General features: G+C 33.5%; 7 protein-coding genes and 2 long non-coding RNA genes across 18 annotated transcripts; 5 read left to right on the plus strand and 4 right to left on the minus strand.

Annotated features, from left to right (window-relative positions):
• The first annotated feature begins 6 nt into the window (after positions 1-6).
• On the plus strand, positions 7-975 carry LOC135121778 (uncharacterized). The gene is made up of 6 exons (XM_064046057.1): positions 7-22; positions 74-164; positions 229-344; positions 398-472; positions 529-726; positions 791-975. The coding sequence occupies exons 2-6, from the start codon at positions 74-76 to the stop codon at positions 956-958; spliced, it is 648 nt and encodes a 215-aa protein (XP_063902127.1). The 5' UTR covers positions 7-22; the 3' UTR covers positions 959-975.
• A 2745-nt stretch (positions 976-3720) lies between these two features.
• On the plus strand, positions 3721-4483 carry LOC135121779 (uncharacterized). 3 transcript variants are annotated; one of them, XR_010279116.1, is made up of 3 exons: positions 3721-3763; positions 4019-4081; positions 4145-4483. It is a non-coding gene; the product is annotated as an uncharacterized LOC135121779 (long non-coding RNA). The 3 variants fall into 3 exon arrangements; XR_010279115.1 differs by lacking the exon at positions 3721-3763 and adding an exon at positions 3846-3917 and having other exon boundaries at positions 3986-4081; XR_010279117.1 differs by lacking the exon at positions 3721-3763 and adding an exon at positions 3846-3917.
• Positions 4484-4643: 160 nt separating this feature from the next.
• On the plus strand, positions 4644-5238 carry LOC135121780 (uncharacterized). Its single transcript, XR_010279118.1, has 3 exons — positions 4644-4938; positions 4998-5094; positions 5159-5238. It is a non-coding gene; the product is annotated as an uncharacterized LOC135121780 (long non-coding RNA).
• A 4238-nt stretch (positions 5239-9476) lies between these two features.
• On the minus strand, positions 9477-16672 carry LOC135121770 (NADH-cytochrome b5 reductase 2-like). The gene is made up of 9 exons (XM_064046044.1): positions 16643-16672; positions 16175-16434; positions 12789-13009; positions 11708-11809; positions 10689-10759; positions 10435-10577; positions 10183-10351; positions 9774-10115; positions 9477-9713 (listed from the first exon to the last, which is right to left on the minus strand). The coding sequence occupies exons 1-9, from the start codon at positions 16670-16672 to the stop codon at positions 9477-9479; spliced, it is 1575 nt and encodes a 524-aa protein (XP_063902114.1).
• Positions 16673-18971: 2299 nt separating this feature from the next.
• Positions 18972-21789, plus strand: LOC135121771 (uncharacterized). Of its 2 annotated transcripts, XM_064046045.1 has the most exons (16): positions 18972-18999; positions 19159-19235; positions 19303-19322; positions 19376-19435; positions 19501-19792; positions 19849-19984; positions 20034-20205; positions 20272-20353; positions 20412-20450; positions 20682-20783; positions 20835-20889; positions 20964-21041; positions 21094-21167; positions 21227-21343; positions 21397-21577; positions 21632-21789. In XM_064046045.1, exons 6-16 carry the CDS (start codon positions 19930-19932, stop codon positions 21697-21699), a joined length of 1023 nt encoding a protein of 340 aa, XP_063902115.1. In that variant the 5' UTR covers positions 18972-18999; positions 19159-19235; positions 19303-19322; positions 19376-19435; positions 19501-19792; positions 19849-19929; the 3' UTR covers positions 21700-21789. The 2 variants fall into 2 exon arrangements, with proteins under 2 accessions (XP_063902115.1, XP_063902116.1); XM_064046046.1 differs by lacking the exon at positions 19303-19322 and having other exon boundaries at positions 19323-19435; positions 21230-21343.
• Positions 21790-24029: 2240 nt separating this feature from the next.
• LOC135121782 (uncharacterized) lies at positions 24030-26152 on the minus strand. 3 transcript variants are annotated; one of them, XM_064046061.1, is made up of 8 exons: positions 26032-26152; positions 25843-25962; positions 25625-25781; positions 25517-25573; positions 25431-25463; positions 25282-25368; positions 24335-24409; positions 24030-24157 (listed from the first exon to the last, which is right to left on the minus strand). In XM_064046061.1, the coding sequence occupies exons 1-8, from the start codon at positions 26134-26136 to the stop codon at positions 24042-24044; spliced, it is 750 nt and encodes a 249-aa protein (XP_063902131.1). In that variant the 5' UTR covers positions 26137-26152; the 3' UTR covers positions 24030-24041. The 3 variants fall into 3 exon arrangements, with proteins under 3 accessions (XP_063902131.1, XP_063902132.1, XP_063902130.1); XM_064046062.1 differs by having other exon boundaries at positions 25523-25573; positions 25625-25784; XM_064046060.1 differs by having other exon boundaries at positions 25625-25784.
• A 1440-nt stretch (positions 26153-27592) lies between these two features.
• LOC135121773 (uncharacterized) lies at positions 27593-29468 on the plus strand. 5 transcript variants are annotated; one of them, XM_064046048.1, is made up of 10 exons: positions 27593-27742; positions 27947-28014; positions 28076-28243; positions 28307-28400; positions 28466-28539; positions 28589-28702; positions 28769-28843; positions 28899-28964; positions 29016-29225; positions 29288-29468. In XM_064046048.1, exons 2-10 carry the CDS (start codon positions 27994-27996, stop codon positions 29465-29467), a joined length of 1002 nt encoding a protein of 333 aa, XP_063902118.1. In that variant the 5' UTR covers positions 27593-27742; positions 27947-27993; the 3' UTR covers position 29468. The 5 variants fall into 5 exon arrangements, with proteins under 5 accessions (XP_063902118.1, XP_063902120.1, XP_063902119.1 ...); XM_064046050.1 differs by having other exon boundaries at positions 27593-27689; positions 27950-28014; XM_064046049.1 differs by having other exon boundaries at positions 27709-27742; positions 27950-28014.
• Positions 29469-31663: 2195 nt separating this feature from the next.
• Positions 31664-33211, minus strand: LOC135121784 (ankyrin repeat and SOCS box protein 3-like). The gene is made up of 5 exons (XM_064046064.1): positions 33173-33211; positions 32756-32933; positions 32626-32693; positions 31840-32298; positions 31664-31798 (listed from the first exon to the last, which is right to left on the minus strand). Exons 1-5 carry the CDS (start codon positions 33209-33211, stop codon positions 31664-31666), a joined length of 879 nt encoding a protein of 292 aa, XP_063902134.1.
• Positions 33212-43603: 10392 nt separating this feature from the next.
• Positions 43604-48243, minus strand: LOC135121777 (uncharacterized). The gene is made up of 13 exons (XM_064046056.1): positions 48173-48243; positions 48044-48110; positions 47746-47977; positions 47422-47564; positions 47194-47257; positions 46239-46451; positions 45055-45127; positions 44895-44989; positions 44696-44844; positions 44233-44644; positions 44005-44115; positions 43825-43950; positions 43604-43767 (listed from the first exon to the last, which is right to left on the minus strand). The coding sequence occupies exons 4-13, from the start codon at positions 47448-47450 to the stop codon at positions 43615-43617; spliced, it is 1425 nt and encodes a 474-aa protein (XP_063902126.1). The 5' UTR covers positions 47451-47564; positions 47746-47977; positions 48044-48110; positions 48173-48243; the 3' UTR covers positions 43604-43614.
• Between the last annotated feature and the right edge of the window lie 6227 nt (positions 48244-54470).

Below are 54470 nucleotides of genomic sequence, written 5' to 3' on the forward strand. Positions count from 1 at the left end.
TAACCAACGCCTTCATGTTTTGGTTAGCATAACGGTGCACGCTCTGCATCAGTTGATTAACCGATTCCTTTAGATGGAGACTATCCAGTTTCTTGGCCGCAGCCACCACCAACTTCAAGCACATTACATCTTCAAAACCAATAAGTTTTTAAGAATACTATTAGGTACTTTTTAGCCTGCGGTCATACCATCGCCGATTAACATACTCTTGCTGCTGGCTATACGCAGCCACATGCAATTTTGGTCCAGATATTTGGGGCCTCGTTCACGACACGATCGGGAAGTTGGGAGTGGCCTACACCACTAACAATATCCCTCTTGGTGCAGACGATTCTGCCGGCGCTGTATTATTGATACTAATATAAATTTCTTCGCTCCTTAACTGCGCTGTCCGCAGAATCCAGACTACGACTTGGCCAAGTACGAGTTCTGGTTCTACAGTGCTCTCGACGAGGCCTATGAGGCGTACTATGTGAGGCTGATGCACACAATAGCCACATTACTGTTCCCTAAAGCGGTTCCCTGCAGGCATGGCAGTCCGATAGTCTTAAAGTAGACCTGCTGCAGGCTGCACGCGGACGGATGATTCACGTGCTATCGATCAACTGGCTACACCGGCCAATAGAAGAGGGAAACTTACCCGTTGAGTCAGTAATTGAAATCCAACGATTCTGGAAAGCTTTGCGGAGGAAGTACATTCCTCGCCTCTTTTCCGACCTGTGCGAGGTTGGCTTACGGCATTCTTCGAAAAAGTCTTTTAAAAAAACTATATATTTTGTTCACTCGGCAGATGTGGAAATATTCTAACGCCGGAGAAGACGAGATCAGAAAAGTAATAGGCATTTTAGCACAAAAGCAAAGCGATGATCTTTATGAAGATGGAGCGGACATCGCTAGGATTTTATTAGAAAAAATTAACAACGTAGCTTTTTTATTTTTGCCAAAAGCCAATCAATAAAAAAACATTTCTCACTACCGAATTCCTACGCTCTTTAGTAATCTGGCTGTTCTTAATAAAATAAATACTAGTAATTAAAAGACGTCTAGTTTTGATCTGCCGACTTCATATATGCGCGTGGATGCACCTTAAAGCCGAAGACACGCGGCACAGACTTTGCAGGGTACTTAGCAGGGCGCTGCTCAGGAAAGGCAAAAAAGAGCATCTGCACAAAGGAAGTTCCGATAAAGGCGCCTACCAGGAAACAAGTTTACGACGCTTAATAAAGTATACGAGTTCCAGAAATACCGTCAACTCTACGCTTTCCAGCATACTCTGCTTCGCAAAGGGGACAAACTAACACAAGTCCTTTACGATGGCAATTATCTGTTAGCCCATGTGGCAACAGCCGCCCGCTGCAGTTAAGTGTAGTGCAGAAACCAAACCCTCCTTGTTGGTACTTTTTAAACTTTTTATAAAAATAAAATATGAAAAAAGTAAAATTGTAAGTATTTAACAACAAAACAAGAGAATGTACAACCATTCTAAAAAGTCCCTGGCCTGTAAGTATGTAACGAGCATGAGCAAGGCCATATAACAACCTGGCAGACTTTTCTATGCGTCGTTTTTGGTCCTCCGTGAGCTCACAGTCTTGAACCATACTCTTGTAAATTTACAGTATATTTGTTAAAAACTATTTAAAAAACCTAAGTCACAATCTAGTATGATCTTTAAAGCAAACGAATAATAAGGAACTTGAGACCGAAGACCGTACAGATTAAAGTTATCACTTAAGTAACTTCCATCTATTTTACAAAAGACTTCGTGTCCCTCAGCTCTGCAAAAATTGTCGATCCACATCAGTTCACTCTTCATGCGAAAAAAGGAGCTATTAAAAAAAATTTAAAAGTAACTGTATGAAACTAGATCGCTATAAACAAAAAAAACTGTATGAGCCACCAGAAAATTTAAACTTTAAATACACGCCATCGGAAATAAAAATTACTAATCGTTACTACGTAAAAAGAACGAATTCTTTATAAGTTTGAAAAAAGGGACCATTCCGAACACTCCACAATAAGTAGCACTCCTCTGTCTTGGTATACAACGCCCAGGAAGTGTCACGTGCTTAACTTTATATACTGTATGTTCGGCTTTCCTTCGAGTTTATAGAGGTTTTTCCAGCAAAATATTCCCTTTGAGTGTGGAGCAAGTAGTCTGAAAGATCTCGTATTTAGTATTCTTGCCAGTCTTTCCTGACGAATAGTTCCTCAGAGGTTTTCCACCACACTAGGTTTGTTATTAAAACTGGGAGCGCTTTCTCTCCTTCACCGCACCCCACACTACTATCGATACCTATGACTAAACTAATAATGGTAGACTCAATGTGTCCTTTGTAGCGGTTGTGGATGCTCGGGACAATATACCCAAAGTTCTAGTATAAATTTCGGCGAGGGCACTTTACGACTCACAACTTTTTCGTAGTGGCACTTTCACAGGTAATAGCTGTAAAAAGCCTAAAAATATACGTTTACCCAAGATAAGAATTAATGTATAAATTTATGTTATATAATATATTTGATTACACAGTAATTAGGCTGTCCCCTTGTACCACAACACGCCCTTCCAGAATACAAACATCTGAAAAAAAAAAAAAAGATATTCTTTCGCAGAGGCTTGCTATCTTTACTTTTATTAACTGAAAGCTAAATAATAATAAATGTACTTGGTTAACAGTTAAACAAAATAAATAATGTGCACCTTTACTTTATGAAGGCGTTCTGTGACCTTCCTTGTGGTTGAGGGAAACGCAACCCGTTGTAAAAGAGGAGGAGCGATCAGTTTATTGTCCCGTAGAAGAAGGATATCCATACCTTCAGAAAAGAAATACAAAATGTACAATATGTGGGATAATGGTGGAAACACGGTCTATGACACGTGACGCAGAACGTGATATTAGCACATGGTATATAGCTCGAATGTGGATGCACGATACAAAGCACATGGCATATATATGAGCACATAACTTATTAGGGGAAGCCCTACAGTTTATTCATAAGGGTACTGCTTCTTAAATGCGTGCGTCAGTCATCCCAAGTAAACTGATTTCCAGCACGCGTGTTGGAATGCTAACCCTCATTTATAATGGATATAATGGCGGTGCAAGTTCAGTGAAAGTCCTTTCAATCACTTTCGCGCCTCACAATACAATGTCTACCGAATTTGGCTGAACCACCTGGCTAAGACGGAGCATTACTTTTCGTCAAATCGACCTCTTTATTACGCAAACAACGGCTGTGCTATCTTTATGCGCTGGCTAATTGGCACCGATAATAATATAGATAATGTCTAGACGACCGTAAATTGTATTTTAATTAGCTTGAATAAATTGCTTATATTTTTATTAGCTATAAAATCCTTCCGCACTACCCAGTTAACGTTAAAAATTTTGTTTTAATGTTTATTTTATAAAGAAAGTGGTCTTATTGATGGTTTGATCCGTTTAAGTACGTAGTTTAATATATTACACGAATCCAGTTTGAGCCTCATTAGAATTTTTTGCTTTCGTTTTAATTAATTTTAACTGGTAGACTTAATCTATATATATTTTTAAGTTGTATATACGTCATAACAATCTTAAAAAAAAGGATTTTTCGTTCTGTCGTTTGGGACGTTCTTCCAATTCAGAAGGATGGAGGGGAGTAGTGATTGTCTAAAGGGCAAGTCAGAAACATTATTTTAGCCTATTAAGCTAAAAGTGGATAGTCAAAGGGCCTAGCGTCTAGAGAACGTGCGCGCTTGTGAAGCTTAACAGCTCGAGAAGAGGTTTCAACAGATTACACTTTTATTTTTTAACAGTCTCATATGTATATCAGCTGTATTTGTAATATATTATGTTTTAAAATGTAGTTTTTGTGTTTGAATGGTTAATGTAATGCCATGCGGTATCAATGTGACCAAACATTTCTGTTAAAAATTAGTAATAGCTTTATTATTCTATATATATTCGCACTATGTTTTTTTATTAATATTTTAATTATGATGTAGAGTAATGGGGCTATAATTTGCACTTATTTATAGGGTCTATATAGACTTCCTATGTATCAGGTAGAATCATGTTCCCCCTTCCCTCCTCGTTTCTAAGTTTGGTTCCAGTATAGTTCAATAAATCTTTTACTTCTCCTTATTTCATTTTTATTGTATTAGACACTACAGCCAGCTTGACGACGTACGCGAGCAAGAGTCCTAAGTAACGTTTTGTTAAATGCCTCCTAAACTGTTAGCTGCAAAAGCTACCTTCAAATTTGTGCTATCAAAGATTTTTACATATATATAGACATTAAACATTTAGGTTATTTGCATAGGTTGTTATATATCTTCCTGTGGAGAACTTGAGGTAGGTAATAATCTTTTAAATAAATTAACTTTACCAAAAAATTTAGAAGGTCAGGTGAAGAAGCGCTTGTCTTCCCTGTTAATGTTTTTACTTATATCATATTTGTTTCATATGGCGTTATAGAACTGGCAGAATTTTCTTTGCATTTATAGGTGTAACTGTTTTTTTGCTAATATAGTGATTTCTGCAAATTTTTGTAATAATTTACTTCCGTTGTTAACTCCTAGTATATTTGCTTTGATTTTATTTTATTTTTGACTTGCAAAAAGAATTCATTTACATAGTTGTAATATTCAAGAGTTTAGAATTAATTTTATAATCTTTAAAAAAAAAACTTTATACTTAAACTTGTTTCCTTTTAAATATTTTTATAAATGTTTATGTTATTTGAAAAAAAGTACATTGAAAAACTGTACATTGCTATTGTATTTATTGGCTAGGAAGGTAAATATGTTGACATGTTGCGTGCATACTTCTCGCCATTTTTTTAACATCTTGAATTGCTGGGAGGAGAACAAGGATGTTCGCGTTACAGCCTCTTCGAAACACACACACCACTTAACTAGAAGCTTTATTGTGGTATTAACTTAAATCTTAGAAATAGGTCTCTATTCCTATGTCTATAACTATTCTTTGAACCATAACTAGTATTTTTATTGCTAGTTAACTATCAGGTCTACACAGAGAGGAATGTAAAGGAAAATTTTTAGAATCTTCTAATCAATAGCTAACAACTAGTGATTGTTTCCAAATCCTTCAAGTTATTCTACCCTAAATATTGCTGTATCCTTTGAAAATACTTATTATTCCCTCTTACGCTCAAGGAATTTAGTAGTGAAGACAGTTGCCTCACCCGAAAATATATGAAAAGTCGAGCTTTTTGTAAAAAGTTGCACTTCAACAGGATGGGTATTGTGCTTAAAAGGAAACTAAAGCTTTTATAACAAATATTTGGAATTCAGAGCTACTATTTTTAACTTTTTTTGATTATTGGGCTAAACTTACCTTTTTAGTATGGGAGAAACATTTTAACCTAGATAAAGTTAACGCTTCAAAAAGCTAGTGCCCAGGAATTTAACCCTCACCCCTTTCTCTCGCAGTGGTCAATGTTACAGAACAAAATTAAAATTATAAGTTAGTACCATCTTGCCTCTGCAAAAATAAGCTATCTCCATATTTTTAAGTGTTTATTACAGAATAGAGGGTTTAGCCTAATAATTTAAAGTTAAAGTCAAGAAAAGTATGAACCTTGGGAGTATATCGAACTTATTGCTAAAAATTTTCCCTTGGTTTCTTTGTTTAGCAAGGTTACTTCTTTACAAGAGAGAAACATTCAGTAGTCTTAATTGCTTCGTGAATTAGAGATTGACTACTTTGCAGTACTTTGAACGTGCAGCTGTAAAATGTTCTAATTTATACATCCGAAATATTTATTAAGTAAATCTTTGAACTATCCCGGTCCTTTTATTAAACATATAAAAGATTTAAGTATATTTAAAGCGTTTCGTAGAAAGGTCAATGCTGCAACGAGTTTAAAACATCCACAAGCCCGTATATATATTCATTAAAAAAAAAGATAAAGAAAATGGCAAACTTCCTAACCTATTCATATATATTACTTCTTGTAACTTATACGTGGCCTTAAAGGTAACTTTTTTTAAAAAAGGGAGCCACCCTTTCAGCTCCCTTTATAGTGAGGGAATCGCCGGTAAAGGAGTTAAAGTTACAGGATGTGGTATATGAGAACAATAAATATATACATAAAGGCAGAAATGATCTTTTTTCCGTGCGCGCCCTGCGGTTTGTTATAATACAGGATTTTAAATAATAACTGAATTTCTAAAAGTTTAAGGCGACGTAAGCTAGTCGCCTATAAGGCGATCAGGATTAGTAATAGTCAGAGGGGGGTAAAGATTCATATTAAGTCGGTTAGCTAAGAGCAAACATCGTTCTAAAGGGCCCATAAATTATATATATACTCTCAACAAATTTTTTTATACCAAACATTAACCTCTTAATTATATAAACCTCAACACCTTTAAAGATAAACTTTAGCAAGGCTTATAAACCAAGTTTGATATATTAAAAAACAAGTTTAAAGCTATGAAAAACCTTTATATTTAAAGTTATTTGATGCTAATATCGGTATGGGAGATTATAGTAAAACAAAAAGTTGACCACAGTAGTGACCTTGTAAGTCTTACAAAGCCTACCGACTTTCACAGCACTCTTAGCTATCGGAATCACACGCAATACGGCTGCTAATTGTCTTCCTCGAACTGGCGACCCTGAAGGCGCAGGCTTAGTAAGAGTTTTTAGCTGGCGAGTCTCCATTTTACCTATAGGGCAATAATTTGCTAATTAGATGAGCCGCCTACTGGCTTTTGATCACCCTCCTCCCATGATACCAAAAAATAGAAGCAGTCGTTTATCAAATTTAGTATATTAGGCTGGTGAAACTAAATTTTCTTTAGTAATATAAGTTTAACTTATACTGCAAATTCGAGCGCACGTGAAAAAAACACCAGGTGAATTATTGTCCTTACTTTTTTATAGACTGTACTCTTCTTCAGTTTAAGTTAGTAGAATCTTTGGTAAATAAAATAATCACTCAAATTCATACTGTATGTTACATTTATGTAATATAAGCAATTGAAGTGTAGCTTATTCCTGCTCAAAAGGTGAATTATAAGAACAGACTTGCGACGTTTTGTTAATTACTATCTTAACATAAGTACTTGGATAGATGAAAGAAAGCGTAGTAGGCTGCGGAATTTTTTGAGACAATTAAGTCAAGCATTATTATCTGACACGAATGTTGCTATTAATAAGTTGCTAAAATGTATTTGTTTTCCATCTGGAAGAATGCACCCAAGTTGGAGTGTTTAGGCGTTTTGTATAAGATTACTTATACCGAGTACTATATATAGCATCATAAATAATTTTGAGACAGCAAACTTATTATTAATCAAAGAAAATTGAAGACAGAAAGAGTTAGGTAAAGCTAAAGTTACATATTATATGATAAAATTTATGGATTAGGAGATTGGGATATCGCAAAGGCAAATGGTGGCAAAGTTTAAACTGTCATACTCTTGTATTAAGAAATTTAGAAAAAGAAAAGTCTTCACGTGTGTAACACTACGAGAGAATTGTGTTATATATATGTGAAATGGCGCCAGTACTGCGTTACTTTATTTTTCTTAGTGGTTTGCGCTCCCCAGAGGCCATGTAATTTATTAAATAGGTTGTTACCATGTTTAGAGACTTTTATAACTCTATACTAAAATATCTTATAGTTTCTACTACACAATATACCTATGTATATATAACATAGCTTAAAAGATGCTAGTTTCGGGAGCTTAAGACCAGTAAACAAAAAAAAAAGCACAAATATATACCGATAAACTATGAAAATTATTGCTGTACGACTTTGGAAATTGAGGATCAATATAAAAGTTGCAGAATAAAAATATGTTGATCTTAAATAAGGAGAAATAGTTTACTTTTAAAGGTGCTAGCTTCACTGAAAATGCTGATTTTTACAAGATAAAAACAACTTTTAACCGAGTTTCATAGTATTGCACTTTTGAGCCAAATGGTTTAATTTAATTTGCATTTACAAAAGATGGTGTTTTAGCTACACTTATAAAACGTGTATGGATTCGGCCATAATTGTTGAAGAGTACAGGACTAAATGTCTATCAATATGAAGCATTTTATTAAAAGGTTTCACTAAGGAGATAAGACAGCGAGTTAGCATTATGGCAGAAGTGTTATAAAGGCAAATAACATTCCCTTTACCCCAAATATTTTTAAACACACACCCATTTGAAGATTTATAAAGAACCTTGGTTACCTTGTTACTAAGAAAGGTTAGGTTCCAGAAAAATTAGCACTTAGCTTGGGAGCAAGCTAAGCAACTTAACATATTAAAGCAATGATCCACAAAGTTCCACCTAAACTGGTAATAAAATGAAGAAAATGGCCTCTATGCCTTTTCAAAGTAACAATAAATGTGAACAAAGAATTGTTGAAGGATATCCAACTACCTTTGCATCACCCGTTATAAGATTTCTAGTCAAACTATTAAGTAAACCAACCACGATATCCGCCTGATTTGAAAAAAAGTACTTTAAATGTCTTATTTTTAAAACTTAAAGTTATATTCTTAAATTTGGAGTTATCACAATTATGACCGAATGTTACTATCGAGGGTTTAGTTTCACTCATGCTAGCTGCTCCACGTCTCGAAGTGCGGTTTAATGTAAAGGTGGAAGAAACGATCAAGGAGGTGGGGTCCACCTCACCTTTCGTCTGCTCTTAAACGAGCTTTTGGGGAGTTCATAGCTGGTGGTATAGAGTGCCCCTGTAAATATATATATATATTGAGCATTTTAGTGATCATTGTCATACAGCGTTAGTGATAACTATATTAGCTAGTGCAAATAGACTTTCTATGTTCATCTAAAGAAATTAAGACTGCAAACGCAAAGGTAACTCATTTTACTTATTCTAACTAAACTATTTCAACTATGTGGCCCTCAACGATATTTTAAAAACTGTTACCAGAAGTCGAGTAAATTTAACTTATCTACTTTTTATTCCACACGATAAGCACAAAAACGCGAATCGTGGCACGTAGAAAAAAGAAATAGTGCAAAAATAACCGCCTCAGTGCAGTTTTCCTAGCTAATTAAACTTACTAAATTTCATAAGAAACCTTTACTATTAAAAATGGTTGTAAACCAACATTTGACTTTCCATCTTAAAAGTTGGCTTTTTTCTTTATATAAGTATGTAATAGACGAAACATGTTACCTATCTCTTCAAAACCATTTATTTCTCCAATATCAGTGTGACTACTTATAACCTCAAAAAAATTTGCTCTTCTCTAATAGTAATGCTAGAGCTATGGCGCCTACTGCCAAAGTAAAAAGGTAAGCAAGAAAGCTACAAGTTATTAAAATTAGTTTCGAATGAGAAGCACTAAGACACCCAACATAAATCCAACATGGACTACCAAATCGTAAACCAAATAACGCTTAGCATAACTTTATATTTTATATGTAAAGTAACAAATCTTAATATTAATAGAAGAGAAGATCAAAGTACCAAGTAATGTTTTATTAGAAAAAAAAATTAAAAGGTAAAAATTCTGCTGGAGTCGTAGCCGAGTTGCTTGAGATAAGGCAAGCAAGCGGAGTCGATCATCACGGGAGGACCGCATAGAAGTATCACAGAATCTTCTGGAGGAGGGAGATGAGCTTGACAAACCTCGGGGGTCACCAGACCCACGTCGTACTCCCAAACCGTGGAATCTTCAACAGTGTCCACGGTGTACCACACATGAAAACGTGTATATTTCGCTGAAAACAACTAAATTATAATTTACCGGGTTATAATCTAAGTAAGTCTGAAAATCAAAGTATTATATACGTTCAGCTCCTTCATAAAAACGACGTCCAACTTTGACTGGTTAGCAAATAATAGCCAAAGTTCGGTATCGTCGGAAGGATCACTTAGAACGTGTTTAATAAGTTGAAACATAGGCGTTATTCCAGAACCGCCAGCGATCATGCCGACTTTCTTCGTTACAATAACCTCATCGTTGACTCTTCTATAATTGCCAGCGTAGACGCCCCTTTTCAAATGAAATCTATTCCTGCGTACATACGTTATTTTACCGAAGGGCCCACTGACGGCAATTATATCTCCAATGCGCATATTATCAAGATAGTGAGTCAATTTACCGCCTTCCGGATACTCAGGATGAGTGTTCTGCACATTTTATTATATAGATAAGTCAGAAAGATAAAAAGACACTCGATGCTAAAAGGCGAATTACCGGATAATAAATTTTTATTACTAATTCAAAGTAGCCCTTTTCAATATCAGTAGAAATAGGGGTGTAAGGGCGCTGCACAACTTTACCGTTAACTTCAGCAGACAAAATGATGTGTTGCCCAACGGGCAAACCAAGTACATGATCTGACGAAGGTAAGGCAAACCTAAATCTAGTTAAGAAACACAATACTTCACTGCTTTAAAAAATATAAAATTGTAAAACAAAAATAAAACTTTCGGCTTAAAAGAAAACCTTCTGGTATCGTGATTGAGTAATTCCTTTTCAATTAAAGGGAAATAATAAGTATGACCTTTTTTTAAAACAACTTTTTCTCTCCTCTTAAACAAAAACGCTAAGGAAAAGGCTATCCCTATAATAATTGAAAGCAATAAAAACTAATTTTATTATTAGCATAAACTTAAAAAAGTTAAAAAATACAATAATTATATAATATTCAAGAGTGCTATAGATTTTAAAAGACTAATAAAATTTACAAAAAGACGCACCAGAGCCATCTCCCCTTCCGGGTGCAAAAAAGAACAGTCTTCAGCCCGAAAACACCACGAGGAAGAGGTTTCTTTAATTGCGGTTAAAAAGATTTAGTATTGGCTATACAATATATATAAACATGGTTGTGTATTTAGAAGGAAACGGTAGCCAGGGGCTCAAGCTGTGGTCTTGGCATGATACATTGCCATCCTCATGACGCGTAGCAACTTGTTTAGTAATACTTAAATCGAGGAGGATATCACCGGGGAGAAGTAGGCTAAGGCAACAGGTGAGTATATTATGAGTGGTTGGGTAAACAACACATACAAGCATCGCTTGTTATGTAACAATAGTTTGCTTTTCGGCAAAAAACTAAAAAATGCTGAGTCTAAACCATCGCGTTAACCTTCGCTGCTACGTAGTTTACGTGCATGACAGCTTATTGTGGACTTTAACCCTCAAATATATCTTACCTTAAAAGGCCAGCGACAATGGTGGTGCAGAGGTGGTGCAGAGGTACTCTTCGTAAAAGGAACGACTTTGCTTTTTTTTTTTGCATTAATAGTAACTCTTCCACAATGACTTAATAAAGCCCGCGACTTTGGTGAGGAGTATACGACGTATCATCTGCATAAAAGCAATGCATTAAGGGGTAGCCGGACTGTGGGGCGTAGCCTATAAGACGTTTGTCTGTTAGATACCACGTGGCTCTACAAGTGCTTCTTAACATGTGCTCCTTCTCAATTGTTACATTTAAAAGCAAAGAGCAGCAAAACATAAAAGAGATCTTTATGGATTTTCACCGTTGGTATTTTCAAAAGCGAGTTTGCGTCCTCCGCACGTGTATTGAAGGTGCGGTCCTTAAGGTAACATTTGAGCGCGAGGAACAAAACAATAGGGAGAACTATGCCCTTTGTAACAAACTCGGGCAAAAGATTTTCTCACATTAAGAAGAATGGCGCCTGTTGCCTTTTCAAAATTAAAGTCACGGATCATCCGTTTTATCAAATGGAAAACCTTTTGCGTTATTAAATACCCCTGTTGAAATCCGAAATAGAACTCTGGCAGGGCTTGGCTTTCATTAGTAAGCGCTTTTTAAGCAGTGCACTGTGATAGTTTAAGCTACTTTGCAAACTGCCTGCAATAAACTGATAGATCGGTAGTTGTTTGGCGTAGAGACTGGTCGCGGTATCTTAGTATTACAACAGTAGCTCTCTTTGCAAAGGAGAATACTGAGGGTTACTAGTAAGTTAAACAAGGCATCGCGACATGGGTGTTTTCTTCAGCATCACGTGGTCGATAACGCGGAGGCCGAGTGTCTTACGTCTCTACAGAACTTCATTATTTTCTAATTTTTAATTTACTCAAGGTGCGGCGTCAGCCAGGTACTTCGACTAAGAAAGCATTTCATCCGCGACTATAGAATATGCACACAATAAGTGGCTTGGTGATAAGCAAAAGTGTCGCTTCGTTTACATCGTCATTCGCCACAAAATCTTCGTCTCGTCTCGTAGAAGTGGTAGTGGAAGACGCGCCATGTTTTTGTATTTTTTAATAAACTGCTAGAAGAAAAGCGAATATTCATCGGAAGCCTCCGATATGTGACTCAACTTTTTCTCCTTAAGCACATTTTTAATTTTCTCTTTTACTTTTTTTAAAGGTATAAATACCCTTCCTCTCCAAAGCAGTATACTGATCACTTCTCTTTTTCTCCGGCAGAAGACAGAATGTTGAATTGTTACGAATAATGGATCGTCTTTATTATTGGGCCTTTCTAACCCTTCAAACTATGCTTCTTCCTGACAACCAGAAAATTACAAATTTAGTTATATATATCTATATCTACTAAGTGTAATCTCTACTTCCTAATTTACGACTTGGTCTATAGCACAGCCTTTATATTATTTGTATCGCTCTTCCACAAGTTCATTAGACTGGTGGAAGGTTGTACTTAAGTGTTAATTTATTTTAAAACTTCTAAAGTGTATTCCCAGCTCATTGCTTTTATAAAATGACTATATAGTCATAGTAACACGTTTCGGGGAACTATCATTCGGATATCATATAGGCATTCTATGACCAACATTGCCTTTATCATTTGCATAGCTCTAACTCACATATAACCACCGATAATAGGCTGTCATAACCCTCAGTCGTCTCGATCATCAACATAACACCTAACAATTGTTTTTCACGGTTTGGTACCTGGCCCCATACAATGAATTTTTTTACATAATTTTCGGGCTTCTTTACTAAAGTGCTGGCAACACTACAACTTCCAACTCTTTCTCTATCATAACTAATTATATCCAGCGCAGGTCTTTGCTCTATACCAACTCTAGATAGGTCAATGTCCTTGTAAAACTCTACCACTTTACGGCTTACCTCTGCATATACTTCGTATTATCTTATGCTAAAAGCAACTTCAATTATTCCAATAAATTAACCCAAAGTTTCCAAGCTTGAAGTACATTTTTCAATAAATACATGAAGTTCCTTAAAAAAACTTTAAAGCTCTTTACAGTTGTTTAGGTCTGCTAAACTTTCATCTGTGACCCTATGGCTTTCTTATAACCCTTACACTTTCACAATACATTTAAATTTTTAGGTATAGTATTAATTGTTTAGAAATTTATAACCTTACAGCGCGGACCTACTATGAATAATTGAGGATAACTATTTATGGTTCATCAAGTAATTTTTACTAGATAAATTGCGTTAATAATGTATAGTATATATCTATTTTTTCTAATAAAACATGTGTGGCTCAGAAAGCAGAGGAACTAGAAGCAGAAATCTATTATGTGGCAAGCCATAACTGACGACCTTACCGGCCTTACTATAAATTTTACTTTGCTCAGAACATTCAACTTTCTCATCAAATCTTTACTTCGGTTATGTTATTTTTATTTATTTATCTTTTCATTACTATTTCTTTTCTTATTTTGATACTTTTTTTGTTACTCTGTTATTTCTTTTTTTCCTTTTATTCTATTCCCCCTTTAATCTCCTTTAGTTTCAGAGAACAAAAGAACTTATCGCTTCTTTGTTGACCGCAAACAAAGAAGTTAAGAAGAAGCTAGAAGTTTTAAAAACCCAACTAAGAGAGTTTGGAAAAGAAAAAGAAAGGTTATGAATAATTTATTAAGAGACGGAAAGAACTAGTCGAGGTAAAAATAATAACATAGTTACCACCGATTCTAACCCATTTACCTCTTTGCAAACTTTAAAAAGATTGGAAGCGTATAAAATAGATATATTAGAGGATGACAAGATGTTGGAAGTCGATATAGACAATACTAATAACAATATTAATTAAAATAAGAAAAATAAATACAATTAAAGTAATCAAATTTGTATAAATAGTAGAATTAGTAAAGAAATTAAACTTAACATCTGATAAATGTGGTAATTATAAGAATAGTGATAATAGATGGATTAACAAGAAGAGTTCTAGAATATAACTACCAGGGAAACCGGTAATAAGAAAACTATCAGCGATGATAATAGTAATTATAATTATAGTGATAATAACATTACAACCAATAATGGTACTACTGGTTATAATAATTATAATAATATTAATAATACAATTAAAGTTAGACTTCCACCTAATATCGTACCAAAAAGAACTATTAGAGCAAACTTGCTTATTTAAATAATGTAAATTCCATTGATAACTTCGAAGCAAAGAACTGGAAGCATGGGGGTTTATACGCCTAGTGAGCGAGACTACAGACTTTTTACTTCTCTTTCAGATTAAAAAAACTTTTATTACACTTATTGCTTCCTTTCCGACAGAGAACTCAAGATTGTTTTCGCTGTATATTTTTTGAAATAAATATAGAGTAGGTTAAAGAATAACCGGAAAATTAAGGCTTCCATCCCACGGAAGTTATCAAAAAGAGAAAATATGATTAAAACAGAACCCTTTTTAGCCTCGTATTAGTTAGTAAGTACCTAAGAGTGAGAGTACTATATTTAAAGTCAATGTTTTCGATGCCAATTAGTCGGGCATACCGATTAACTCCGCACTTCCAGTATAAGTGTGTTAAATGTGCAGAAAACCACGATTCCTTGATTCTATCGTAAACCTAAAAAAGACCAACCCCAAGTGTAAACTGTATAGTGGGGCACGTTGCAAGCTATAAAAGTTGTTAGTATTACCCTAAAAATGCACCGCTTAGAAGAAACAATTATACTAATGAATTTATATCTCACTCAATAGAACGACGCGTATCTTCTGAAATAAAAATGCGCTCATGCATTTGGTAAACATACACAACTTTCGGTTAGTCTCGATGAACTTATTGTTAACGAAATATTCAACTCTTTAATTGTAGTGAAGTACTCAGATATTAAAATAGATAAGTGATTTATTTTTAAATCTTAATAGTCGCAATGAAACCACCAAGCAATGAGCATCACCTTAATATACTCTCCTGGGATGCCGGTGGCCTTCGAGTTGAAAAACGGTAGTTACAGGAGTTGACCGATAGAATGACTATTGAGCTCAATGTAGTAAAAACCCATCTGAAAAACGGCAAACATGCAAAATTACAGTATATATTGACATGATCAAAAAACATGGAGGTGAAGGTATAGTTATACTATTAACAGACATATAAAGGATACACTAAATTTATAATGACTTAGAAATCTAGAGGCTACCGGTGTATACATCACTTTAAAAAACTTGGTCCAGCGTTTATTATTTTCTGTTATAAGTCGCCAGGCAAAAAATTCTTAAGGAGAACTTAGATAAATTATTTAACAATACTAACCCGGTCAATGTTCGTGGAGACCTAATATAAACAATCTTTTGGAACAGCAGGAGGTACAATACAATTAACAAGTATCCAGAAGATTGGGCGGGAAAATAATTGAGTTTTTGTTCTAGACCCCTTTGAACCCCGTAGGGGAAGGGAATTTATACCTTCAGGGGAAGTGAGATAGTAGAAACGCGCCATAAAGCACGTGATAATAAGCACGTGGATGACGCGGTACGGACATGCATCTTATAAACACATGGGTGTGTATCTCGCGTTATGAGCTCGTAATTTTGAGTGTTAACCAACATAAGAAATGGGTTTTTATCAGACTTTTCTTTTTTCAAACCGCACCACACCCAATGATTTAAGCTGTCAAGTGAGTGCGTTGTTACAGAAATTATATAAATGCAGCTTTAAATCTGGACTTAAGATAGAACCAATCGAAATTAGAGCATTATCATGATAAAAATTTCTTAAGAAATAAGAAAACACTATTATTCGGGTCCATACCCTTTTGGAAATTTTATAGATCTTTTGAAATTACATTTTTAAATAATAACGTCAATAGTTTAATCACAGAATTTTTAATAGATTGTATCTTAATGAAATATATTAATTTAAATTTTTAAGCCAGTTGTCGAAGCGCTACTCAAACGAAAAGCACCTGGCCCCGATGGCATCAATAATGAGATGCTGAAAAAATTGCAATTAATAGGGATGCAATATCTTACCTCCTAGTAAAAGCTGCGATGTCCTTGGCGCCTTTCCGATCCGATAGTAGACGGCGACCCTTGTAACGCTGCCAAAAACACAAACCGGGATTAGCAACTAACAAGTATCGTCCATCAGTCCCCGTCAGCTGTCGGCAAAGTGGGTGAGGCCGTTGTACTGTGCCGTCTAAAAGAGGTTGTGGACGCTCAGGGCGCCTTGCCAGAGTTTCAGTTTGGATTTCGTTAAGTGCACTCAATAACCCAGCAGCTCCTCCGCTTAACTGAATGGACCACCCGCGCTTTTAACTTTAAGGAGGCAACAGGCGCTGTCTTCCTTGACTTTGAAAAGCATTTGATCAAGTTTGCCATAAAGGTCTTTTGCACAAACTGCGCTTGTTATCCTTTCTTTATAGCCTTTACGACGTGCTGAAGTCATATCTAAATGGCCGGGTTTTCAGCGTTGCGCGTGGGGGGAGGGGTAGGGGATACACAGTCGTCTGCTGGATCTCTGACAGCCATGGTCCCTCAGGGATCCCTAATTCGCCCCTTTATTTGCATTATATATGGGCGACGTGACTTTGCAATTAAATCCATACACACCAATCAACCTCTACGCCAATGGTACGGCCGTTTACTCATAGTCGGAGTCTCCCGCCTTGCTATGCAAGCAGCCACAGCGCTATTTTGACGCCCTTGCTGACTGGTACCGTAATTGGAAAGTTTTTATAAATGCGATGAAGAACAAAGCGCTTTTAATTACTAAGAAACGCGTCTCCTTGCTGGTGCCCTTAACCTTTGATGGCGTGACAATTCCGTATCTCAAGCGAAATACTTGGGAGTCATCTTTGACATCAAAAACTCTCCTAGCAGCCGCACGTGGACTACCTAGTGAGGTAGGTCAAGGCAGCGACCAAGTCGCTTCACCCTTTACCATGCGGCAAGAGCAAGCTTCTCTGCGAAATAAACGGCGATTGTGTGTCTTACAAACTAGCCAATAAAATGACATACGCGTCTACCTCCTGGGTCTAGGACTCCACTGCAATAGCGTCGGTACTCCGAGTGCGACAAAACAAAAATTGCTGCGCGTGAGCCAGGCAAACTAATCGCCTGCTGGTGAGTGAACTTAGTTACGAGCCATGGGATGGGGCAAGTTATCACCGCTCACATGACGCGCGTAAGCGCTAATCTTTGTTTGTTAATGTCAGGAAAATAATGACACATTTTCGATCGAAATGAGAGCTCGAGTATTCTAAGTTTCTTGACTCGATCGAGCACCCGGAACTTTCATTTATAAATAAATAAATAAATAAATAAATGATATTATTTAATAAAACATGATGGCTCGTTCATTTTTTCCTCCGATCTTTCTTTCTTTTTCGGTTTTTACCGCGTCTTTAATGTTAAGTTTTACGTAGCTCTAGAGGACCAGCGATTTGGTAACGGTAATAATTTTAGCCTAGGGAGCGTTTCAGTCGTGATAAATAATTAGCTGTGTAGTCTAGAGGAGAGCTAAGTAAACACTTAGTTAACTAATTGTACTAGACATCTTAAACAGTTTTAAAAAAATGCTTACCGTTGAACTTATGAGTTAAAACATATAGTTTTTAAGATACCTCGGTAACTAATGTGGGAGGCTTAAAACGCTAACGCTAGTAAATTGCTGTGATGCATTTTTAGATAAAAAGATTGTGAAAGGTTAAAAATTTATAGCTATTGCACTAGCGGTCCACATATATATGTACACTTAATGACTATGGCCTCTCCCGGTGGTTTTTAGCGGTTTACCCCCACACTAGACCGAATGGCGGGGTTTCGGGCCCGATATTTTCTGCTTTTAAGTCCTTTGCGATATTCATTATAGCCCTATAAAGAACGTACACTGGTGGGCGCTCTCGTCACAACCCCTGCAGAAGAGGAATTCAGACCAAGCGGTTTAAGATCTGGAGAAGACCGGCCATAGTATGCCAGTGCTATTAAAAAAAAAGATAAGGATTTCCCCCCCATTTTGCGCTTCTCTGCTTTGTAGTTGTTCACTTCAGACTGCAGGCTTAGTAATTGAATAAAGCCCAAAACAAAACCAAACAAACAAATAAAATAAACTCAATTAGTGATCTAAAAGGTTACTAATGACACCAAGCGCCATTCATTAAAACGATAAGGAAAAAAAAACAAGAAGTAAACCAATTAGCTTTAAGTAAAAATAATTAAAAGAACTTAGATCTTAAAGCAAAATTGGAGCTCACAACTATATCAAAGCTCTGCACAGGCGGAGATAAAACTTAAGAAAAGGCCGTAAAATATTAAACAGGACTTAGAGATTGGAAGTAGAAGCAAAAGTAACTTAAAGAGAAATACACGATAACCGCTTTATTCAACAAGAAGCAGATCAGCGACTCCACTTTTAGGTTGGAAGCTATAACGATCCGTTTGAGCGCTAAAAACGCATGTCTTAAAATTATAGGTCTAGTTAATACATTTGGTTTCATTAAACATTATAATCTCCAACAAAAAATAAATGATAGGGGGTACATGCAAGAATCATAGCGCCTCTACATCGTAAAAAGGGTTGTAACGGAGTTATGAGGTTTACATTAATAACTATTTGAGAATTATTAGTTAAATTACACGTTAATCAATGCCAGCTTTTAACTGTTTACGGGCTAACAACGCACAATAAAGAATTTAGAAAATGCATTGTTCGCAACTGAAATTAATTTGCAAATAAAATAATGCTGAGGTCGCATGGCTAGATCATAGCAATTTAAAGGGTTTTATTGATTGTACGCAATTAGCTAAAATGTTATTCGAAAGGTCCACTGTCGTCACGGATAAACAGAAGATTGCTGGTATTTGCTATGTTTTAAAATTTTTAGTTCTTCTATTTTATATAGTTTATCGCAGTCTGTACCTCGTATACTATTACAAGTTATAGTAAATCCATTTATGGATGATAAATTATCTTTGTAACTTTTTTGGTTCTTCTTACTACCTTTTTGATAATGTAGACCGTTGATAACTTTAGTTTGGATTACTACTAGCTACTTCCTAGCATAATTATATAATGCTCGAGAAGACGTTTCAGGTAAGATATATACTTGATGGATTCTTAGAATTGCAAGATGTCATAAGTTATTTTTATGACCAAGAAGATTAATGGACCACCGTATAGGTTGTCACCGAAACTTTCTGCCGTGAATCCCTTAATATTGTAAAATTAAAAAGTGATATACATGAAGCGAAGTCTTATGAAATGTGGTATAAAGCTGCTTTAATTTACGATAGGTATAAATGTTTTTTTATATAATAAAGAGAAATAAACATTTTAAATAAACTAAATTAATAAGTAGTTTATGTAACAAAGAGATATGGAAGTTGACTATGGAAGATAGAGATTATGACTATAAGTTAATTCTTTTTAAACTAGAAAAGTTATACGAAGCTCGTATAAAAGAAGATATTCAAGTCCTCTTAACAGTCTTACAAGAAGGAAGCTAGTTTCAACAATTCTAATAACGTTCTCATTAAAGTACACTGTAACTTTCAGGTTTTTCGCGTGGTCTAGGCGGCATAAATAACACTTCTTTGTACACGAAATGCTGCGTAGGGACAAAAAATTTAATTGAGGATTACGTTAAAGAAGTATTTAACTTGCAAGTAGCACAAAGCCCTCAGCAAATTTACTTTTCAATAAATAGGTTTCCAAGGCTATAAAGTTTCTCTCCAAGTGCGAAGCAAGTTATTTTTATCCAAGAGAAAAAGATATTATTTTTTCAAACATGCTTCAAGCCTTTGGGCGCACAGCCTTGTATTTATCCGGAGGGGGGCCCTTTGGTATAACTCTACTTTTATTCCTTTACGGGAATATATTTTCTGTGAAAAGGATTTTATCACTTTGGAGTGGTCAGTTGCCTGCTAGAAGAAAGGCTACTTCCTCAAGTACTCTGCGGAACGGCCACAGGCGCTTTGGTTGCTGCTCTTCTTGCAGTACACTCTTCAGAAGAGATGGGTTTACTTTTGAAGTCGGAGGCTTTATGTCTCGCACCTTACTACCTGTAAATTTGGTTTTTTTAGCGCTCTGTAGTGGTTTATTAGAGTAATAATTAACCGGACATTCGTAGTTTTGATGATAAGTGTTCTATAAAAAAGAAGCTCGTAAAATTTTTAACTCAAGATCACGTAGTAAATATAGAAGAGCTTAAGGTAGCTTTAATCGGAAGTGGAGGGCTACTATACTAAGCTATAATTCTCTGTATTATAGGAATTTTGTATTCAACATCTTGGTCAGTTCACCTTTGAGGTATTATAAAAATACTTTTTACACTTTAAGTAAGACAAAATCTTTAAGTTAAGTTTATGACATACTTATTTAGTAATTTTAAAATTCCCTGTTTTATAAAAACATGTTTTTTAGTTTTTTAATGGTTAACTAAATACAGTTTCTACGAAAAGACTTTATCTACTTGCACTAGTAAATTATGTCGAGACCCCTGCAAGAAATCCATATTTTTAACTCCACTGTTATAAACAGGAGGCTTACCAGAAGACTGGGCGGGCGGTGAACATTGTTGCTCTGCCTCGTGCAACTTGGGAAGTGCCCCTGTTGCTAAATCACTTGACCTCTCCGCACGTGGTGAGTTGCTGGTTTACCAATGATTTTATTATTTCTAATTATTTTAACAAGCTTTTATGGAGCGCTGTGCTATCCTCGTGCTCACTCTTTGAGCTTTGCCCGGCAGGTTTTAGCAAATTTCATACTTAACTCCAGTTCCTGTTAAGGTCCTGTTGTTTCAACTCTTTGCTCCCTGCATAGTCGATCTCTACGCTAAAAATTATGTGGGGACAACTGTTTTATGGAGCTCGTTGAGGCCTACACGCGCCAAGTGTTCTGGTAGTAGGCAGCACTGGTTTTCACCAGACCCTTCTGCTCTTCCCCAATTCAGAGCTGCCCATGAAGAGAATTGTCGAACTGTTTAATGTCAACCAGTTTATCACTTCTCAAGTGGACCCCTACGCGGTCCATCTTTGTGCAAGTTACGTAGGAACACCAGCATTTATCCAATACTCTGTAACTAGCAGTTCCCCTTTTTATATGACTACTGCCGGGGCGTCCCGGACCACTCACTCCTACAAACCTGCGTTACTTCACTAAAGTCATTTGCAGCTTCTGAAATACGTCATCGTGCCATCCAAGTTTGGTCAAGTTTCTTGTTTAGTAAAAAAACTTGCATAAGCCCAAGAAAAAGGCCTCTATACTGGTGCCGGATCTTGCACGTTGTTTCCCTGTTCTTTCTTCACTGAAGTGTATGGGTGACATACTGATTGTTCCCAAGCTAACCCTCAAGCAAATGCTGAGCGTCTTGACGAGCTCCAACCAAAATTTTTATAAATATTCATTAGAGCAGGGAGCACGTGCCACATGGCCCTGTGCGTTTACTTATGTCGTTAAATTGTATTTCCATAAGTAACAACTTTTGTTAGGTGTATCCCAAATACGTGCGTGCATTGAAACTGAATTAACTTTAATTGAAGTACTGAAGAAAACCTGAAAAGGAAGACTTAAAAAATTATATCAAAACCTTTAAACTGCGGCGATTAAATGAAGAAAAGTATGAATACTTGTTATAGTATGCGAACTTTAATAAACAGTGTGTTAAAATAAAGGTTAAGTAATTTTATTTTACGCAACCTGCTTTTTAAATTGTAGTTTTTGGTAGAACTCTTATTATTTATCGCATACATGTTAAATTCTATTGGGCTCAAGGATACAAATTTTAGGCTGAGGTATTCAAATAATACATCAGGAGAGCAAGAAATACACTTATTCCTGTAAGAGTAGAACCGCTTATACTAGTACCATTCCGTCTCTATTCCCTTACAACTCAAAAACAACTACTAGTGCTTTTGATGATTGCTGTTAACTAATAGGTTATTGGAAATAAATTATGGAAAAGCTGTTTACGTAGGTGCGCATGTGTTTCAAGGTGATAAAAACTTTAAACTTATGCCTGCGCGTTGATATCTATATCTAAATTTTGTGTTTCTTAGTGGTATTAAGATAAAAATTTTCCAAGTTGGACTTTTATGTGAAGTTTTAAGAAATCAATGTAGAGAACAATATAGCAGGTTTGTTTAAAGTTTACAGTAAAACTCACAGACGCCGTATTCTTTACTTTGGAGCTTGGAGGCTGAAGCGCAATGTTAGGCTACACAAAAAACAATAACTAAATTCTTAATCTTTATACTTTTTCTAATTACAAAGTAATCTAGAGAGACTCATAAAATCTCCAAATCATGATAGTAAAAAGGGACATAGAGAATCAAGGAAGGTAACTTGCTCTGACAAAGAAAATTAAAAACTGTTGATCCAGCTTTGTAGAGAGTTAGAATTAACTAATCATTGTGCGCAGCTTTCACATGAGAAGTTATTTTCCAATGCTTCAACTTGGTTCTTAAAGTTATAATTAAACGTGTGCAAATATTTTTGGCATATTCCTAAGTCCTTTTAGTGGGCTAAATTGTCTAGATCTCAAATGCTGTACCACTTACGTAATAAAAACTATGTAAAATAAATTTTTGAGGAGAAAATAAGAATTGTGTAAGTCAAGAAAGACTTATAAGGTGAGTCCTACAATTAAAAATATATTAAAGCAATTCACTTTATGGCAATTGTATAAAGTACTTGTGAAAGTTATTAAGGACCAATAACAGAACTTTAAAATTGATTTACATATCTTTCTTTATTACACAGGGTTCTACTAATTTAAAAAAAAAATTTTTAAAATGGCTAAAAATTGTTCACCATGAGGATCTAAAATTAGTACACCTATTCTCTTCTCGTCGTCACAAATGCGACTGTTAAGGCAATATTGCAGCGGAAAGCGGGCGACACTCTCCGCTGTTTATCTCGCTGTTAGCGAACAGGCCTTGTCGTCCATTCAATAAAATAAAGTTAAGCGTTAGCAATACGAAGACTAAAGTCGCCTGGACCTTAGGGGCATTCCAAACGGGACATCTATTATTAAATTGAAGGCCCTTATTGCCTTCCTGACCAGGTAATTGTGGTGCCTGTCGTGCTTTCATGGACAGAATAAGGGTATCTAACAAAGTTTAATTTATTTTTGTAAAAGTAATTGGGATACTATATAAAAACTCCACCAACTTTAAAAACCACTTATATCCCTACTTTTCATATGGTATGGTTAGTTAGGTACTAAGAAAGAGTATTAGTACCTTTTATCCTAATTAATGGTTTTTAACTAGAACTTTTTATTATTCTGCTAAAAACTCGTTATAGCAGCTTTCTTTAAAATGCGACAGCATCATAATTTTTTTTTAAAATGAGGCACAAATTATGCCAAGGAAGAAGTATTCTATTTGTAGTTCATGTGTATTTGCTATAAAAGTTGCTTTGAGCAACAGCTCATTGGTGTACTGTTTAAGAAAAAAGATCGGCGAAACTCAGTCAGGGATAAAGCCACCATTTGGCGTAAAAAAGGAGAGCTTGTATGTGTTTATAGTGTAGCATAACCAAACGAGCTAGCGACTGCAGAAATAAAAATTTCTGCAGTCGCTAGCTCGGTTTTTTTTTAATCAGGGACATGGAAAGAGCAAAATTTAAAAACAATGTTAACGGCTCCAACAACAACTGCTTCAAAGATGAAAATAATATAATCTGGATTTATTAGAGTAAAAGGGACCTTTTTTTTCGTACTAAGACTAGCCTCCTTCATCTCAGCCAGTCTATTATCCTATCACTTGTCACTTATTGTATACTATCGCTTGAGTACTTTCTAAGTACCTTAAATTTTTATAATTTTTTAAGGAAAACAATATAAATAAAAATGATTTTTATTAGATTAATCTTTTTTTAGTCTATATTTCCTCCTTATCAACTATGCAATTGAGTGCTGATCAGGCGTTGAAGGGAAGGAGAAACACACTCGCTGGGAAGCGTCTGCGCAATCTTCAGTGCGGCGACCGCCTTAATGATTTTCCATCGCTTCGCTATATTCATTAAAATACAATTAAATGTGGTTAACAGTGATTGGATATTAAAAAGTTATTTATTGGCCATTTTTTATAACGAATTTTCTGTAGCCAATAAAATTATTGTAAAAGAAACTTTGACATAACAGTTGAATTCGCCGAAATTCTTTTTTATTTCTATAATATACGCGATACCTGCTTGCGATATTCCCATGGATATCAGCGTTGCATCATCGATATTTAGTAGCGCACTGCCGTTAATGGAATTTTCTTTATATGTAAAAACAAAAAAATAAAAAATTTTATACACTTTTCGCTTTGAGTTTTACTACACTTTACATAAAAAAATCGTATTTTCTTTCCTTCGATGAACGTGCATACAAATAAAAAGTAAAAAAATATTTTATTGTTTAAAGGAATATACGAAGTTAAAAAACTTTGAATTAATTTTTTCTTGCAAACTTTTTAAAGTTTCCAGTAATTAATGTCTCTCTTGAAAACTGTAAACGGCTACGAATTTGCCTGAAAGATGCCGATTAAAATATATTACTGCAATAATACGGCTATTTTACACTGTTGAACAATAAAATTGGCGATAAATTATCCATTAAATTAAAGTTAATTTGGAAACAAAATAGTTTAAACAGTACAAATCGAATTGGAGAAGCGTAATTATATCCAAAAGCAGTATTTGCTACGGATATTAGAAATTGTGTAAAAAATATTACTTGCAGCAATTTTTTAAATTTGGTATGAATAACTGAAATAAAATATTAACCACAAACTATTAATAAAATGCACTTTACAAACTGTTTTTGTTGCAATTAAAATACAATATCCAATTTAGAATTATAAGAAAAATTATGACCAAATTTACACTTTACGAGGTAATTAATTTTTTTTAACGTTTTATATTTTATAATAAAGTTATTTATGACGAAGTAAAACTCGAAGTTGGTATTAAATTTTGCTGAATGGAGGTAATTTATTGTTTAAAATTTTGCTAACTCATATATGTTTAGTAATTATAAACAAAATTTAAAAAAATTTGAAAAAAATACTTATAAGAAAATAAAGATTGGAGTTGGCATTTTAATTTTTTGTTAACCATAAATATAAACTACGAAGATTTTAGAGTTAACCCAAAAACAAGCTTGAGAAAAACTTCAGCCCGCTTGCTTGTAACCACTCAGAAACTTGCGATTCGCTCCACTGGCCAACTTCGGTCGCTGGATATATTATAGACAAAATAAGAAAACTTGACTTTTTTTTAAAAAAAATTCAAACTTACATATGGCGTCTTCCTCTAAATTATTTTTTCGGCCTCGCAAAAAATATTGAATAATTATTATAAATTAAAGGAAATTAAAAAATTACAATTACTAGTGATCAGCCTTTTAGTTTGAGTTTTTTTAACTAGAAATTCTTTTTCATCTAAACGAATGTGTTTAATCGAACATTTAAAAAAATATATAATCATAAAACCACGAGCAGCTATATAAAGGGCGATATCCCGGAGCATTTGCATAATTTCAGAGGAAGAAAAATCTTCCAGTAAACCTTCCGAAGTTATTTCTGCAGTGAAATCGCCATTCTGTTCACTACCTTCATAATTCTCCAGAACGAGTGTACTTTGAAGAGGCTGCTGTTTATGCTTCAAGTAAGTTCGGCATGGGGAAAAAAAAAGACTGTTGACGTAAAACCTCTTCGCAATTCTTTAACACTTCTTGGAATCCCCCATCACTAAAAACTAAAGAAGAATTGTCCTCAGCTAACTCGAACCTAATAACAGGCAGTTGCTCCAGGGAATAAGCCTTCTTTATCTTTTCAAAGTTGTATATTTAGCATAAAAACAAAGAAAAGAAGTCAAGGCTGGTGACTGCTAGCTATACCGCTTTAGAAACGTGAGACCACTCGGCTGTATCTTTATCGAAAAAGAAACTTTTATTTTCGTTTAGACGTCTCACTTTAAGAGAAAAAGTGCGTCTGCCCAGCATGGTTGCTTTAGTTGGTTTGTCTGCGCTTTCTCTAAATATACTTTCTTAGTTGCTTTTTTTTTTGGCAACTTCGGTATAATGACTAAATATAGCGCTGACCACAGTTTTAGTTCACTTTAATTAGTAGTCCGTTAATGAATGCCCATTCGTTATCATTTATTGTTTATGTATCGCTTAAAAATTATCATTAAAAGCTTAAAAAGGTTTAACTTTTCTTGTTATCACATTTTTTTGTTCTATGTGTAACTTAAATAACTCTTATATGCAACCGATATAGTAAATACTTCGCAGACATAAAAATTAAAAAAATAAGTTAATATAATTTGTTTTTGTTAACCTTGTTTTCATTTTTAAAAGCGGTTATAATATTTATCTTTAAACTTTTAAACTTTTCCTCTTCGCTAAATTTATTGATAACGACATACAATTTTAATTATAATATAATTTTTACAATTTTTTTTATTAATGAAATAAAAAAGATAATCTAACGTCTTATATATAAGTGAACGGGGAATGATGTAGATGCCAAAAAGGAAACACAGATTAGATATTATAGTGTAACCTTGTTTTAGCTTCAGTTAAAGCTTAGTAATTGGCACTTTAAAACGATAAACATTTTTAATTACTTTAAATATAAAATTGCCATTTATTAAGAAACTTTAGCGAGACTGGAATTTGGCTAATGATTTTTTGTGGTTTTTCCTCGAAGAAATGCTAAAGTTAAAGCGTTTTAGAAATTTGCAAATAAAGTAGTAGTGCTTATAAAAGCTTTGTCAACTCTTATACTAATTATTTTATTGGAAAAATGTTGACTATCGCGATTATATAGCTTATATTATTAATAATTCTATTTCTTTTAGTGAATAAGTTGTGACAATTTTTTTAAGCGTTGTATATTACAATCTTTATATCTCTTAAACAGTTTGTTATTGGGTTAACGAACCTTTATAAATGTATTTAAAAGTTAAATTATTATTAAGACTTGTTTGTTAAGCCATTACGGCTAACAGATGTTTTAAAATTTTTTTTTTTAATTAATACTCTATTAAAACTTCCCAAAAAAAAAAGTTAAGCGAAACAGCAGGCGTAAAGTACACAAAAGTTACCTCTTAGCGTGTTAATGTAGGAGAAGAAAGTAAGGAACTTTTTTTTAATTTGCTCATAATATTTCATCCTACGAATACTTATACATTTATATTCCAAATGACACTTAGCCAGTCAATTTTCAGGCTGACGCTTAAAACTTGTATAAACAAAACTGTAGAGCTTAAGTCGTTAATGGTCAATAAAAAGCTATCTTGCTATAAACATGAACTTCCTTAAAAAAAAGTAATCTGTCAGATTTTACTATAATTCTAAACTTAGTGAAAACATGTAAAGACCATATACACTCCTTGGGCAAAAAAGTGTTACACAAAGAACACAAGGCGTCTTCTCTTTAGTATCAGTGATTACCAGGGACGTCTTATCTACTTGACTGGGGTGTCCCGCAGTTATGAAATGAAAAGTATAAGGAAACTTGGCAGAGGACCAAAAGCTTCTTACTAGCAGGGGTAAGGGATGCGCATATTTACTTTGGCTTTTAAGGCCCTCAGCTAAGTCTTAAGTACTTCAGTTTTTTTAATGTTTTTTTTCAGTCAATTTGAACTTTAATTTTATTTCTTAAATTACTTATGTTTACCCTTTCTAACCCAGAAGTGTTCCTAAACGTTTCATTAACTTTTCCTTTTGATATTTTGCTTAAAATTTCTAATTTCATAATTTTTTAAGTATATTATTATTTATATGCTTCGTCTCTTATTTTTGTTAGCAGAACATACTACCCCCTAGATCCTTATCAGGCCTTTATTAATTAAGATGGTTAAAAAGAAAAAAAGGGTTGGGTTTATTAGTAGTATCCTACCAAGAATTAATGTTATTAAAGTTTAAAACACGCCAGCCACAGAAGTACTATACTGGAACGGATACAGTTGAAAAACTTTTGCTCAAGATGTCGCCGGTAGCAACTACCACGGCAAGAGCAATAGATTTTTATGGCCCGACTGTCCAAGATTCTTTTTTGTTTTTGAGCAGATGTTTTGAATATTTGCTTCCGTACCATCCCGAAGTGTTACTGCCTTTGTTTTTTTCTTTTTTCGTTAGTTTCTAAAAGTTTTACTTTTGGTGAAAGGGGTTGTTCTTCATACTCTTTGCTTTATTCTTGTTATTTTTTGGGGGTCACTTTCCAGCTCTGCTTGCAACTTTCGAAACATTTCGAATGATAGGCGCGTTCTTATGTTTCGTATGCCAACTTTCTTTTCTTACTGGCTTTTTTCCCAATTCGCTATAGGATTTCAAAAGGTACGAACGAATTTGCTTACGTTTTCTGAAAACTACCACGCAGCCTGGCAAGCCAGTGCGCTGGTATGTCTATGCATAACACCTATGCCTCTAAGTAGTTCACCGCCTTTAGGACGACTTAGCTGATGAGAACAACGACGGGATTCTAGACGTAAAACAAATTAGCCGGCAGGAGCTGACCACCCGCAAATTGAGAATTTTTTTTAAAGCGGTAGATCCTCGGAAGGTAACTCGGGCCGCTCCGGCGTAAGCTTTTTTTCGGTAAGAGCAAAAAAGAACTATCTCCCAACAGCTGAGCGAGGCGCTGTTTTTCTTCTACTGCTCGTTTCTTGCGGTGATCGCTACTCTCCGGGCACGCCTGGCTATTGTGCGTATTAGAATGTGTAGTGCGCTTTCCAGCGGTTGCTCAAATTATAGCGCAGACTGTAACGATGGGCGCTTCTCTCGGAGAATCCATAGAGCGATGTACTAAGCCAGCCCTCCAGCAGGTTGCACGCGTACTTGGATTAGCGCAATTTTCTAAGGCACCGGGTGGGCAGGCTCTTGAGAGTGTTCTTCCCCAGGAGTACCACAAATGGATTCCCGTTATAGTGAAGTTTACCAGCCGCTGTACCGGCGTGGCCCTCGCAGCGCCGTTTTTCAGAATCGGCCATGCGCTGCATAGCAGCCTCAAAGGAGGGCTCCTACTAGCAGACGCCTTGGTGGTCCACGCGAGGACGGCAGAGAGCGGGTCGGGCTCCCCTCCAGAAGTAAGTGCTATTTGATCTGTCGGGGCCAATGGGAGGGCCTCATGCCCTTTATACACGCACAGGACCAATTCCTGCTAACTCTCTTTGGGTTAATGGCAGCGCTGATTGGTTTTCTGTGGCAGTACAGCACTGGTTTTCGGATTCCTGTGTTTCTGCGAGTGCTTGTGTTTCCATTAGAGATTGCCGAGTACGTGTTGTACTCTTTTGCTGCTTATGATTTGCAACGAGCCATGAAAAAATAAAAGCTTCAGAGTTCGACTGTTTATTTTTCAAAATGGTGGTGATACTCGATTTCAGACTGGATCGAGGCGTTCATTTTATGACCTCGCGGATCTTTGAGGGAAAGCCACTGACTCACGGCTTTGCCGGAAAGCACTTCCTCCCACGCTTCCCGGGATAACCCAAGCTGGACCTGTTAAGCGAGTTAGCCTAAATGATTTCCCATGCAGGAAGACTGTTCTACCGCTCCTAGAAGTTCCTCCTTATTTTTTCCAAAAACGGCTGTTTTGATACCAATTAGCTCAAACAGAAGAGCAGGAGGAAGACTCTCCGACCTGCGCATGGCTAGCAGTAATTCTTTGTAGGTGCTTTAAAAAGGACGTGTGCCTACTTCCAAGTAAAAAAGCAGCAAAGAGGCGGTGTGAAAACAGGAGAGAGGTCTTTTTTGAATACTCTGCTCTTTGAAGCGCTTGAAAAGTTCATGTTTAATCTCCCAAACTACGTGAAGCGAAAGGGGTACAGCAAGGTTGTCTACTTGCTAAGAGGTCGCTCTTACGTAGGACACCGCAGGAAAGCTTCTTCCTTTTTGTATGGAAACCTTGATGCTGCCCAGCACGGGAGCAGAGTGTAGGGCACGGCTGATAGTAGCGCCAGGCTTATGTTCGCTGGCGTCCTCAGATGGAGGGCTGCTAGCTCGCGTAGCTGTTACAAAGAGTAAAGAGGCTTTTTAAAAGCATATCCCCTTCGAATGCAAGACCTCCTGCGCTCTCGGGGTCCAATGTTTCTGCATCATCTAAAGGCTTCGAAAGAAACGTATCATTAAAAATCATGTCAGCGCGCGTTGTAAATGCAGTACTTGTAGTACATCTAAATTAGGACCTCTCCACTCTTTAAAAACAGGTTCAAAGTTTTGTACTGCCTGGCGGAGCGACTTTCTCATTTCTCTGCCCCGCTCTCTTTCCTGCGCAATGAGTGCAAAATCGTAGTCACCCGACCCCAAAAGAGCGTCCACTACGAAACGGTGGCCATGCCTGATGCGAGAAGGCGTAATTAGCATGCATAGGTGGTCTTGCTTTTTTAGTAACCTCACTGCACTAAGAAGAGCCTCAAAGCCGGCAGCCGAAGGATCGACTTTTTCCGACCTCAGAAGCAACTGGACGACTTTGTGGTGGCCGTAACGGGCGGCCTCTCGGAGCGGTAAGTTGTTGTTGGCAGCTGAGAAAATCAAATTAATAATAACGATAATCTGAAAGATGGCCACCAGGATCCACGCGGTCATCTCTAAGAAGAACTTCCACGCACTTATACCAGCCGTTCCTCGAAGCAACGCAGATGGCATATTGGCCAGCCACGCTGGGGTCCACCTAAAAAATAATGTTGCAGCGGGATAGGAAGCAGCCATTATGAAATGCCGAACCAATTCGTGTTCTAGCAGGATTTTCAGTAGAGGGTACCAGCCTCGCTCACCTGCAGTGCGCAGGCAGTAGTTTTCCTCCACAGAGGGGTCTTTTTAAAAGTAAAGGAGCGTAAAAAGCGGACGCAACACAGAAGGGTTTACAAAACCGGTGCGGGTGTCCTTCAGTAAGATTTTTACAATTTCCTGGCGGTTGTGCTGAACGGCAGCTCGGATTGCTTGCAAAAGAAATGAGCATGTTGTACGTTTCTTTTTAAGAAAACAGCGTACCGGCATTGTTGTCTACATCTGGACTTATTCTAGCGCCGTTGATAAGGAACTGGACCATTTCTACATGCCCATTGCTGCATGCGAGCTAGTAAAGTTAAAGAGCTTGCTTGAAATGCACAAATAAATGGCGCGGACTTTGAGGGACTCGCTGCCGCCATTCTGTAGGTCGAGAGCGGGGCAGTGTTCAAGCAAGAGACGCACGATCTCGAGGTGGCCTTTGAAAGAGCCTTTAAGCTGTGCCACGGGCGCTGCCGTGTACAGGTAAAGAACCGTTAGCAGACGCCTTAAGAAAGGCGTAGTTCTCGCACGCAGACACGTCCATCTTGACCAATGTTTGCGTCAACAGGTAATTTACTAGAAGATCCACTCTAAAAGTATTACATACGAGAGGACTTATTAAGCCAACCTGTACTTTTGTGACCGTTCTCGCAAGCATAGCGAAAAGGCAGGCACTACGGTAAAATACGCTTAATTTTTATGCTCTAACTCAGTGGAGCTTAGACCTGGTCAACTCTAGCGTTTGCTCTTCTACTCTTTACAAGTGCTTCCACAACCTCAACCCGGCCATTTTGAGCGGCAAGAATAATTGCAGCGTTGTTGCAATCAGAAGGATTAACGGTTCTTTGCAGATTGTATAAACATGACTGAGTGGGAAGATGTGGATTTGTGCCTGGAACAAACACAACACTTATGCTTCATCAAAAGCTCTACGATCCCAGCGTGCCCATTTTCGGAGGCTCTTATAATGGCGTAATTGCTAGCGCTGCCGGGATTGGAGCCTGCCTGAAGCAAAAGCTTAGCACATTCCATGTGGCCATTCTGGCAAGCAAGGCGCAGGGGGCAGTTCTCCAAGACCGCGTGGTTGGCACCGTGCTTTTGGTTAACAGGGGAGTCTATAGTGCCGAACTGTGATAGCCAAAAGGTGGCCTGCAGTACCTCCAGTAGAATTTTAACAACTTCCGTGTGCCCGTTTTTGGCGGAAAGGCGAAGGGCTTCTCCGTGGCGCGCATTAACGTCCACACTGAAGATTACGCTATAAAAAACTCGCAAAATTTTAAAAAGGAAGCGAAACCGGCCATCTTCCAAAAGGAGTTTTACACAATCTAAATGTCCATTCTCACTACTCTTGCGAAGGCAGTAACTTTCCTGGGCGGTAGGAGTTACCGAGAACTAGATTTCTAACGTTAGTCTTACACATCAAATATAAGAGACCGAAAAATACTTTTTCATGATAACTCAGAAGAAATTTTAAAATATTTATTGATCCAATTTCTGCCGACACTTTAACCTATAAAATCAATAAAGAAAGAACAGATGTAAAATTAAATAAAACACACGCAGCAGTTATTAAAACACGCTGGATCCACTTTTTCAATTTCTAAAAGAGCACGCACAATTTCCGAATAGCCATTCTAAAAAACTGAGTTAATTTTGGTCATAGTGTAAGATATTAATTTTTTATCTTCGATGCCGCTATCTGACTCGCTTAAAAATTACCTTACAGGCTAAATACAAAGGTAAATTGGTCTGCAGGGGAGAGTCGGACCGGATATGCCCCAAAAGTTCTATAATGAAGAACCAAAGACTTAATTTTTAAAGATTTTACGCATAAAATGTGATAGACAACCTTTTAAGGTAGGTAAGTGCCCGTTTTCTGCCGCCAGTATAACGCAGTCAGTTAGGGAAGTCGCAAAATTTGCATTTTTTTCATATAAAAGTTTAATCAATGCAACTTGTCCAGTTTTACAAGCTAGCCGTAAAGCAGCATCCCCAGTTTCCGCTTGAATACTAGCACCACTTTCAAGCTATAAATTATTATCAAACGTTTTAAAACAGGTATACTCCACAATAGTGAAGTAAACCAAAAGTTTCACAACGTTCAGATGGCCGTTTAAGGTGGCCAATTTAATAGCTTCATTATCTCTGGCTCCAATATTACAGTTGGCCTAGTTTTAATATTTAGTCCTTTTTAATATAAAATTCCAACTGGGTGACGTAATCAAATTTGCCTGGCAGAGTTTCTGAACGATGTTTAAGAACCCACCTCTTGCTGCCCAGCGTAGGCAATACTCGTCGTTAGCATGCATATCTGCTCCTATACCTGCTAAAAATTCAAAAATTTGAAAGTGATTTTTCCGAGCTGCCAAGCAAATCTTTGAATAGGGTGAGTCAAAAAAGGCAAAAGGTAGAAAGTGAAAGTTAATAATATAACCAGTTCGTTTTTATTTGATGTAATGTCCGTCTCCGGAAACCTTTGTAAAAATAACTTAATTAACTCTAACTTATTGCACTTGACCAACTCTTTTAGAGTGTTCCAATTTTTAATGTTCGTTTTTAGAGTCTCTCCATCTGAAAGAGAAACACCTTCGTCAAAGTGCTCGTCTTCAAAAAACTTTTTTAATTTTGAAAAATTCCTTTTAATTGAAAGGCCAAAAATAACTTCTTGTGCCATAATAGAATAAGTGTACGCGAAGTCTCATCTCTAACTGAATACAAAAGTTTGGATTCGATTTTAGCCATTTCTATTTATATTAAAGTAAAACAAATCACCAATCAAATCGTAAAATAAAAAATTGACTACTCTTAGTTTGTCAACAGCTTTTCGCATAAACCGTCCGCCTTTGGTGCCTTCAATTTTTTAAAGTTTGTTAGGCTTTAATTATTATTACAAATAATGATTGATTGTTGTCAGACATCTAGAATTTTAAAAAATGTAGAGCTTAAACTCAGCATAATGTGGTAAATCTTACTTTTTTTTGGAAGGAAATAGAGAACAATATCTGTTATTGACTTAGTCTTAAGTTTAATTAAAAATTATAGTTCGTTAAAATCCAATCATATAAGGGAAAAAGAGCAGTAATGGACACATTCCTTTAATTTTTGCATAATAGTCGTGTTCTTAGACTTTTTTAAAGGAGTAATATATCAATTACTGAAAGCAGAACTTACGCAAAAATATGATCTTTAAAGCCTTAGTTTATACAAGAAACACAACAAAAACTAGAATGATTTAAAAAAAGTTTAGAGAGAATTAGGACGACCCCTTCTAAGTTCGGAGTTTCCCTGCGGTCTATTGAGTTGGATCACAAGTTTTCAAGTAACTTGAGATTCTCAATCCTAAATTTAAACTTGCAGAGCCTGCCGTTTAAATCTTTATTTAATTTCTTTTCTTAATAAAAGCAAATAAAAGAACAAGTTGGCATTGTGCCACGATTACTAACAAAATATTTTAAAATTAATAGTTCAGTTAGTGTAATATACTTCAAAGGTGTATAGTGGAAAAGTAGAATTTTTATCTTAAAGTTTTTGTTTTCTCAATATTAGTTAAACTTAGTCCTTCAACCGAATAGAATGGCTTTAGGATATTTTCTTGTAGCAATAGCAATTATGCTCAATATGGAAACGAATAACATCTTTGTATTTCGGCTACAATTTTAACAATATAATCGTCAAGAGATAGCTTAAGTTTATACTTTAGTTTTGGAAAAGCAATATTAAGGTTGTTTTAAAAAATTTAGGATGACAAATTTATGGAACTGCACCTTTTAATAATGACAAAAAGAAAAATATGATACCTATTGTAAAGTAAGTTAAATTTGCGGTATACTTCCTTCTCAGGATTCTTCCATAATAGTTTGTATTTAATAACTAGTCCGAGATATTTAGCTTAATAGCAAGAAGGAAATGCCTAATTGTTTTTCTTTAAAAGAGCTGTTAGAAGTAATTTCGAAGGGAAACTTGCACCCAGTAATTTAAGTTCTTATTTGTTATTTTTACTTTAATAATAATTTAAGTTGGTAGACTAATGAAGACCATATTTTCTCTGTATTCTAACTTACTGCTTGATATACTTAATGGCTAACTTTTAAAAATTTTCAAGAGGAAATAAATAGGCTTGAATAATGAGCTCTGAAACAAATGTTAAAGAGAATAACTCCAAAAGGCTACGCATAATTAGAGTTTTGTAGGTCTATCAATCTTTTTCACTATTGTCTGGACATACCACCTATATACAAAGGAGATGGTATGGTTTTTCTGCAAGAGATGAAGCTAACTTGTTTGTACATTACTTATCCTCGTATCCTTATTTAAAAACCCGTTTAATAATCCATGCAGAGGGGCCTTAAAATAATTTAAATGCCTTCTCTTTACATAATTTTGACAAGATTATATCTTTACTTGGGTTCACTTTAATTCAGAAAGGCAATGAAACTGGAAGGTATTATACACTTTACTATGAAGGTTACTGCCTATATAAATGAAAACTAATCTTTCAAATAAGTAAGCAACATAAACTTAGCACAAGAAACGTTACTGTTGAACGGAAAATTTAACTTAAAAAAAAAAGTGACTTAAGTACTGGAGACCATTAAAATATACTTTTATCTTTGCGTTAATGCGCAGACTTTGTGGAAGTCATTGTTTTACTAACAATCGTAATACTAGCCTTAATTGAAAACAGTATTGCTATATTCTGTAGCTCAAAATCCACGACTATAATAATAAACTTACGATTTTGATTAAATTTAATAATAAGAAAGGGTTTACTACTTGTAAGGAAACAGTTAGCGTCGTTGTAAGATCTGAACAGATAAATACGAGGAAAAAAAGGGAGCAATTAAAAATTAGAACTAGAAAAAAACCTTTCAATTTACTATTAAGTAAAGCTGATGCCCTTTAAACGGATTTTTTATAAACTCCATGTTAAGAACTTTTGAGACATTTTGAACAAAGAAATAAATTAAATACTCTCTTGATACACACAAAAAGGTAAACACTGATCCATAATCAGCCATTTTACTTGACTTTTAGCGTATTTCAAACCTTAGACAATGTCGTTTTTAATAAAATTCTTTTAAGTTTTTTAGTGTATTATCATAAATTGTATATATTCACTTTATAATATTATTTTTTTATAAAATTACTCAAAATTTATTATATCACCTTTTATGTCTCCTATTTATTATTTAATTTTAATTTATTAGTCTTTTATTATCTTTATCCAACTCAACTAAGTTCAAATAATTTTCTTATTAATTCTTTCTCCCCACTATGCAGGCACTGAGATTACGTATTCCCTAAGCAATCTGAGAGCTGGAACAGAGTTTACCTTAATAATTGTTTATAGACATACATTATCTGTTCAATGTGGTGTACGCTTACACTTTTAGGTCTACTTCGAATGTTAAACTAATAGATTGTTAGACTACAAAAAAACCTCTTTAGGTTTGTTAACTATACTCGCTTTGTTCTAAATTCTCGTAAGCTAATTCCTATAAAAAACCATATTTTTTTTGCTGCTGCTATAAATAAATCCATAAAGGTGAACCTAAACTCTTGTTAAAGATGCTTTCGGTACGCGCCGGATAGTTATTTCTGTCCTTTATTATGTTTTATACAGTATTACACATATATTTTCATATTTTGACTAAAACTTTTAATTTTTTTAATAAATCGAGATGCCTATATTTTTTTCAAAATCCATTAAATTTGAATGTAATTACTCTTCATTAAATAGCGATAGTGATATCTGTGAACAAATCCTTTTAAAATTAAGGTTCGTAAGACAAACTAAAAACTTTTTAATGTTCATGGCGGTAACATCCTCTTTAAAGTAGGGGTGAAGCACTTGATTAAAAGGTTTCATTTGAGCCTGCTTAATAAGAATGCTTCACGACTTTAGAACAAAACTATTTGTTGATTTATTAGCAAAGAGGGTAAGTCTACTGCAATAAATGATAATTATTACATTATTTATTTTACGGTAGGCCCAACTTCAAAATTTTTTTATCTTAGTAGCCGGAATACCATAACTTTATTAAGAAAAAGGAAATATTAAGGCAAAAGCCGTCCATTAAGTCGTAATGTAGTTAAAAATCCAGTTCTTCTTGGTTAAATAAAAAGCAATTATTATCTAGTTTGGACCAAGTGATCTTTACATTAACTTAATCGCATATTTTCTTATTTTTTTTTTAGTCGTTGTGGTGTAAATGTGAAGGTTTACTGCAAATGAGTGGTGTGGCCTTTAAGTATTTATAAAGACAACTGGAAAGAAAATTAACCGCTTTTTTTAATTATTTATGCAAGCTTACTATCTTCAGAGTGCTTATTTTAATACATATTTCGGGTAAACAAGACAAAAAAATAGGATAAAAAATATACGCTAGCTTTAATGAGTTAGCGTAAGAAGGCTAAATAACCCAATATTTTTTACTATTCGTACTACCATTGCTATACATTAATCCGAGATCGTTGTTTAAAGATAAGATTAGATCATAATTTACTTTTTTAGGCTATATTTTAAAGATTACATACTTGTAATACATGAATAAACTATTATTATTTACTTTTAAAAAGTTAATATTTAAAATAATCAAAGAGTTAGTATGGTTTGTTACGGTGACCCTCAAGACGTAAAGGTAATATCTTTTTCCTTATATTATAAAACTTATTGTTAGCATCTTTTGATATTAGAGATTAAAAGAGATTTTAATTAAGACTGTTCAATACACACCGTCTACTTTAAAAGATGAAAACTTCATAAATTATCTAAATAATTTTAATGTAAACTCTAATGAATTTATCGGATTACTAACAGCATGTAGTTTTTAATAACTTCACTTTGCTTCAAAATTGATTTCCTCTTCTAGTCGTTAGGGCCATTACTTTAAATTATTGCCATATTAACGTTGAAAAGTTTTGGAAATTTCCATGGAATACCGCAGTTGACAAAAGAGAAAAATTGAGAATCTTTTGTGATAAACAAAGATTAAATGAAAATTTTAAGAAGACCAATTACGCTTTTGAGACTAATAATAATTCCTTTCAATATACGAAAGCTAGTGTATACCTTATAAAACAATAACTCTTTATATAGTAGTTCACTAGTCTTCTTGTAAATTATAACAGATCTATAACAAAGCTCAAGACTGCTTACACACGCACTCCAATGTCGTACTTCGGGAATCACATAAAAAGTTTAGCAAATATACTATATTTTGGGTTGTAACTAAACTGTTTAATAGTTTATATATTTTTTAATTCCTATTTATTTACTGATTTGCTTAAAGGTCTCTACTTATAATAATCTTTACAAATTTATCATAAATTTTAAATATCTGGGCAAATTGTTTATAGCTCTACAAAATCTTTTACAGTTAGCATAACCCATAAAAAATGTTTTTAACTTTATACCGAAATAAATATCTTTTCTACTAAATAAGTTATATTATAATGACTAGAATATACTTTCCGGAACTTTTACCCTATTCTACAGGGATTAAAGAATTTAAATTTATTTATCTTTTTGTCGATAACAGAATTCTCTCTGAGTGGAGATTAATTTTAAGTAAGTCACTTTCAATAAACTTAATGAAGTTTTCTAATAACACTAATGTTTCATGCTGTTTCAAACTTGAGACATTCTGTTATTATACTTTCCATAATCTTTTCGGCTACGATCTTACAACTTTCTTCTGTTTAGAAAAATTTCTACTTTTCATATTAACATTACTCGTTATGAGCAATATCTCAATTTAGTTACTCAATGTTAACGAAACTTTTACTTTCCAATATTTAACTTTTTTTAATAATTAAATTCAATATAAGATAAATTAACATTAGCCTTATATTATTTTAATTATTTATTTTCATAAGATTTCGAAGTGAACTTGCTAAACTCTCCGATTAGACTTCTAAGTTTGGGTTTTTATATAAGTTAACGAATTATTAACAAAAACATAAAATATTATTGAGAATATATGATTTGACTAATATTAAAAAATTAAAAAAAAAACTCAATAAATATTTTGAATCCTATAAATAAAATAAATACGGTAAAGAATTTTAGTAGTTTTACAATTCATTTTTACTAAGCAAAAAGTTTGTTAGTATACATTAATGTTTTTTCCATTAAAAGAATATTTAAGCGTAATATAAAAGTTAAATGTGCTGCTTGAAAGATTGAAGAAAAGTGAGAACCAAAAAAAAAAATGATTAGTAAAGTACTATGTATATTCTAAAAAGTTGTGAATACCAACCCAAACTCTATATAATTGACAAAATAGTATAAATTGAAAAATTATGTAATTTAAATTAGATGCAAATAAAAACGTTTAAATTAAATAAAGGGATAAACTTAAAGTAAAATTTAGCAGGAAAAACTTGCTTTTAAGAGTTTTGAAAAAAAATAATAAAATCAAAACATATTTAAGCTTTGATAGTAAATATATACGTAACTATAAAAAGTATATTTAGCCGTGTAACAGAGCAAAACATTGGGAGTTTTATTAACCACACCTATAAACGGTAACAAGCTCACGAAAAGTTTTTTTTCCTTTTTGGACTGTTTATTGTGATGTAAATTTTTAATGTGTAAACTAACCAAAAGAAACATTGCAGTATCCCAATTTCTTGAGTGTATTGAGTTTTTATACCTTTTAACCTGTAAAAACTATACTAGAAAAAGTATTAATTTTATCGCAAGGTAAAAAAGTTAAATATAAAAATAGAGCTTGGAAACTTTCGCCTTTACAATAAAAAAAATAAGAGGATTTTAGATCTACTTAAAGAAAATGAAATAGGAAAAATTTAGTTATGGATTTGCAAGAAACCTTGAAAAACTTACCTAGATCAAATTATAAAAAAGGCTACTTTTTTCTTTTTTGTGTCCGTTAATAAATTAAAAAAAAATTATCTTTAAACCTTTATAAGGGCAAAAGATTTCGAAAAATAATAGAAAAAAGTTATGTAGTCAAAAAATACCAAACTAAAATAGTTACATACCTCCTAAATCTACTAAACTACTCACTTAATTTTTATAATAGTTTTTTAACCTGAGCTTGTGCATAAAAAAATTTTTGACTTGAAAATTTTTTTTTAATAATTCAGATACCCGCCACGCAGTCCACCTTGAGCTCCTTGTATCTGTTGCCTTGGCACTGATCGTTTACGAATACGTCTCTTTGTACATTATATAAATTACATGATATTTTATAAAAAAAAAACAAGGTGTTCATCTAGTAGCTAAATATGAACCCTCTTTTTTTTAAAAAACAATAGGCAACAGGAAATAAAAGAAATAAAAAAAAGTTTTCAGGGCATCAGTGCTGAATTACAAGATCTCGAATTTAACAAGTGGTATGGGAAGGCGACAGAAAGAGTTTTGATAATAGCCAAAACTAACGAACAAACAAATTTTCTCTTCGAAGTGCCCCAGAGAATCGCAAAAACGATCGTAAATATTTAATTAATTTAGTTTGATTATTTTCTAATGCTGTTATTAATTGACGATTCAATTACTTTCATAATTAATTACTTGCATAATTCCTACTTGTTTATTTACTTTAATCTTTTAGGATTCTATTGTGCAATCGATTAATATAATGAACAACTTAGAGTTAAAAGAAAATCATATACATTTAAAAGTAATTCAATTTAAAATATTAACAATATTGTGTGGAATTAATATCAATATTATGCAATATTAGACGTTGAAACATACTTCTCTGTATTGGCTTCTTGGAATTATTACAGCTTTATTATTTTTGTTATAAATAATATTACATTTAATAAATTGTGTAAAAACCCAGTCAAACATATCACAATGTCAATTTTATGGTCGGAATAAGCCCTTTGGCTCTTTTTATATCAAGTAGAAAAGAGTCGTTAAACAAGCTTGTGTACAGCTAACAACATTTTGTAGAGTGTTTGTTATTAAGTAACTACGTGTCATGCACCACGCGGGGACACACACGTACGCTTAAAGTTTACTTTGAAGGGTTATAACCTTTCGAGGCTTCAACTATAAACACGCTGCTTAGGATAATCTATTCGAAAATGCCGATGAGAAAAACTTGTGAAGTACGAGGGCAAAAACAATCCACGGGTGCAAGCACCCCGCCACGATACATAAAACAAAAACGAGCTTTTCAGGCATACCCGGCTTAGCGTTTCTTTGCAGTCACGCTACATAAGTTCTCATCAAATCACCTCCTCGTTCTGATCGAACTAGCCAAAGGTAGGGCCACAGAAAAGCTCTGGACACGCTCTTCACGATTTGGGACACCCATCTTTAATTATTGTCAAAACTGCTGTCACACTCCATCTCCTCTACTATAAACTGCGTGATAGTGACTGAAAGCGACGAAGGTAAGATATCATTTTTGTTGATCACCTGGTTGCTCAGTGTTAGCCTCCGACTTTAGCTGGTGATGGAAGCAAAGTTGGAATCTGGCGAAAGAATTAGGTCTATCACAGCTAATAAAACAGCGAAATAGTCTATGCACTTCAGCGGCGGAAACATTAAAACCTGATGGCATCACTAACGAGGCCCTAAAGTAGATGCCGTCGAAGACCCGCTCCTGCGTCAGCTAATTGTAAGTATCACCCGAATCAGACTACTAGTGGTTAAAAAACCTGTCCAAGCTGTCATGCCGCCCTGATTGAGGTTTTTATAAAAGCACCTGATTTACTGCCGAATTATTAATTTGAGTTCAGGCGAAGACACTCTGCCCAAACGGAAGCCCTTGCGCCTCGATAAGTGGAAAACATGCGAACTGCATGCTTAAAGCACCTTTCCCATACACTTTCTACAAAGTCCTCGAGTTGTTTCTAAGGGGGTTTTTTTTTCGCGTTCGCATCAGCGCTGCTTAATCACCATCACCCGCCCGCTTAACCACAGCGAACCCGAGCCCTCTTCCTGTCGCCATAGCTGTTCATGCTGCACGTTCAAGACACCTCTATTCCAAAGCACCTGTGTCGCTCTCTATACCGATACGATAGTCGAGTCGTTAAAGGATACTAAATTAAATGGCAGGTTAATAGCATTAGTCAGCTGTTATCATGGGTGGGTCTGATAGCCAGCAAAACGATGAGCAAGGCGCATTTCTTACCTCGAAACCGCCCTTTTCATTTTTAGATCCCGTGGAGCCCCTTGAGTAAAATACCTCCAAATAATTAGTGGCATTAAACTCCCACGGATACGAAAGGGTTCTTAAGTTGTGGCAAAAGCAAAGGCACTCTAAAGGTTGAATACGTGAAACCAACGTCACGAGATAAAAAGAGTTGTCATCGTAGCTCAGCGGTTAAGAGTGTTAAAGCGCCTACTAATGGTCGTGGATTCTATCCCCTCGACGCATCTCCCTTTTTCCGTTCGTTGTGGATGCTTATTTAACTTAGCCTTCATAACTTTTAATACGTTACAAACACGAGCTCTGCCATGCGCTAATCGTTGAGGTGTGAAAAGCGAGCTGCGCTTATCCAGGAGTTGTAACCTGACTTCCGTGATTTCAGTTCTCCTGCGCTGTAGACGTGGTCTGCCTTCTTCGTGGCATGAACTGGATGTTACTATATTGAGTCGCATAAATTTTATTTAAGCTCATTAACCAACTCAGTGATCACACTTAAAGATCTTTCTAATATTGTAAACTTACACAGCATTATATAACTTACGTACATTGCTGCTCAACTTATTGAAATTCTTTAACTTTATGCTGCAATGAATATTAGTACTTCCTTAGGTCACCAAGAGTCATAATATTATTTTCAATTTTCAACAATAATCCTTTCTTTAAAAACTTTGCGTTCTCCATTCAGCGTGCACAGCAATTGTGGGTTTGGTTATAAGAACATGTTCTAATTTTTATTATTAACTCTGCCTTAAATGGAAAATATATGTTATAATTTAAAGTTTTCCCCACGTTACCAACGTGAAGGTGGCTAAGAGGCAGTAATAATTAAACAATTTCAAGAGAGTATATCATTAAGCTTACGTGAAGTGAAGTTATTTATTACTCTTTCTTAATTAACTTATTCAAAATTTATGGTATTGTATTATGTTTCTGTAGTAGTCTTCTTATAGCAAGGCTACATAGAAGCAGCTAGTTTATTGAAGGAAATCGACGACAGTAAAGACTTAAATGGCTTTTGTGATCCGCAAAATTTTATAAAGTTTATCGCTACAAATTTTTAAAGAGGAAGAGAAAGGGATAGTGGAGAGTAGAGAAAGCATATATATTAAAGCATAAAAACACGGATTTCTAAAAGCTACTTATAGCTAGTAACTTGTTATGCCGTCCGCATCCCTCATATAAAATCCCCCCTCAGTACAAATAAAGATAAAAGCATGATGGAACGGGAAGTTTATAATCTTAAAAATTATTTTTAACCTTAAAGTGTTTAAAAGATTAGAATTATCACCTAGAAAATTTTTTAATTTTTTAATTTTTTTTTATATAAAGAATTGTTATATCATTATAACCTTGACCTTCTACTAAATGCGACACATTTGATATAATTATTTAAAAGACATGATAAAACACTCTTTTACATGTTTTATAACTAAGTTATATGGTAGAAGATAACACTTTTTCCGAATAAAAAATAATAAAACATTTTTCAATATTTCAATATTTTATTTTATTTAAACTTTCTACAAACATAAGGATAACGTTTATTTTTTTATTCTCGCCGTAAAAATGAATCATCTTATCCAAACGACTCGTTAACGTCTTGATTCCAATGACTGCGTGGACCGCGTACACAAGAGCATGTGCTTTTTCTAGTGCGCCAAAGAATGTATGCGCACATGGCAATTAACAAAGCGGTGGACACGAGGAGGTAACCCTCGTACATTTGCAGCTAAATGATTAATAGTGAATAAAATAATAACAATAACAGTAATAGTAATAAGCAAACTTTATCATTGATATTGAAGATTTCGCGTGCATTTTGCCTAAATAAAAATTCAAGTGCTACAATTAGCAACTTTATTTCTTCAAGTTGAGGAAGAAACGTTTTAAAAAATAATTTATGTCTTTCTTCCTTTCGTTTTTTATAATTATAACTAATAACAAACAAAGAGAAATAAATAGTAACTATTTCTTTCACAGTCCTCTGATGGAAGTCAGAGTGATTAAGGACATAGTAATCGTGAAGTTTTCTTAAGTAGGAGCTCGTTGCATTAGCAAAAACTTCCAATCTTTCGAGCTTTAAGTACAATATTAGTAATTAATAATAATAATAATAATAATAATAATAATAATAATAATAATAATAATAATAATAATAATAATAATAATAATATCAGCAATAGTAAAGGGAAACCCTCAAGTTCAAATTCAATAATATATTAGCAGCAATTTTATTTCTTTCGTGCGTAGAAAGTTGAGGTGGTTCAGACAAAGACTCTCTCCTTGCCTCATTATTAGTGTGACTATCTTCGTTATTACTAGTACTAATATTATTTTTATTATATGTGTTGATGTTACGGTGGAAGCTGTCTTTTATAGGGCACTTCCCCGTGGCCTTTTCTATAAAAAATAATGGGCTATTTGAGCAAGTTGGCTGCGGAAAGCACGTGGATTGGCAGGAGGACGAGTGAGTCTGGCTTAGTAGTGCCTCCGGAAGTCTCATGTACTTCAAACTCATGCTGGGCTGCTTTGCAATAATCTTTTCAATTGAGGCCAGTGCGCTGCCCAATAAGGTTTGGTTAAACGTGTTTGGTACGTGCGAGACACTAAAATGGGACCAATCAGAAGGTTTTTTTGTTTATTAACATTATTCATACTTCTTCATATCCAGAAAAATAGCCGAAAGATGTGAGTCTGCGGGTGTAATAGGTGACTTTAGAAGGCTTTCTGTATGGCGGACGTCCTCCCAAAAATAAAAATATTCGTTAATCAGAGACCAAAAGAACGACCAATAAGCTTTCAGGCTCTAAAGAATTTGCATTTATTAATAATAAAGAGAATAATTCAAATTTACACCATAACGAAACTAGTCCACCATTTAAAAATGAGTTCAAAAAGATCTAGCCAATAATATAAGACATTTATGGCTTCCTCGTTGTTGGATAAGTTTTCTATGTATAATAAGAAGTTATTATTAAGTTAAAAAGCTTTTATTCATAATAAAAAACGAAGGAACCCAAATTGTCGGGAGGTTCACTAAAACTATCATTAAGCCCGTGAAAGTCGTTAAGCATAGTCTTTCCAGAAACCTGTTGAAAAAAAAAAATTAACCAATAAAAATTAATATAAATTAAAAAAATATTGATAGTTTAGACCAGTAAAAATAAAGTAAATGCGTGTCCAACAAACTTTAAAATTCACAGGTAATTAAAAGATAACAATAAACCAATCAAAATAAAAAGATGATATGGTTATATCCAATAGAAGCAAGTATAAAATGAAAACACCAATAAACTGGCATTAAATGAATTTACCGTGAAAATAAAAATTATACCTCGCGAACAAAAAAATTTTAAAAAAATTATCCAATAAATTAAAAACAAGTATAGTTAGGTCATTAAAATTAATTAAAAATATTTCTGTCCAATAAAAAATTTTTATAATAATAATTAATTATTAATGCTTAAACAGTTTATCCAATTAATATTATTTAAAAAATAAATTGGATACTATTGGTTAATAACAAGTACAATAAAATTTATGCTTAATAAGTTAAAAAAAATTAAATTATCCAATCATTGTGATATATTTTGCTTTCTGATCAAAACAGTTTGTTTCAATACAACAACAATATTATTTTAAAAAAAATTTCAAAACCAATAGAAGTAAAGATTACAAACTGACGAAACCCGGCAATAGTAACAATGTTTATTAATATCCCAAAAACCAATAAAAAATATACAATAATTTTTAATATCCAATCAAATTATAAAATATATATAAAAAATGTCCAATCGCATCACTATTTTTATAAATACTAACTCACACTCAGTTATACAAATAAATAAGTGAGAAGTAAATTTCTTACATGGAAATAACGCTTTGGATAATAAGAAACAGAAGTAAATTTATGGTCATAAAAATAAATGAGTATTATTACTTTATTCATATCAAAAAAACAATATATTAAACCAATAACATGGAAATGAATTGAACAGACAAATAAAATTAAAATTAAATGTATGCGTTACATAAGCTCTATTATTAATGTATTAATAAAATAACTTCAACATTTTGTTAAATTTTTTTTATTTTTATCATTTTCTTAATAAATTTTACGTACTAAAAAAATTTTTTTTTATGAATAAAAGTTTTAAAATAGAATATTATATTCGCAAACAATTAAATAATAATAATAACCTGAAAGGAAGAGATTGGACAGTAGTAATTGGAGCCGTAATAGTCGTGGAAAACCAACTTTATATAAGAAAAATATTCATCGTGCCAAGGCAACGCAAATGATTGGTCTGATTTAGTGTTCTGCCCAATAAAGTCAGCAAGTTTAGTCCAATGATCGGCCGGAAAGATTTTGGAAGCGTATACCGTAAAGTGTTTAAAAGTGGATGAAAAGTACTATAAAATAGTAAAAGTATATTAAAGTAATAAAAAAATTAATAACTTTTTTAAGTTTTATTACTTTAATTAATGAAGAGGAGTAAATTGTTTTATGTAATTAAAAAATACTAAAAGCATTCTTAGTTTATATAAATAAGATAATAAAGACAACATTTAAGTAAAGTTTTTCTCGTAATATTTTTTCTAATTGTTTTCACTAGTAATATTCTTAAATAGTTATTTAATATAATATTTACTTTTTAGTAAAAAAATTCCGATAAACCATTTATAAGGGTTTGTTATAAGATTTTTCCCATAAAAAAACTGCAGAAATTTATTATTTTGTGACGCATTATTTAAAAAGAGCCAAAAAATTAAATAGCACACAATTAACTAATTTAGCCGAATTCAGAAATTTCCTGGCGTAAATAAACTTATAGAAAATTTCCACGTGGAATAAACGCATACAATTAAGTTGACTTTTTGTAAGCAAACTGACACAAATTAGTGTCAGCAAAACCGCAGTTTAGCTAATTTGTCGCAGAATATATATTTTGCATCGTTTTTTAAGGGGTTAGCTTTTACCACGTGAAGCAAAACTGCGCCGAATTATAAAATAAGGTGCACATTAAAAGCAAATTATAAACGGTTTTAATCTATTTTAAAGACAGTTTTGTATCTTCTATTTAAACTTCACGTGAATATTTACAAAGAAAATTTTTCATTTAAAAAAATTTTATAACTTTTTTTATTATTTAACCTCATAATTAGCTAAAATAATGTATTCAAGGCGAATTCCTTCGCAGAGTTGAACAACAAAATATCTGATGGTGATTAATAATAATAATGAGAAGCGTAAGATAAATATCAAAATTTATAATCTATTAATTTAGTTAAACAAATAAATAAACTTGTAGTTACTATAGACGTAACAAAGTATCATCAAAATTAAAAAGTTACATAAATATTAAAAGTTGTTATTAAGAACCTTTCAGGGGCATCGCACTCGTTTAACATGTAACGATCTTTAGATTCTAATAAAATCGCCCGAGGAGTTTTGCTTTCCTTGTTAGCCTCCAATACTTTAGCGTTGCAGTCGTAAGAGGCGTAATTGTAGTACCAAACACTCGACTACTTTAAAAAAAAATTATTTTTTTAATACTAACATTATCACATAATAAACAATAAATTTTTAAATTTATTGCAGTTAATAATGAAGAGAAAAGTGAATATAAAAAAAAGGAATATAATAATACTATAGAAAATATAATATAAAATAATATAATTTTGAGTGTTAACTACTATATATAACCTTTAAAAAGGGACGACTATTTATTGTAGTCGTTTTAGTATAATTTTGACTACTTTGATTAACGTGAACATTGGAATTATTAAAAGCGTGATAACTTCCTTGCTCTAAATTTCCAGTGTTATTGTAACTACTTCTATTATTACTACTATTAAGGTTGAGATATTCTTCAGTTTGCTTGTGATAAGAGCTAGAAGACTGAATATTAAATTTGCATCTTAAAGGAGAATCCCCACTAAAAAATTAATAAAATAAAAAAATAAGTTAAAGTGAAAGTTTTTAAAAAAATTGGTGGAATTACTTCACTGGATTAATAGTTTTATTTTCGTATTGAATGCTAATCAGCTTGTTAACAATACCAAGGGGTACTGTACATTTATTTTATGTACTAATAAAAGTGATAAGACTAGAAATAACAAATTTTTACTACCTACAGTGGCTTCAGGGTCTATTGTTGCAAAATTTGTATTAATTTCGTGAGAACTGTTGTTGTTATATAAGTAAAAATTTCCGAAAACGTGTATGTTAGTAATAATTGTAAGCAAATAATATAGAATATTAAAGAAGGGCATACGAAAATATATACGACTAATACAATTATACAATAGCCTGCAAAATTGAATGATAGTCCATATTATAATAAATAACAACAAGCTTATTGTGAAACCAAGCAAAACACCACAAAGCAGCAAAGACTCTTAAAGTTTACTATTAGCGAATAAACATTTTTTTAGTTGTAAAATTTTTTCTTGCCCAATAAAACAGAAGCAATAGCTCTAACAATTAATAAAAGGACTTGCTAGGAAAAATACTAACAAAAGTTGAAAAATATTTATATTTGCCGTTATAATTCCAACTTTTAAACAGAAGTTCTAGTATATGGAAGATGCAGGAATTTAAAAAGTTATCAATACTGATAACTTGTTATACTCAATACTTAGCTGTGCTAAAAAGTTTTATTCTTTCTTATATATTTAACCTTGCAGTCGTAGTTATCGCACGTTATTTACCATTTTTAGAATAGGTTTTCAATATATACATAAAAAAAGGTCTCTTAAAGCTAGTAACATTCACGCATGATTTAATTTTAATCGTTAAACATTGGTAATATGGAAAGGTAGTCGGACGAAGAGAGCTAAGTTACTACAAGCCCGTTCAAATAGTATTTTTTTTTTACAGTAAATTTCGTTAGTAGTAAGAATAAATCAAATAAATTTGATTTTGTACAATTTTGCTCACAAACAGAAGTTATTAGCCATACGTACATTAAAAAATCATGTATTTTTTCAGTAAGAAACTGGAGGCCTATATTAATATAAGAAAATAGTTTTTATAACTTAGTTCGATACCGTCTTTCATCCTTATATATTTATGTCAAGACTATATTCAGTGTTAGCTATGATATTTGGCTCTAAAACTGATAAATTTAATTATACATATTGTTCATTGCTATGTAAGGACCTTTTTTTCTATGGTAAATTTTATTCACAAATTAAAGTCAAAAAATTTAAGATCTGCTGAATCACTATTACTGTATCTTTTAGAGGGACATCTAAGTAGTTTCAAGATGAAGAGCAATGAGAAATGCGTAAACTTTGAGATAGAAAATAATGAGGGTTGGCCTCATCGTTAAATCCTATTTGAAATAAGGACAACTTACCCAGAAATCTTTAAGTACTATTATAACACAGTAAAGGTATTTCGCATTGTGCTATAAATTTTAAATAAAATATAAAATAAATATTAAAATCGGCATTATAAATTAGGAATATATATTCTTTACGCAATGGCATAATTTCAAATTTTTGGCAGCGCAAGTTACCAATTTGTCGTTGAAATAGATTTTATCTCTTTAAGGAAAATATTTTCAAAGTTATCTTTCGAAATAACTTTGTTTGCTACAATTAATGTTCCACTATGCCTTGTTATATAAGATTTGCACCTTAAATTTGTCACGACTTTGCCTTAATGACGCAAAATTATTATAGCCGTAAATATTTGAGTGCTGATTACAATCCCTTAACCTAAAAGACAGTTCATTTACTTCTTCCTGCCAACCTAAAGTACTTAGAATTTAGCTTATGGAAGCCCTTCAAAAAAGAACATAAAAATAATCGGAAAATATTAACTAATTCCTTTTACGTTTAGTAGCAGGCATTTACTCGGTAAGTAGTTTACTTATTTTAAGAATTTTCTCTTTGGTTAGTTTGTTAAAAGTCCCACTAAAACCAACTGGACCATTTGTCACCGTGGCTGCTGATAGAGAGCAACTTAAAGATTACAATTCATATATATATTTAAGTGGAGTCCGTGTATAGACATCTTTATTTAAGTATTCTGTCTGCCGTAGTTCTTAAGGTTTGTAACCTCATCAGTAAATTTTATAGAAATTTTATTTATAATTAGTATTATGAGATATGCACCACTTTAAAGCAATATCTTCCATATGCATTTATATAAAGAGGTCTTAAAGGAAATAAATATAGATAATTGTTTCATATATATTTTCATACGATTTTATGCAATGTAATTATATAGTAAACCGGAGCTTCTTTCATATAAAAAGTTTTTCCTACCCCCGTAAAGTTTAACATTTTTATATAGAAGCTTTGTTATATCAACAACGGTGTAATTCTTGCGTATACACTTTTAAGTGTTACGTTAAACTTTATTGAATGGGCACTGGAAAGTTTCCAACTAAAAAAACTAAAATAACAGTAACAATCCAATAAAACAAGCCTAAGTAAACCTCAAAATAACAAACAGCAATAATTCTTTTTACTTGTTCGCAAATATTTTATTTCATTATAAGGTAACTTTTTTAAATTTTCTAAAATTGTAGTTCATACTTTTGTAAGGGTGTATATGAAGTTATTAAATTGAACTAAACTGAATTTACAAACTAAAGAATTAGCTGAAAATTATTAATCGTGGATTTTTAAAATTATTATAATTTAAAAAACCCCTATATTATTATCGTGGCTTATAGTCGTCATAGTTAGAAACTATTTAAGTGGTCTAAGTAATGTTTTAGAGTAAGTCAGTACTATAAAGAAGCTTTTTTGACGTGAAGTTAAAGACAATATAACAATACTTACAAGTGCAAAAAAATACTTATAATTAAGGGTTTTAGAAGTAAATCCGGTTTATTACCAAAGTTAATATACATCTTTTCCTGTAAGCTCTGAAGTTATGGCCATGAGAGCGTTTTATACGCATGTATACTTACATGCAAAGTAGTGTACAAATTATAATTTTTTACCTCCTTCACTCTTTTAAACTTTCTAAAAAGTTACGTATACTTAAATAAAAAGCGCCTGCTGATCTCTGGTGCTTTGCACTAGTTTCAATACATAAAACGTTCCAGTTTTGCGATCTACGCTCTACCATAGCTCTTGAAACTTTTCTGGCTCCACTTAAGTCATTTTTGCAACCTACAAATATAATTTTAGAGGAGGAATGATGAGCAGGCTCAGATGTGTTCGCCGGTGTTATCTCCTTGTTTATATTGCTCATTTTATTATGATTACTATTATTATCGTTAGTAACGATGAGGTTAGGGTCTTTCCGCTCGAGTTTCTTTTTAGAATAAGAAGCTCTATGGTTATCTACTTCCAACGAAACTTTAGAACATGAAAAATCTTGAGGGTCTGCTAGTGCATGAAGCAAACGACTTTCATAAAAATTCACTGCATAACTAAAGGAAGCTTCGTTTGTTACATCATAGCAAAGCATTATTACGTCAAACTCCCTGAAGTCTCCTTGATAATTGGATGAATATTCTTTTCCAGTGTCCATTATAAGTAGTTTAACTCTCAGCAAGTTACGACTTACTAATGCTAAATTAGCAGCGGTGCAGGGCTGGGTCACTTCAAGTTGTAAAACTTTAGTGTAATAATCACGTAAAGTGGGGGTATAATCAGCCAGAAAAACGTGTCCAGTAAACCTATATTAAAATTATATATAGTTGTAATAATGATTATATTTATAGCAAAAAGTCATTTATATTTAATATAATATATTACTTCGAAACTTGTACAAGAATTATTAACCACACTACTTAATAATTCCTTATATTAATACCTTGTTACCATGGCTGTTTTACCAACTTTACTGTCTCCTAGAAGACACATTTTGATTTCTTTAAGGCCTACTTCATACTTTAAAGAACCGCTCCTTTTAAGGTCTCCTCCAATAAGCTGAACTTTTCTATGCTCTGCACGATGTATTGCGATCCTTTGAAATTCGTGAAGCAGCTTTAATTCATCGTCGTTTTCGGATAATGACTCGTTATCTCTCTTTTCCTCTTGCCTTGAAATACTTAAGTTATTTTTGAATTCCTGTTTTTTTTTGTTTTTTTGTTTACTTTTTTTAAATTCGGTTATAGGCGGTTTAGAACCTTTTGTTGGTGTGGGAAGTAAAGTTTCTCCAGATTCTTCATTTAAAGCTATCTTTAAACTAGAATTATTGTTACTATTCTTTAAACTTTTTCTTTGCTTTAAAAATGATTTAGAACAGCTTTGGGACGAGTCGATGAGATCAATGGTATTAAGTAGAGAATTTGAAGTAAAATAATCTTCATATTTTGATAAATAATTATTCTTTAACTTTTTGCAGCCACTATAAAACTTTGCACTACAAACATCCGAGTTTTTTATAGAGCTATTACTTCTTAGTTCACAACTTTTCTTGTCTGATGTGTGGCAGAAACTTAGGGACCTACATATATTGGATTGCTTACTAATTTGACAACGTTGACACTTGCATGTAAGACAAGAGTTAGCCTCTCCAAAGTTAAAACTTTTGCTTCGAATGGATGTACATACACTACTTGTTTCCGAGACAGAGATTGGTTTATTTGCAAAAGATTCGGTGTTTTCTGAAGGAACAGTAACAAATATCAAAGAAAGTATAAGTTCTCAACTTAAAAATTTATTAAAATATTAACCATACCTTGTAGCTTGAGTGCATGTAAGGTAGTAGTTCTTTGAGTGCTAGCCTTTTTATTTATGACATCTTGGAAGTTTCTCAGGCTAGTAGAAATCATTTTTCCCTTGGCAAAGTAAACATCATTTACGAATTCATTCTCAAGAGCAGCTTCTGCAGAAACCCTTTTGACCTTATTTAGCTTTCTTAATGATCTATCTCGAGTCAAAGTTATATTATCACTAGAGTAATACATAAGTGTTGGGTGCGTAGGCTGGGTATTTGCTTCCTTTCTAGCTCTGTTATTTAGTTTGTCAATATCAATACAACTCTCAGGGACAAGAGGGACAATGTCTTCGGTTAAATTTTCTTTTTTTACTTTAGAAGAAAAAGTTTCTTCGCCCTTTGGTTTCTGTTTGTGCGAAGCGGTGTCTTTTTTTTTAAGTGTACTATATGTAGAGTTTTTCTCCGGTATAGGTTGTAGTAATACCAAAGGGTCGTTAAAATTGGAGTTCACTTCAATAGGTATTATGAATTTATCGTTGTTTTTATTTTTTTTCAGAACTTCATGCATACTTTTGTGAAAGAGGAAGTCTTCATTATCCGAATATTTTTCATCGTAAATAAGACCTAAAACCTCAACTTCATCTACACTTGCTATACTCTGCATTTTAATCTATAAGAACTTTACTTATTTTATTTATAATTTAAGTTCGTTCTCCTTTTTAAAAATTTCCATCTGCTAAATATCTGTAAAATTAATGTTATAAAGAAATTATAAACAGTTTACAAACATGCTCTCAAGTACGCCTTCCTCCTTTAAGTAAATCGTTTAGTTCATCATAGAAAAAATTTTATCCTGAAAACATTAAATCTTTTAGGATATTTCCCTTTTACTAAGGTTATCCAACGGTAAACGCTACTATTAAATAAATTCGAATTTAGCAACTTGCTAGGCACATTTTGTTTAATATAAACGCCTTCCAATAAGCTACATTATTATTGGCTAAAAGAAAATTTGGTTTCCATATTTGTTTAATTTATTTGGTATTTACAACGTTGGTCGCATTAATTCTATTTTTCTGGCAGAAGTCGAAAGTGGTGTTGTTCATATGCTAAAAAGAGTACAAGTTTAAAACTTATAAAATATTTAGATTATATATTAATTAAATTAATTTCTTAAAAACTATTTGAAAATAGAATTTAAATGGGAGGCTAATCTATTCTAGATTTTTAATGAGTTTATAGAGATGTTTCTCTATTTTCACGCCGCAAATGTTTTAATTAGTATAGAAGTAGATAATTACTACTTATATATGAAATAAATTCTAAACTTAGTTGATCTATTTAGGTGAAGGAGTTTGTTGAAGTGGTTTCCATAATTTAATATTAATATTTTTTACCCATTTTAGTTATCACTAAGAAGCCACTGGTTTTAAGTATTAGAGTATCCAGGGGGGTATAATATTCTATCTTCCTTCTATTATGCTTCTTAAGTTTTATAGAAAAAAATTATTTGCCGTTCTATAAGCATCTGCAATCTGGTTGGATTATAATAAGCGTCTCGGTTCAACGTGCTTTATTTAATTCATACCAATAGTTGATTGCGAGTAAAGTAAGCAGAATAATAAAAAACTTTATAATTAAGAAAAATTAAAAAGCCGATATTGGCATCTTTTTTTTTAATTTTTTTTTAAAATTATACTTAATGCGATTAAAAAAAACTATAAAATATTTTGTTGAAACAGAAGAATTGTACAAGCTTTCATTGTAGTTGCATACGGGTTTCTTTAATTTTATAG

The sequence above is a fragment of the Zophobas morio genome, unplaced genomic scaffold (assembly GCF_036711695.1).
Source record: "Zophobas morio isolate AGI-343-1 ecotype UQ-CSIRO unplaced genomic scaffold, CSIRO_AGI_Zmor_V1 ptg000701l, whole genome shotgun sequence".
Lineage (NCBI taxonomy): Eukaryota > Metazoa > Arthropoda > Insecta > Coleoptera > Tenebrionidae > Zophobas > Zophobas morio.

Coding starts and splice junctions, on each gene's coding strand:
- LOC135121782 (XM_064046060.1), bottom strand. CDS start 26,136: ATGCTGGGCAGACGCACTTTTTCTCTTAAAGTGAGACGTCTAAACGAA. Junction 25,963..26,031: donor GGTCTCACGTTTCTAAAGCG/GTATAGCTAGCA, acceptor AACTTTGAAAAG/ATAAAGAAGGCTTATTCCCT. Junction 24,158..24,334: donor CATGGGAATATCGCAAGCAG/GTATCGCGTATA, acceptor TAATGAATATAG/CGAAGCGATGGAAAATCATT.
- LOC135121777 (XM_064046056.1), bottom strand. CDS start 47,450: ATGTTAAACGAGTGCGATGCCCCTGAAAG. Junction 45,128..46,238: donor GTCCAATCTCTTCCTTTCAG/GTTATTATTATT, acceptor TTTTTTCAACAG/GTTTCTGGAAAGACTATGCT. Junction 44,845..44,894: donor GGTGGACTAGTTTCGTTATG/GTGTAAATTTGA, acceptor CAAATTCTTTAG/AGCCTGAAAGCTTATTGGTC.
- LOC135121773 (XM_064046047.1), top strand. CDS start 28,049: ATGTTATTAAAGTTTAAAACACGCCAGCCACAGAAGTACTATACTGGA. Junction 28,703..28,768: donor AAGCGGTAGATCCTCGGAAG/GTAACTCGGGCC, acceptor ATCTCCCAACAG/CTGAGCGAGGCGCTGTTTTT. Junction 28,844..28,898: donor TCCGGGCACGCCTGGCTATT/GTGCGTATTAGA, acceptor ATTATAGCGCAG/ACTGTAACGATGGGCGCTTC.
- LOC135121770 (XM_064046044.1), bottom strand. CDS start 16,672: ATGGCTGTCAGAGATCCAGCAGACGACTGT. Junction 10,116..10,182: donor TAATAAAAATTTATTATCCG/GTAATTCGCCTT, acceptor TAAAATGTGCAG/AACACTCATCCTGAGTATCC. Junction 9,714..9,773: donor TTTTTATGAAGGAGCTGAAC/GTATATAATACT, acceptor ATTATAATTTAG/TTGTTTTCAGCGAAATATAC.
- LOC135121771 (XM_064046045.1), top strand. CDS start 19,930: ATGCTTCAAGCCTTTGGGCGCACAGCCTTGTATTTATCCGGAGGGGGG. Junction 19,985..20,033: donor ATCCGGAGGGGGGCCCTTTG/GTATAACTCTAC, acceptor TTCTGTGAAAAG/GATTTTATCACTTTGGAGTG. Junction 20,784..20,834: donor ACTTGACCTCTCCGCACGTG/GTGAGTTGCTGG, acceptor TATTTTAACAAG/CTTTTATGGAGCGCTGTGCT.
- LOC135121778 (XM_064046057.1), top strand. CDS start 74: ATGGAGACTATCCAGTTTCTTGGCCGCAGCCACCACCAACTTCAAGCA. Junction 473..528: donor AGGCCTATGAGGCGTACTAT/GTGAGGCTGATG, acceptor GGTTCCCTGCAG/GCATGGCAGTCCGATAGTCT. Junction 727..790: donor TCTTTTCCGACCTGTGCGAG/GTTGGCTTACGG, acceptor TTCACTCGGCAG/ATGTGGAAATATTCTAACGC.
- LOC135121784 (XM_064046064.1), bottom strand. CDS start 33,211: ATGCTAACGACGAGTATTGCCTACGCTGGGCAGCAAGAG. Junction 32,694..32,755: donor GCACTTACCTACCTTAAAAG/GTTGTCTATCAC, acceptor TCTTCATTATAG/AACTTTTGGGGCATATCCGG. Junction 32,299..32,625: donor CTTTGTATTTAGCCTGTAAG/GTAATTTTTAAG, acceptor TTAGAAATCTAG/TTCTCGGTAACTCCTACCGC.